The 60,948-nt window shown below is 39.5% G+C and overlaps 1 long non-coding RNA gene across 2 annotated transcripts; it reads left to right on the forward strand.

The window, feature by feature from the left end:
- The first annotated feature begins 17,050 nt into the window (after positions 1-17,050).
- Positions 17,051-54,309, forward strand: LOC311526031. Of its 2 annotated transcripts, none has more exons than XR_014712934.1 (5): positions 17,051-17,336; positions 42,940-43,005; positions 43,170-43,272; positions 51,219-51,273; positions 53,677-54,309. It is a non-coding gene; the product is annotated as an uncharacterized lncRNA (long non-coding RNA). The 2 variants fall into 2 exon arrangements; XR_014712935.1 differs by lacking the exon at positions 17,051-17,336 and adding an exon at positions 17,347-17,399.
- The last annotated feature ends 6,639 nt before the right edge of the window (positions 54,310-60,948 follow it).

Here is a 60,948-nt window from a genome sequence, read left to right on the forward strand (position 1 = left end):
TTAGCCGCTCAAGCACTCTCCCCTGAGCTATGCTAGCCCTTACTTCGCACTGCAGGTTAACAATAGGTGTACTCCAATCTCCAAAGCCTTTTGAAGTATTCCCCTGTGATATCCAGCCCCTGACAGTGTACACTCACAGAAAATACCAGGTCTGCCATCCGCGAAGGAACTGTATATACACCAGCTTGTAAGATTCAGCTCAGGACCAGTGCTTTACTTAACACCACAGCACTGAGATATATTTATAGTGAAAATAAGAATAAGTGTATTATCAAAGTCGAGATTCAGGAGATAGTGAGTAAGGATATTGGAAACAAATAGTTACATATAAAACAAAATAATACCACACTTTCTAGAGACTAAACTTAACTATCAGGTTAACCTCCTGTCTAAAGCAGTTCATCTCACCAAAAGTATTTTGTAGCTGTTTCAACTGAGGTTGGCTGAGACTGTTTTCATGAATGTAAATGCACTGCCCATTTATTTCCTCGGTGCAGCATGAGGAGGTGTTTTCTTTACCTTCTATATATACCTCAAGTTTGTTGTCTGTACCTGAAGATAGATTAACCAGCCATGGTTTGTTCTCTTCCCCCCCCTTCTGTTGCTTCCCTGTTGACTTCACATCTTTTCATTAACAATTGTCTTCATATGCATATGGACAGCCATTATGTTTCTTTACAAAGCTTAATTTACATCCCAACAGAGAGAGATACATTTCTTACCTCCAGGATGGAGGAAAACCTGTTTTTCACCTCTGTTGGCAACTAATGCTTTGATGCAGACTTTACCAACATATATTTCCAGCACACATACATAACTCCTTACATGGTATCTATACAAACATTTCACAATGATATTAATGACCAGTGTGACCCAGCTTTCTTTTAAGACCTCACATGACATTCTTTGGTGAACCAGAATGGAAATATCAGAAGATTCTTGGGTCACAGGAACCCATTATGGTTCCCTGATTTGGAAGATCAGCCCCAGCAGTGGTGAAATTTAGAGCTACTGCCATGCAACAGACAGAGGTGGAGAGGTGCAGCCCCAGATATGGCAGAATAATGTGTCGCAGACAGGAATTCTCTGCTTCCCATTTGCAGCTAGGTTACAGCTCCATTACAATACCTAGAGCGGTATAAAGAAACCATGCATATACTAGAGAATCTGCCCCCAAAATGTTTTCATGTAATAACCTCATGTAGCCAGTTAATGCTATTAGAATACTGATATGAAAATAGCAGGAGTTAGTTTGACAAAATATCAGAATTAATATTAGAGACATGAATATATTAAACAAATCAGAACACTATTTTGTGAATCAAATTTTCCAAATTCATCATGCAAAGACAGGAAAGTGGCAGCCCAAGCAGCAACCAGCACAGTAGTGGATGCATAATGACTAGTCCAATAGCAAGCACACTTCTTGGAGGAGTGAAAAAATACAAGTGTCATCACCAATCAACAGGAGTATTGTAAAACACATATCTTTTCCTAACCTCCCCCCCAAAAAAAGTTATTTAAAATATAGCATTAAAAATGTGATCATTTATTTGGCATTTGATTAAACATGGCATCTGGGAGATGTTGGTATAGCAATTGTCAAAGCATCAATATCAATAAAAGAATGGAAGCCGAAATAAGTGGCAGCAACATGCACAGATGTGTGTGCCCACTCCCACCTGCTTCAGACTACCACACAGTGCTTTTTTTAGACAGAATTGTTTGTGAGACTGCAAAAAATCTGTCAGCCAACATGACTTATTAGAAAACTTTAAATTCAACTGATGCTTCTGCAAAATAGCTCTTTCAAACTTGACATTTGGAAAAAACTTACCTGTGAGAATTGGTATGAGTGATATAGACACAGTAATGTATCACGTGCATGCATGTTTCCCCCAGCCGCTACACTTCTGCCATCCTCCATGCCATCTACTGCTCATTTGAACTGGGCTAGTATAATGATCCAATGAAGAAGAGTCAAATTTGGGCTGCAAATCAAGAAAAATATTTTCATGAGGAATTCTGTTAAACCTTGGAATAATCTTGCAAGGGAAATAGAGGAAACCACATTAGTTGAGACATTAACAAGTAAACTGGGTATAAAGCACTAGGAAATGTGCTAAAGAACTGCACTGAGAGAGGAGAGATGACCTCATCCCTCTCTAATTTTTTATGCTTGCTATCATACCTGGAACACACAGAAGGGGGAAAACTGCCATGGCTTTGAAGATGCAGAAACAAGTAGGAGAGGGATGGGGAGGTTAGAAGTTGTTTGGAGGGGACAGATGAAGAGTGTCTTCTAATCAAGCAGAACCTGAGGATACATGAGAATCTTGCTCACCTACCCTAATGATCTCAGGGCAACTGTACAGAATGCCTGTCATTCCATCCTGCTCTCTGGCACTTCATTCTTGGCAAAAAAGCCAGTGTGACCGTGCTGCTGGGAATCTCAAGCTATGAAAGTGCATACACAGTTTCAAACTCTGCTCCTCCAGTCTTCCAAACCCTCCCAACTCTGACATCTAACAATTCTTATTGCCTCAGCTGCTCTCCTTGAAGGGTGAATCTTCAAGAAACAAATATAGAGGAAGCCAGCTGGAAGGGCAAGGCAACAGTCAGCCCCCAGGGGCTGGACTACTCAGATCAGCGGTACCTAATTGATGGTAGGCTGGCATTTTATTTACACTAGCAATGAACAGCCCTCAGGATGTTACCCAGTGTTATTAACACCCAGGACAACTTTATAAAACTTGGAAAAATATATGGAAAAAAGAACTATTGGAAGGCACTAATCTACGAACCAGAGGCTTCAATTTGATAGTGAATTGTCTCTTTTCATTTTCATGGAAAGGCCAGAACAGTGTTCTCTCCCTTTCTTCATAGATGAGTACTCTTCCATCCCCTTCTTTTTTTTACCCTATCTGGTCTGGGAAGGAAGATTTACATGGATGCTCACTGCCACTGGATCTTTGAGAGCAAGAGGCACTAATTCTCTGTACCATAGCTGGCTGGCAGAGAATAGTGGAGCACCATTCATTGAGTTTCACCTGATTCAGAAAGGAGAACACTTTAGCATGTGCTTGTGTGCTGTTGAAGTCCATACATTTTCATTGGATTGAAAAGCCATTTTTGTCTCCTCCCCCCCCAAAAAAAATGGTCAACCAGCTATTTACTATATTATCCATGATTCCTATCAAGATTTTTCCTGAAAATGGCACTTCAGGTATGATAACAGAATATATAAAGAATCAATTAACTGGCAAAGCTGATAAGATAGGCAATAGAATTACAACATAATTGGGAGAAGTAAATATATCTGTCTATTGTTTTGGGAAAGTGAGATAGGAAACTGAGTCATGAGTTCATCCAATTCAGACTTAATCAATTTTTGCCTCTATAAATTTTCAGATAGAATTGTCACTTAGTGTCTGAACATATATTTATGCTAGGCAATAAATAAATAAGATGGAGCAGATAGGGAGCTAAGTTTCTCAGTTCTGGGATGTCTGGAAGCTCTTCTCCACTTCATGATGTTGTCTCAGCCTCTGATCTTTGGTCTGGTCCTTTAACTTCTGATCTGGTATTTCTCCACTTTAGGCTTTATTCATTGGCTTCTTATATATTTCCATGTTACATATTCATTACCATTTCTCCAATCAGATTTAACCATTGTCTTACACAACCTGTAAAATATGAATTCACAAGATTCAATTTACGCTTTTGCTGTTTGCACTATTTTCATGTTATATTTTCATGTCATCTGGCTCTTGTTTTTTCCCAGGAAAGGGACTTTTAGTGTTGCATTTGTGTATTTATTATACTAATTAACTTTCCTTTTTTGTAAATCTGTCAACATAATAACCCAACAGTTGGGATGAACACACATTTCTGGTTAAGGGCTTCCCAATTAGGAACTATCTGCCACTAAGATGATCCTGTTAATTGACTTCTATTGTTCTGACTTGCAGGGACTGTGGGCCAGATCCTTACCAAATGTAAATCATTGACTTCAGTGCAGTTATGCTGATTTTCATTTGAGTGAATGATTTATACCAGCTGAGGATCTGGCCTACCTGTTTTTGTGAGACTAATACAGAGCGGCAAAACTGCAGATTTTTAAGGTCAAAGAGAGTGAATATTTTAATACAAACACAACTGTAATAAGATTAGGTTATTTATGGTTACATAAGCAGTTTGCCTACATGCAGATGCTAATTGCAGTGTTTCTTTTAATGTTGTTTGTTTGCATATTTTTCAGTGTATTATACAGCTTGAAAATTCTTATCTAACGTTTGGAAACTATTATACACTATTACTTCCCTATAATCACAACAGTTAAATCAGGTCATCCAGCTGGCTAGCATCTGATAAGATTAAAAGCACTGATTCTGATTATATTCTTTCAATTAGGCTAAAAAACTGGAAGACTTGCAAGTTCCCTAACATGACATTTTTCTCCCTAAAAATATATATAAGAATTCCCAAACACATCCATAATTTGCAAGAGGTCTTTTAGGTTCTATGGTACATTATTCCTCTTAACACTAAACTTTTTTTCGCTTATTATAATTATTATAACTTTTGCACTGTAGATGGTTAATACTCTACTAAGTTTCTGTTATTTAGTATGTTGGAACTGTCTACTTTTTCATTAATTCCATCAATCAAACTTAACTCTCTTCCACCTCTAAGAAGGAATTATAATTATTTTTACGACCACATATATGGTAATGAAAGAACTATTTTATGACATTTTAATTAATTCTCAAAATGCTCATGGACTGCAACACTGACATTATCTTGGAATTACCAGTGCAATAGAGGGGGGGAAAGTCAGATTTTAAAAGTTATGCTGGCTAATTAGGATTTTGCAAAAAAAAAAAAAGAAAAGAAAAGTCATTCGCAAATGCAATCAAAGTCATCTTATTTTGATGCCTCCTTTAAATTCAAATGTTACTTTACATAATTTATGGCAATAAATATATCTTTGTTCTCTTTTGCACTAGTTTAAATCTTCAGAGCTGCAATTTTGGAAAGTTTTGTATTCTAACAACTGCGCTACTTTTTAAAAAACAAATAAATTGATAAATGGCTAGTGAAAATGATTTTTCCCCATTGTAAAGGAACATGAGTAGGGAAACAAAACACCTTACAAGACTTGAATGTTCAGTTTCAAAGAGCGAAAAATAATATTAAAGGGAGGGGCAATGCTTCTTTCAATATAAATTGTTTATTAATTTTTACCTGATTTTTCTAATCGGTCAGAAAACATTAAATCTGTGAATGCAAAGAATATTCATTCTGCAGTATAGCTGAGATTTTTTTGAAGGTGTCTAAAGGAAATTAGAGGTCCAAAGTAGGATTCTTAAAAAATCATAAGTGATTTGGAGCACAAATAACATTGGAACTCAATGGAATGTGCTCCTAAATCACTTGGGCACTTTTAAAAATCCTACCCTTAATTTCTATTATAATTAATAGGAACTGGGCATCCAAATCTCCTTGGCGGCTTTAAAAATCATAGAATCATAGAATATCAGGGTTGGAAGAGACCCCAGAAGGTCATCTAGTCCAACTCCCTGCTCGAAGCAGGACCAATTCCCAGTTAAATCATCCCAGCCAGGGCTTTGTCAAGCCTGACCTTAAAAACCTCTAAGGAAGGAGATTCTACCACCTCCCTAGGTAACGCATTCCAGTGTTTCACCACCCTCATAGTGAAAAAGTTTTTCCTAATATCCAATCTCCCCCACTGCAACTTGAGACCATTACTCCTCGTTCTGTCATCTGCTACCATTGAGAACAGTCTAGAGCCATCCTCTTTGGAACCCCCTTTCAGGTAGTTGAAAGCAGCTATCAAATCCCCCCTCATTCTTCTCTTCTGCAGGCTAAACAATCCCAGCTCCCTCAGCCTCTCCTCATAAGTCATGTGTTCTAGACCCCTAATCATTTTTGTTGCCCTTCGCTGGACTCTCTCCAATTTATCCACATCCTTCTTGTAGTGTGGGGCCCAAAACTGGACACAGTACTCCAAATGAGGCCTCACCAATGTCGAATAGAGGGGAACGATCACATCCCTTGATCTGCTGGCTATGCCCCTACTTATACATCCCAAAATGCCATTGGCCTTCTTGGCAACAAGGGCACACTGCTGACTCATACCCAGCTTCTCGTCCACTGTCACCCCTAGGTCCTTTTCCGCAGAACTGCTGCCTAGCCATTCGGTCCCTAGTCTGTAGCGGTGCATTGGATTCTTCCATCCTAAGTGCAGGACCCTGCACTTATCCTTATTGAACCTCATCAGATTTCTTTTGGCCCAATACTCCAATTTGTCTAGGTCCTTCTGTATCCTATCCCTCCCCTCCAGCGTATCTACCACTCCTCCCAGTTTAGTATCATCCGCAAATTTGCTGAGAGTGCAATCCACACCATCCTCCAGATCATTTATGAAGATATTGAACAAAACCGGCCCCAGGACCGACCTTTGGGGTACTCCACTTTATACCGGCTGCCAACTAGACATGGAGCCATTGATCACTACCCGTTGAGCCCGACAATCTAGCCAGCTTTCTACCCACCTTATAGTGCATTCATCCAGCCCATACTTCCTTAACTTGCTGAGAAGAATACTGTGGGAGACCATGTCAAAAGCTTTGCTAAAGTCAAGAAACAATACATCCACTGACTGCTTTCCCTTCATCCACAGAACCAGTAATCTCATCATAAAAGGCGATTAGATTAGTCAGGCATGACCTTCCCTTGGTGAATCCATGCTGGCTGTTCCTGATCACTTTCCTCTCATGCAAGTGCATCAGGATTGAATCTTTGAGGACCTGTTCCATGATTTTTCCAGGGACTGAGGTGAGGCTGACTGGCCTGTAGTTCCCAGGATCCTCCTTCTTCCCTTTTTTAAAGATTGGCACTACATTAGCCTTTTTCCAGTCATCCAGGACTTCCCCGGTTCGCCACGAGTTTTCAAAGATAATGGCCAATGGCTCTGCAATCACAGCCGCCAATTCCTTCAGCACTCTCGGATGCAACTCGTCCGGCCCCATGGACTTGTGCACGTCCAGCTTTTCTAAATAGTCCCTATCCACCTCTATCTCCACAGAGGGCTGGCCATCCCTTCCCCATTTTGTGATGCCCAGCACAGCAGTCTGGGAGCTGACCTTGTTAGTGAAAACAGAGGCAAAAAAAGCATTGAGTACATTAGCTTTTTCCACATCCTCTGTCACTAGGTTGCCTCCCTCATTCAGTAAGGGGCCCACACTTTCCTTGGCTTTCTTCTTGTTGCCAACATACCTGAAGAAACCCTTCTTGTTACTCTTGACATCTCTTGCTAGCTGCAGCTCCAGGTGCAATTTGGTCCTCCTGATATCATTCCTACATGCCCAAGCAATATTTTTATCCTCTTCCCTGGTCATATGTCCAACCTTCCACTTCTTGTAAGCTTCTTTTTTATGTTTAAGATCCGCTAGGATTTCACCATTAAGCCAAGCTGGTCGCCTGCCATATTTACTATTCTTTCGACTCATTGGGATGGTTTGTCCCTGTAACCTCAACAGGGATTCCTTGAGATACAGCCAGCTCTCCTGGACTCCTTTCCCCTTCAAGTTAGTCCCCCAGGGGATCCTGGCCATCCGTTCCCTGAGGGAATCGAAGTCTGCTTTCCTGAAGTCCAGGATCCGTATCCTGCTGCTTACCTTTCTTCCCTGTGTCAGGATCCTGAACTCAACCAACTCATGGTCGCTGCCTCCCAGATTCCCATCCACTTTTGCTTCCCCCACTAATTCTACCCGGTTTGTGAGCAGCAGGTCAAGAAAAGTGCCCCCCCCAGTTGGCTCCTCTAGCACTTGCGCCAGGAAATTGTCCCCTACGCTTTCCAAAAACTTCCTGGATTGTCTATGCACCGCTGTATTGCTCTCCCAGCAGATACCAGGAAAATTAAAGTCACCCATGAGAATCAGGGCATGCGATCTAGTAGCTTCCGTGAGCTGCCGGAAGAAAACCTCATCTACCTCATCCCCCTCGTCCGGTGGTCTATAGCAGACTCCCACCACTACATCACTCTTGTTGCACACACTTCTAAACTTAATCCAGAGACACTCAGGTTTTTCTACAGTTTCGTACTGGAGCTCTGAGCAGTCATACTGCTCCCTTACATAAAGTGCTACTCCCCCACCTTTTCTGCCCTGCCTGTCCTTCCTGAACAGTTTATAACCATCCATGACAGTACTCCAGTCATGTGAGTTATCCCACCAAGTCTCTGTTATTCCAATCACGTCATAGTTCCTTGACATCACCAGGACCTCCAGTTCTCCCTGCTTGTTTCCAAGGCTTTGTGCATTTGTATATAAGCACTTGAGATAACCTGTTGATCGCCCCTCATTCCCAGTATGAGGCAGGAGCCCTCCCCTCACAGACATTCCTGCCTGTGCTTCCTCCCGGTATCCCGCTTTCCCACTTACCTCAGTGCTTTGGTCTCCTTCCCCCGGTGAACCTAGTTTAAAGCCCTCCTCACTAGGTTAGCCAGCCTGCTGGCAAAGATGCTCTTCCCTCTCTTCGTAAGATGGAGCCCGTCTCTGCCCAGCACTCCTCCTTCATGGAACACCATCCCATGGTCAAAGAATCCAAAGCCTTCTCTCCGACACCACCTGCGTAGCCATTCGTTGACTTCCATGATTCGATGGTCCCTACCCAGGCCTTTTCCTTCCACGGGGAGGATGGACGAGAACACCACTTGCGCCTCCAACTCCTTTATCCTTCTTCCCAGAGCCACGTAGTCCGCAGTGATCCACTCAAGGTCATTCTTGGCAGTATCATTGGTGCCCACGTGGAGAAGCAGGAAGGGGTAGCGATCTGAGGGCTTGATGAGTCTCGGCAGTCTCTCCGTCACATTGCGAATCTTAGCCCCTGGCAAGCAGCAGACTTCTCGGTTTTCCCGGTCAGGGCGGCAGATAGATGACTCAGTCCCCCGGAGGAGAGAGTCCCCGACCACCACCACCCGTGTCAAGGTTCCTCCCCCACTCTGAACTCTAGGGTACAGATGTGGGGACCTGCATGAAAAACTTCCTAAGCTTATCTTTACCAGCTTAGGTCAAAACTTCCCCAAGGTACAAAATATTCCACCCGTTGTCCTTGGACTGGCCGCTACCACCACCAAACTAATACTGGTTACTGGGGAAGAGCTGTTTGGACGCGTCCTTCCCCCCAAAATACTTCCCAAAACCTTGCACCCCACTTCCTGGACAAGGTTTGGTAAAAAGCCTCACCAATTTGCCTAGGTGACTACAGACCCAGACCCTTGGATCTTAAGAACAATGAACAATCCTCCCAACACTTGCACCCCCCCTTTCCTGGGAAATGTTGGAATAAAAGCCTCACCAGTTTGCATAGGTGACCACAGACCCAAACCCTTGGATCTGAGAATTATGAAAAAGCATTCAGTTTTTTTACAAGAAGACTTTTAATAAAAATAGAAGTAAATAGAAATAAAGAAATCCCCCCTGTAAAATCAGGATGGTAGATATCTTACAGGGTAATTAGATTCAAAAACATAGAGAACCCCTCTAGGCAAAACCTTAAGTTACAAAAAAGATACACAGACAGAAATAGTTATTCTATTCAGCACAATTCTTTTCTCAGCCATTTAAAGAAATCATAATCTAACACATACCTAGCTAGATTACTTACTAAAAGTTCTAAGACTCCATTCCTGGTCTATCCCCGGTAAAGACCAGCATATAGACAGACACGGACCCTTTGTTTCTCTCCCTCCTCCCAGCTTTTGAAAGTATCTTGTCTCCTCATTGGTCATTTTGGTCAGGTGCCAGCGAGGTTACCTTTAGCTTCTTAACCCTTTACAGGTGAGAGGAGCTTTCCCCTGGCCAGGAGGGATTTCAAAGGGGTTTACCCTTCCCTTTATATTTATGACAACCTGCCTTCTCCTCTTGGGAGTGGTGGTCGTGGAACCCCCAACCTCAGGACAGCGCATCTCATGCCTTCCAACCAGCGGAGTCTCCTTCTGCTTTCTCGCCCCAGACATATCATCTGGTCCACTCTCCGCAATGGTACCTGTGGAGAGAACATGAAAGCGGTTAGTTACCTGTGTCTGTGTTACTGGAACCCGGACATTCCGCTTACCTCTTCTGGAGGTCACATGTTGCCAAGCTTCTTCACTGGCCTCTTGGCTCCTCTGTGCAACCTGCTCTATATCTTTAGAGCTTTGTGCCCCTAGAAGCCTATCATGAGTTTTGTCCAGAAAATCCTCAGTTTCTCGTATGCAACGCAGGGTCGTTATCTGTTACTCCAGACCTTCAATCTTCTCTTCCAATATGGAGACCAGCTTGCACTTTGTACAGACAAAGTCACTTCTGTCCTGTGGAAGAAAGACAAACATGGCACATCCAGAGCAGGTCACAATAGCTGAACCCCCCCTTCCATATCACCTTCCTACTATGAGCTTCCTCAGAATCCTTTGCTATATGTTCTGAAATTCTAAGACTCAGTCATCCATACTTAGATGGTTCTTCTTTCATTTGATCACTTAGACACATCTGGCTCCACTGTGGGTGGTGGATCTATTGTGATTCTGCTATGCAAAATAGAGATGGATGAGGAAAAGGAGGGGGCTGTCTGTGAGATTGTGGATCTCTGCTCACCATGACTTCCCAGTGTGACCATCAGGTGGGCTGGTAGCAGTACCAGAGCATCTTCTCTTGATTAGATCCTCTCATCCTATCCACCTACCATGTAGGCCATTGACCAGCTCTGAACCCTCAGGGGGAAAGTCTTCCATTGCTGCCTCTTCAAGCACAGTCCCTGACCTGTTTACTCACGCTGGGTGCTGGGATGTGGGTCTGGCTGATGCTCTTTAGATTTGTTTGTCTTTTGGTCCTTCCTTTCTTTATCCAGTGCCTTTCTTCCCTGTCTTTCCACGTCATCTGCCCTGACATCCCATGGGCGCTCCCTCACAGTTTGATATCCAAGAGACTAGAGGAATTTCTATCCAAAGCACAGTGGAAACCTGAAGTGTTCCTCAGATACCGCTGCACTGTAATTTGGCAAATGTTTACTTTCTAAAAGCAGCCACTCTAGTAGTAGTAAGTAGTAAGTGGTATAAAATCTATGTCAAGATCGGCACAAATATTTTTGAATTGAAGAATACCACAGAATATCCTTTCTACTTCTCCTGGTTTTGTCACAGTGTTGCTTTCTGAACTTAGCAAATTCTCACATGGAGAATTTTTCTCACTTGGCCTCTCATCTTGAGTAACCAGATGTATACTATTGGTGGGCAATTTTTTCAGGGTTTTTGGCCACCCACAGCTCCAACCAACTTCACTCACTTACAAAGTTGGGTGCTTAGCAACTCTAAAAATTAAGCCATAACAATCCAATTTTGGCCACTAAAAGTGTAGGCATCCATTTAATATTTAGCATCTCTCTGTGTTTTTCTCAGTGAGTAGTTTGTGATTTTTTTAAAATTCCAGCCAAATTGATCCATAGACTGTTTGTTTGTCCAGAAGTAGTTTGTTGGGAACAGGGGGGGAATTAAAGAAGGATCTATATATCCAAGGATTCAGAAGTTGGGCTGGATAGCAATCAGGTTTGGATTAAATATGTTAGTTTAAACAAAGTTTGGACAAAAGTATTTGTGGAAGGGATATTGGAGAATGGCAGGGTTCATCATGAGGAGACAATGAAAATATCTTTTATGGATTAGACCTATGTCCCAATTAGTATTAATTCATCACTGGTTATGGTAATGTAGTCTAGACTAGCTAGGATACAGTATCATTTTTGTTCCCTGAGTGGATGAGTATAACTTTTAGAATCAGGTTTATGGTCTGAATTCTTGTGTGTACTTAATTTAAAGCTCACTTTGTTTGAATATTCACTGTTTGTGCAAACATTTTTCCATTACTAGAATATTCATAGACAACTAAACAAACTATAATGATATAGCTGTAACTACAATAAAGAAGCAACTATCTCACTTACAGTACTACAGAGCAGATAATAATAAAGTAGAGCTAATCTGGTCTTTTGCAAAAAGAAAAGGAGTACTTGTGGCACCTTAGAGACTAACCAATTTATTTGAGCATGAGCTTTCGTGAGCTACAGCTCACTTCATCGGACGCATACCGTGGAAACTGCAGCAGACTTTATATATACACAGAGAATATGAAACAATACCTCCTCCCACCCCACTGTCCTGCTGGTTATAGCTTATCTAAAGTGATCATCAGGTTGGGCCATTTCCAGCACAAATCCAGGTTTTCTCACCCTCCACCCCCCACACAAATTCACTCTCCTGCTGGTGATAGCCCATCCAAAGTGACAACTCTTTACACAATGTGCATGATAATCAAGTTGGGCCATTTCCTGCACAAATCCAGGTTCTCTCACCCCCTCACCCCCCTCCCAAACACCACACACACAAACTCACTATCCTGCTGGTAATAGCTCATCCAAAGTGACCATTCTCCCTACAATGTGCATGATAATCAAGGTGGGCCATTTCCAGCACAAATCCAGGTTTTCTCACATCCCCCCCACCCCCATACACACACAAACTCACTCTCCTGCTGGTAATAGCTCATCCAAACTGACCACTCTCCAAGTTTAAATCCAAGTTAAACCAGAACATCTGGGGGGGGGTAGGAAAAAACAAGAGGAAATAGGCTACCTTGCATAATGACTTAGCCACTCCCAGTCTCTATTTAAGCCTAAATTAATAGTATCCAATTTGAAAATGAATTCCAATTCAGCAGTTTCTTGCTGGAGTCTGGATTTGAAGTTTTTTTGTTTTAAGATAGCGACCTTCGTGTCTGTGATTGCGTGACCAGAGAGATTGAAGTGTTCTCCGACTGGTTTATGAATGTTATAATTCTTGACATCTGATTTGTGTCCATTTATTCTTTTACGTAGAGACTGTCCAGTTTGACCAATGTACATGGCAGAGGGGCATTGCTGGCACATGATGGCATATATCACATTGGTGGATGTGCAGGTGAACGAGCCTCTGATAGTGTGGCTGATGTGATTAGGCCCTATGATGGTGTCCCCTGAATAGATATGTGGGCACAATTGGCAACGGGCTTTGCGAATTGCGAATACAGACTAACACGGCTCTTACTCTGAAATCTGGTCTTTTGCTGTCCGTCTTTTTATTATCTTAAGTATCAGTGTCCATGGGAAAGAGATAATCCAAGCCCGTTATATGCGTTTGTGAATATTGGTAAGATAAAAATGTGGCGCTAGACTGGTACTTGAGTAAATGGTACTACCTCGTCCAAAAGGACTTCTTTGCTCTGTGGGGGAAGTAAGATGCATGAGCCTTTCTCATGGTGCAACTTCCCATTCCACTCTGACTCAGCTGTGCTGGATGGCACCCTCATGGGGAGAAGGGCAGACTCTGCTCCCTTACAATGCTACTCCCTGCCTTCTTTGATGGCAGTGAGGAGCCACCAGGAAGGTTGCTTTCCCAACATGTTGTGACTTGTGTGACTTGTGTGGATAGACTGTACAAGGGTTCAGGTACATTTTACACCGCTTTATGTCCCTGTGCAGGAACAAAGACAGGCTTATGATTGATTCCATGGGTAAAATTTAGCGGGAGAATGAGTGACAAGGAGAGCTGAATTTCACTTCCCCTCCCACTGTAAAACTGACCCTGAAGCCCCAATGCAGGCAAACATCATACAGAACTTTAAATAGAGCATATATATTTTCATTTATGACCAGAATTCAACAGGCAATAATCATTCCTCTCCTCTCCTCTTCATAAACCCTTGACCAATAAGTGCCAAACATTTTAGATGTCTCCTTCTCTGCCACTTTCATATCCTTTAATATAGAGAAGGGTTTGATGAAAATCCTTGCAAGAGGTGTTACCCGGGGTTCTTTCAACCCAAAGCTCTTGGCAACTTAAAGAACCCCGGGTAACACAGGGAAAAAAATCTTATTCAGAAGACACTCAAGCTTTTTCAAAAATAACTTCCTGCTCAGCTGCTTTAAAGCTCGTTATCACCACAAAAACTCCTACACAATCAAATAAGAACTGTTAAAAACATTTCAAGAAAAAAAATCTCGCTCTCCAGCAACCGCAGTAGCTTAATGATCTGGTAAAAGACCAAAACAAACTGATATAATTACCATAGAAAAGCTATTACATAGCTCCTCACATTCCGCTTGTTTATAGGATAAACATTAAAATAGTTACATTGTTTTAACATTTCTTCCAAGTTTTTCAATTTCTACTCCCATTTTCATTCACTGAGCTCATTTCAAAGTCTTTTTACTCAGAATGCATCAGATAATGAAATCCATGCTTTGCTGTCAGTAAAACACAGAGCTGTGTGCTAAAGTGACTGACAACATTACTACGTGTATGTATATGAGATGCAAGTATATATACTCATATACCAGAATCTGTCTGTCTTAGAGTTATATTACTACCAGTCATCACTTTAGTATCTGATTGCCTTCCATGTAAAATCAATAGCAACAGACAAGTTCCTAGTGGACTGTATTAAGAGTCTAGCACTCCTCTCTATTCAGAGTGAAAACTCGGCTTGGGATAGGGAGGTTGTGTTTACAATTATTTAGATTTTATTAAAGAACATTTGGTTGGGTTCAGGTTGATTTTGTGTCAGGGTTTGGGTATTTTACTTTATTGGGTTTGATTGGTTGGGGATTTGGTGTGGGAGGGGTGTCAGTCATCATTCTTATGATGGAAAAGGGCTTTTTCAAAGAGGAAAGGTTTGCAGAGGAAGGTATTAATGTGCGAGAACACTGTGGCATTTGTCAGTTAAGGATGGGTCACAGAATATACATGACACACAACCTGAAATCAAGGAAATGAAAATTTACGATAACCAACAGTACATTTCCTCCTCCCATTTGCCTAGAGTTGCTCGCCTCCCTACTATTAAAACAATCATACGCTATATAAAATTCACTCCAACCTTAGCTCTGCTGTAGTTGAGATGCCAGCCTTATGGCACTCCCTTCTCCAATTCCACTCCACAAACAAGACGATGTATGTGCCATAATTTGTGTGTGTGTTAGAGGACAATTTTGTTGTTGTTGTGGTTTTTATTGTTATTTAAATTCTTTGGGTGAGGTTTAGTGAGAAGAAGATTAGCTACATGGAAAGATAAAAACAGGGAGAGGGAACACTGAAGGAATGGGGCAAGGAGAATAGGGAAGATCAGAAGATGGAAAGGAGGGAAAGGGAGGAGTCTACTTACTCAGCAAGTAGCTGCATTGCTTTCAGAGGGACGACCTGAGGAGTAAGGTACTATTCAGCGTGCAGAACTAGGATCCTTTGAAAGAACAGTTGGCTCCAGCTCTTGATACCTACTGTTGTCCCAGTAACATAAGGATTAGTCAGTAGCGCTAATAAGTTCTAACAATAGAGGAATTATGTTTGTTTAAACTTCATGAAAAGTGAGAGCGTAATCAAACCATAGCATGCAGAGTAGAACATTAATCTCATTAATGATCTTTATAAGTCTATCAACCCCCCCCCGACATATTTTACAATTATATTCCCGTACATTACTTTGAAAAGCAAAATTGGGGCGTTTTTTAAACAACAAAATGTGATGCAAAAATCAAAAAGCCTCTTCTAGCTCAAACCTTATGTGATGACCACTACTATGTGACTGACACAATAGGGATCGAATGGGGGAATGGGGGACCTCCAGAGCAAAAAAACCAAGAGCTATAGATTGAGCCAAAAGTCAGGAGATGCTAAATTCTAGCATCTCCACTGTGACTTTCTGACCTTGGATGAAGCACCATGTCAACATTTTCAAAACTAACACATTATCCTCCTCCAAAACCCTCATCAGAACCCTCCTTTTTTATCATGTCTAATAACACTTGACAATGACAAGGATGCTGGTGTGTTGAGATCACTGCCTGTCATGATGAGCAATATTGGCTCATTGTTTTCATGTATTCCCACATCTGTCTGTCTGCATCCATCTGTTGTCACTTGTTTTATATTTTAAGTTTCTTGGGGCAGGGACTGTCTTTTTGTTCTGGCTTTGTACAGCACCTACCACAATGGGATTCTAGTTCACGACTGGGCTCATAGGTGCTACAGCAATATAAATAATAACAACAATAATAGGTGCAATGTTGTTTACCTGGCATCTTAACATTTCAACACCCCAAAGGCCTCGTATTTTACATAAGAGAATTTCCCTCCCAGAAGTTTAACCCTTTAAAATGTGTCCCTGTTTCACGATTTCTTTTCAATTAAAAAAAACAAAACAAAAAACAGTAAGATAGAACTGATTTTGTTCCTTCACAACACGGAAGAATTCCCCCCTTTCCCCTCAGTTATTTTACGGATGAAAATTACCCAAAGGTCAAATAAAAGGTTTGTGTCCTATGATATTACTATTGCGGATCTTGTGTTTATTTCTCGAGTTACAATATTTAAATGTCAAGCATCCCTAGGAGAAATAAATTATTCATTATAATTAGAACTGTAATTTTAAAAAATTCATTTATTGGTGAGCAAGCAGTGTATTCAGTGAGGTGGGTTTTTTCTTCTTCCGTACAATAGCTATGTACCTTGAGATAATGTTCTAATTAACCTAATTGCAACCACTGTATTGAACTGTAGGTTGAGATCCAAAGTGTCATGGCAACCAGCAGAAAAGCTTTGCTAGCCTTTGTTTTTTTTAGTATAATCTCAGAAATAGTTCTTTATTACAGGAAATAAAGAGGTAAATCCTCTTAACAAGATCAAGCTTGAACCAAGAAAGAATTTTTTCCCCTTTACGTAAATTAAGCATTCTGCTACAATTTAATTAGCATAAGCCATCATAATAATGTACCCCATAAGTGTTTGCTTTTCCTGTCTAGAGCAAATCTCCTGTGCTCAGGAGATTTACAGTAAATCATTGAATATTAATTTATTTGATTTTACTGAAGTACATTTTACATAGTCAGCTTATGTGAGAGAACAATCATTTTCTCTCCCTTGCAGGAAAAATCATATTCAATGCCACAATATGAGCTAAAAGGAACTCTATGAAATGCTGCTCCAGTTTTATGATCTCAGTGAACTCTAGAGACCACTGGAAGTTGATATTTCAGAATGTGGGAAGTCTGTTGGAGAACGCTCTTAATTATGATTTTTATGTGACTGCAAATTAAAAAATACATGTTGCATTTCAATGAACAGTGAAATGTAATATTACTTTATGTTGTAGATAGGTTCTCCCCTGGCTGAGAAAAGACTTTAAAACTCCCATAAAATGCAATGGGGGTACTGCCTGGATAAAGATTGCAGGATGGATCAAACAATGGTAAGGTTTTAATGAATTGGATGGTGCTTTGTTTGATGGTGCTCCTGCCTAATGCATCACTGTGTAAGTAATGTGTTTTATTTTATACGTTGTCCCTCATAAATTAGTAATCACATCTAATATATGCAGTTTTTGCTTCCTATCTGTTTTTCCTGTAGATAAAAATTCATTTATATCAAGATTTTTTAAATTGACTTTTATCATGATGAAGCATATGTACCGTCTGAAGATGCCAAAACAACAACACATTAAATTTGTAATTTCATGAGATCTTTTTCCTTATTAGATGATACCAGAAACAAATCTTGGAACCTTTCATTTATTTTTGTACAGATTATTAGTATCTTTGGCTTTTTTTCAGATAATGTGCTATGCAATACCTGTCCCTTTATCAATATGTGTGTTTTCTTTCAATCAATGAATAGAAGAGACAGACATATTAAGATGTGTACTATAAATATATGAGAAAGTGTTTTTTAAATGGTTTTGCTGAATTTCACCTACTTCCAGATCATTTGTCCATTAGATATGCTCTATGTCTGGTGCTTTCTTCTTTTCATGCTCTAAACATCATTTATTATAAATATGTTTAACTGAAGGTGAACTCCTGCTGGTGTGCTGAGACCACAGTTTATCATGCTGACCATAGGCGCAAACTCCGTGGGTGTTCTGGGGCTGGAGCACCCACAGAGAAAAAATGGCAGTGACAGCCCCCTTAGCAGCACCTCCCCCTTCCTCCCCACGCCTCCTGCCTGCCACAATCAGCTGTTTTGCTGGGAGGGGGGAAAGTAGTGGGGATGTGGCATGCTTGGGGGAGGGGGTGGAACTGGGCGGGAAGAGGTGTGGTGGGGATGGAGCAGGGGCAGGAAGAGGAAGGGGTGGAGCGGGGGTGGGGCAGGGTGGGGCCTTGGGGGAAGGAATTGGGCGGGGGTCAAGCACCCCCGGGCACTTTGGAAAGTTGGCTCCAATATTGTGTAATAGTTTCCTTGTACTCTGTCTCTCTCTTTGTTGTATCTATCTTATCTTATACTTATATTGTAAGCTGTTTGGGGCAGGAACTGTTTGTTTTGCTCTGTGGTTGCACAGCATCTAGTACAGTGGGGTGCTAGTCCATGACTAGAGTTCCTAGGTGCTACAATAATACAAATAATAAATTACAAATACCTCCCCCAATAGTTATCACTGCTTCTGGCTTCTCAGGAAGGACAAAGTTGAATTGCATAGAAAATATTTTCTTCTTGATTCATGAAATGGACTGTAGTAATATCACTAGGAGTGCTGTGTGTAGCAAGATAAGGATAATGTCCATCACTATGGTAGCCCTTGGGCTAATTAAGAACCAAATATTTATCCATAGACTCCAATATTATTCACACAAAAAATGTTCATACAAGACTTGTCAGTAGAACTGCCTGTGTAATCATTTGCATAATACTATCAAGTGTTTGCTCAAGAAAGTCTGATGAATTCTCAGCTACCAAAACTGCGCGCATAAATGTAGATTGCATATACAATTTTGTGGGTGCAAACACTTACAAATGCAAATCAGAGTTCAATTTGGGGTCTTCTGAAAACTTGGGTAGAATACTAACATAACTTTGAAAGCACATGCTAAATATTAATTGGACCTTTGCACTTTAGTTATTGCATGAAATTTCACTGATGATTTAATACAGTTAAAAGAATCCCAGACAGAAAGCTCACTATTGTTATTCAATTGTTAGAGGGGATGTAATAGCCAAGTCAGCTGTCATGATACTCAATATAAATCTCATTGAAATCCCTCATTTGAACAGGACTGCAATATCTGTAACATTCTAATTATATCCATTAATATTCCTACAAGGATATCTTGTTCTGGTGGATTAAATTATGAGACTAGCATCTGCTTATACACTCTTTTTCATACGTATTTAGGTATTACCTTTCTCCCATCACAATAATATCTGAGTGCTCAATGTAAATACAGATCTATTCTCACAAACCGTCCTATGAGGTAGGTAACTATTATTACCTCCATTCACAAATGTGGAACTGAGGCAGAGAGAGACTAAGGGCCTGTTCCAAAGTGCAGCTGAAGTCCATGGAAACCCCACTGTTTCCTTGTACTCTGCCTTACAGACTTCCCCACTGACTTAAATTGGATTTAGATCAGGTCCCAAGGTTACACATGAAGTCTGTGACAGTGCTGAAAATTGAACTCAGATCTGTGGAGTCCAAGCTCACTCTGTCTAGGCCACAAGACCAGCCATCATCTCTTCTATGCATTTGATGATTCTGCTTAGGAAGCTTTCATGCTTTTACTGCACAGTGTGTTCTGGAAGTTCCTCTGCCTGATTAAGCTCCAATTTGCACAGAATTTGAAATCAGAGGTTCAAAAGTCAGAGGACAGTCTGCCCTGAAAAATTACCATGAAGACAAGAGTTCATTACAGTAGAGGGGTTCCTATGAACTCAGGAACTTCTAGCCTACTGAAGGCAGTAGAATTTTGGAGATCTAGGTCTTCTTACATTATCTCTTTTTCCTAGTGGAGAGGTGTAATGGAGCTTATATTTTCATGGATGGGTTGAGATATGTGAATGAAACCTTTCACTACTCATGCTTTTCATTGAACTTCTAATATGAAATCATTGTAACTGTATATGATAAAAACTTTCCTCAATTTACATTGGGTTTAAATGCTTCTCACCCAATAGCTACCACAATAGGTATCAATGTCCTTTTGTTGTCTTCATGTGTCGTGTAAAAGTACAGTAGACAACTGTACAACAAATGATGAAGTTTGGCTACTTGCTTGGTTGACTGTTGAACTTTATCTTAAAATAAAATTGTAATACCTTTTGTTAACAAAAAACCCTCTATCCATTACCAGCCAAGGTTGATGAATCTTTAACTTCTGAAGAAGTGGGTTTTTTACCCAAGAAAGCTTATGCCCAAATAAATCTGTTAGTCTTTAAGGTGCCACCGGACTCCTCGGGTTTCTTTTTTCGCTTCTTTTACTTAATTGTGTTGAAGAATTATACCATTATTGCAGTTTGCTGACACCCTATTCTTCCTAATAAATGTCACAAATTGTTTTGTTAATTGTTATCCTACACGTCGTCATCCATCATTTATTCTCACAATGGCAGGTTTCAGAGTAACAGCCGTGTTAGTCTGTATTCGCAAAAAGAAAACGAGTACTTGTGGCACCTTAGAGACTAACCAATTTATTTGAGCATAAGCTTTCGTGAGCTACAGCTCACTTCATCGGATGCATGTTGTGGAAAGTGTAGAAGATCTTTTTATACACACAAAGCATGAAAAAATACCTCCCCCCACCCCACTCTCCTGCTGGTAATAGCTTATCTAAAGTGATCACTCTCCTTACAATGTGTATGCTGATCAAGTTGGGCCATTTCCAGCACAAATCCAGGTTTTCTCTTCCCTCCCTCCCCCCCCTCCCCCCCCCACGCAAACCCACTCTCCTGTTGGTAATAGCTTATCTAAAGTGACCACATGCCAACATTTTTATGGCTGACTTAGAACAACGCTTCCTCAGCTCTCGTCCCTTAACGCCCCTACTCTACTTGCGCTATATTGATAACATCTTCATCATCTGGACCCATGGAAAAGAAGCCCTTGAGGAATTCCATCATGATTTCAACAATTTCCATCCCACCATCAACCTCAGCCTGGTCCAGTCCACACAAGAGATTCACTTCCTGGACACTACAGTGCTAATAAGCGATGGTCACATAAACACCACCCTATACCGGAAACCTACTGACCGCTATTCCTACCTACATGCCTCCAGCTTTCACTCTGCCCACACCACACGATCCATTGTCTACAGCCAAGCTCTGCGATACAACCGCATTTGCTCCAACCCTTCAGACAGAGACAAACACCTACAAGATCTCTATCAAGCATTCTTACAACTACAATACCCACCTGCAGAAGTAAAGAAACAGATTGATAGAGCCAGAAGAGTTCCCAGAAGTCACCTACTACAGGACAGGCCTAACAAAGAAAATAACAGAACGCCACTACCCGTCACCTTCAGCCCTCAACTAAAACCCCTCCAACGCATTATTAAGGATCTACAACCTATCCTGAAGGAAGACCCAGCACTCTCACAAATCTTGGGAGACAGGCCAGTCCTTGCCTACAGACAGCCCCCAACCTGAAACAAATACTCACCAGCAACCACATACCACACAACAGAACCACTAACCCAGGAACCTATCCTTGCAACAAAGCCCATTGCCAACTGTGCCCACATATCTATTCAGGGGACACCATCACAGGGCCTAATCACATCAGCCACACTATCAGAGGCTCGTTCACCTGCACATCCACCAATGTGATATATGCCATCATGTGCCAGCAATGCCCCTCTGCCATGTACATTGGTCAAACTGGACAGTCTCTACGTAAAAGAATAAATGGACACAAATCAGATGTCAAGAATTATAACATTCATAAACCAGTCGGAGAACACTTCAATCTCTCTGGTCACGCGATTACAGACATGAAAGTTGCGATATTACAACAGAAAAACTTCAAATCCAGACTCCAGCGAGAGACTGCTGAATTGCAATTAATTTGCAAATTGGATACGATTAACTTAGGCTTGAATAGAGACTGGGAGTGGCTAAGCCATTATGCAAGGTAACCTATTTCCCCTTGTTTTTTCCTACCCCCCCCCCCGACGTTCTTGTTAAACCCTGGATTTGTGTTGGAAATGGCCCACCTTGATTATCATACACACTGAAAGGAGAGTGGTCACTTTAGATAAAGTATTACCAACAGGAGAGTGGGTTTGTGTGTTGGCGGGGGGGGGGGGGGGGGGGGAGAGAAAACCTGGATTTGTGCTGGAAATGGCCCAACTTGATTATCATACACATTGTAAGGAGAGTGATCACTTTAGATAAGCTATTACCAGCAGGAGAGTGGGGTGGGGGAAGGTATTTTTTCATGCTTTGTGTGTATAAAAAGATCTTCTACACTTTCCACAGTATGCATCCGATGAAGTGAGCTGTAGCTCACGAAAGCTTATGCTCAAATAAATTGGTTAGTCTCTAAGGTGCCACAAGTACTCTTTTTCTTTTTGCGTATTCTCACAATGACAATTCTATCTTCTCCAGAATCTCTTTGCCCCCAGTTGTCACCTCATTCATTTCTTGCTCTGCCTCTCCTCTTAGCCCATGGTAAATATCTGGAAAGCGTTGATGAACTGTCATATTCATGTAGATTCTTTTTTCTGAATACTGGGCCTGTCAGTATTTAATACTATGTGACATGTTATTTTATCATCACTTGCTATTTACTCATTTTAGTAAAGATTCTGTCTCCCTCACAAAACCCCATATGTGCATACCTCACCTTAATATATTTCCTGATCTGGTTAGGGATACTTTTCCTCATAGAATCACAGAATTTAATAAATTATGATATACTGCTTGATTTGGTTTGTTGTGTTTTGTTCTCCACCATCCTACAGAATTCTAAAGTATGGATATATTTTATTAAATGAATAGAATGATCTTAAGGCTAGCAAAACAATTGTGATGATCTAATCTGACCTTCTGCATTACACAAGCTAGAGAGTTTCATTCGATGGTTCCTACACCAAGCCCTTCAGTTCTGGTTGGTTTACAGCATTGCTGTTAGAAAGGCATCCAATATTGATTTAAAGACTTCAAATGATAGGTAATCCATGACATACTCAGGTAATTGTTCAAGTAGAGAATTACCCTCACTGTTAGTGATGTATTCCTCGTTTCTAGCCTAAATTTCATTGGATTGTTTTAAAAACTGACAAAGTTTATCATTTTCTATTCAATTCTGTCTTCTGATCATGTGTATGCATATTCTTTTTCTATATTTCTTAGTGAAATATTCTCTGCCACTTTGTCAGTGGCTATGACTGTTGTCTGTAATCCTCCTTATATATATTGTTCTGTCTTGCAAAGGATGGCATTTATTATTTGATCTGTGACTCTATTCAGCTATTTTAAGTAAACATTTGCAATTTTTCTCTCATTGATATCTGAAGTACTGTAATAATAGTAGCAATATTAATATAGAACGTTTTCCATTGGTACATAAAATAAAGCAAAGAATAAAGCACATTCAAATTAAGACAAGATCACTCTTTAAAAGCAGATCAAGAACCCTTTTGAAAGATGAGATTTATGTGCCTCCTTTGAAAATCCCAATTTGAAAACATTATCAATTCGATTATAGTAGAACAAGCCACACTCTTTCCAACCACACAGGAAGACATTGTTGCTGCTCTAGAGACCATGCACCATAGTAAGAACAGAAAAAAATAAGGGGTATGAGAAAGGGATGCAGAATGCAAGCAAAAACAAATAAAAACAAAAACACAAAAACTCCATAAAGGACCAAATGGGCACAGGTTCATTGAAGTTTCTGGACCATCAGTGATTTACAACGGATGAGAATCTGCCCCAAAATTTAAAAAGAGTTAAGCAAAGAGTACTCAGACTTCATAATACACAATTCTATTATACCCTTGACATATAAATTCATATTCCAAAGACAGAAGGGTTTATGATGATTCTGTACTTTGATATTCTGTATAATACAAAACATAGAACTTTCCCACAATAATTCCTAGGCCTAGAGCAGATCTTTTAGAAAAAAACATCCAATCTTGATTTTAAGATTATCAGTCATGAAGAATCCACCACAGCCTTTGGTAAGTTGTTCCAATAGTTAATTACTCTCACTGTTTAAAAAGTTACACTTCAGTTTCCAGCACTTGTATCATGTTAACATTTCTCCACTAGACTGAGAATCCCATTATCCAATATTTTCCTCATGTAGGTATTTATAGATTGTAACCAAGTTACCCCCTTAAACTTCTATTTGTTAAACTAAATAGATTAAACTTCTTGAGTCTATCGCCATAAGGTAGGTTTTCTCCTCCTGTAATAGTTTTTATGTCTCTTCTCCAAACTTTCTCCAATGTTTCAACATCCTTCAAGGACTGTAAACACCAGAATTGGACACAGTATTCCAACAGTGGGTGCACCAGTACCAAATACAGAGATAGAGTAACCTCTTTTCTCCTACTCAGGATTCCTCTGTTTATGCATTATCCCTGTTTTGCCACAGTATTGCACTGAGAGCTCATGTTCAGCTGATTATCCAGCATGACTCGTCCCCCACCCCTTTTCAGGGTCACTGCTTCCCAGGATAGGGTCCCCAATCCTCAAAGTATGGCCTACATTCTTTTTTCATAGAAGTATACGTTTACATTTAACCATATTAAAACACACAAGTTTGCCTGAGCCCAGCTTACCAAGTACTCCAGGTCACTCTGTATCAGTAATCTGTCCTCTTCATTATTTACCATCCCCCCAGTTTTTGTATCCTCTCCAAATTCATCAGTAATTATGTCAAGTATTTTTCCAAGTCATTGATAAAAATGTTAACTAGCACAGGGCCAAGAACCGATATGTAAAATTAAATAATTCTTCACAAAGAAAAAGTGGTCTGAGCATAATTAAGAAAGAAAGAAATTTAGGAAAAGAATTAGAGATAGAAAGAGGAAAAGAAAAGAAAAGAGAGAATGTATCTCTTGAACGTATCTCCTACTCAGTCATGAACACAGTTTTAATTTATGTCCTCATCTATCCTGTTGTTATTGGTAAGAAATACTTCCAAATCTCCAGAAATTTAGCAAAACCATCCTTTGTTTGTTATATAAGCTTCTCAAAAGCTACTGTTTTGCCCATACATTTCAGCTAGACATGTAGTTTCTACCCTCTTTTAAAAAAAAAAATAAAAAAAAATCACACATAATATCACTTATTTCTAGTGAACTGGAAAGTTTCTTAATTTGTTTAATGATTTTGGGGCACCAGGGGGATGTTTTGGGGCCATACTCTAAACCATTAGTTACTAAAAATGAAACCAAACGGAACAAAGAGCTGAGCTACGCTAACATGTATGCTCAAATAAATTTGTTAGTCTTTAAGGTGCCACAATTACTTCTTTTCTTTTTACTAACATGTAAGTATCCCTAGTGGCAAAGAATAGACAGGACTCGGATGTTGGACTGCTGGATTGTGATAGGACCCTTGAGGTCACCCTGGACTCTGAGCTCACTGCCTAAGTAAACAGTCTTTACAGCCTCTTATCTACACACATTCCTAAAACCTGGCTTGAATTTACTGTGATAGAAGAGACTGCTGATTTCATTACCTCAAACCAATGTATATCCTTAACTCAAATCAAAGACAAATGGGACAGCTGGTACGTTTGCTGTTGCTGATGAGTCAACTGTAGACCACTAGCAAATCAAAATACTTTATATGATTTGTTTTATTTTGTTTTGAATGTAAATCTCTGGTGTAACTAAAAGGCTGTAAACACATGTTAATTTCAGATTAGGTTAGGAAATTTTCATATGTTAGACTCGGGGAAAAAAAGCAAACAGTAAAAGCTAGATGGCATTTTTCTTCTAATGTCCACCATTGACACCAGTTAGTAACACACTAATCATTCAAAAATTCAGTACTGTGGAGGCTGTTAATAGCAATACTAGGGGAACTCATGAGACTTCAAGAGACTTCCCTCCTCCACAGGTACAGCTAATACTAATGAAAAAGAAAGACTTTCCCCCCTTTGTATTCCTTCTAGATTCAATTGGGTTTAATATTCTGCCTTCACACTGTCTTAAACTACTATGTAGTGTTGTTTTATGCTGTGAAACATATGCTGCATTCAACTCCAGAGATAGCACTATGACGGTGCCCCCCATAAGGCTTTATAGAAATACGCTTATTAATGTATATATGACATAACTGGAATATATTTATGCTACATATGTCATGTAACATATCTCTGTAAAAGTTATGATCAACTGAATACATTCCTCCTATTTGTATGTATGTATCATTTTTGTACTTGAAGTTATGAATATTGGCTGTGTACTTACTTGATTTCGAAGTAAGCTTTGTAAGGCATTTGGTCAGCTTCTTTAGAAAGGAATTTGCAAAGTTAAGTGCCCAATCAAGAAGCACTTAAGGAACAATGGATCTTGGAATGCTCCAATCCACATAAGAAGTCTACCTGAGGTCGTTCAAGGTAGCATGTGAACCATGGCTGCTACCTGTAGTTCTGAGTCATGCAGGGACATGTGACTGGCCCATGTGACTCAAAAACTCCATCTTGGAGCTGGACTTTGCATAGGAGAGAGGAGGGGGGTCTCCACCCAGGAGAGAGTCTATTTAAGCCCATGGGAGATTCCTCCATTTTGTCTTCAGCTGGCTAAGGAGATAGCCTCTCCATCCCCAAGAATACCTGAAAGAAACTGGAACAAAGGACAGTAACTATAAGGGGGGTGAGTGATTGTTGGACCCAGATTAGAAGGAGTCTGTAAAAGGAAGCTTACTGAATGAGGTTTTTATCTGTGTTCAGTTTCTTACTGTATTAGACATAGATTTGCGTCTTCTATTTTATTTTACTTGGTAATTCACTTTGTTCTGTCGGTTACTACTTGGAGCCACTTGAATCCTACTTTCTGTATTTAATAAAATCACTTTTTACCTATGAACCTAGAGTATATATTAATACCTGGGGGGGGGGGGGGGCAAACAGCTGTGCATACCTCTCTATCAGTGTTATAGAGCGCAACCAATTTATGAGTTCACTTTATACAGGGTAAAATGGATTTATTTGGGGTTTGGACCCCATTGGGAGTTGGGCATCTGAGTGTTAAAGACAGGAACACTTCTTAAGTTGCTTTCAGCTAAATCCTCAGCTTTGGGGCACATGGTTCAGACCCTGGGTCTGTGTTGGAGCAGACTGGTGTGTCTGGCTCAGCAAGACAGGGTGCTGGAGTCTCAAGCTGGCAGGGGCAGAAGTAGTCTTGGTACACCAATTGGCAGTCCCAAGGAGGTTTCTGTGATCCAACCCTTCACAAGCACCCTTTTCACTGGCTGGCAAAATGATTCCAGTAGGAACCCTTTTTTTTTTTTTTTCTTTTCTTACCTCCTTCTTTATTTATTTGAGAATTTATTAGTAATAATGCCTCTTGCTTGAGGGTAGTCTTAACCCTCCAGTGAACATTAATAATGGTAATATTCAGTCAAGGTTCTTACAATGCAGCAAATAAATAAACCTTTTGTGCATACTCTAGGAGAGGATTCATTTTCAGCATGCTGGCCAACAAATACGCTATAGCAGCATCATTAGCAGTCTTAAAGTATTTTTGCATAAGGCTCTTTGTTTGTTTGTCTTCATAAGGTAAGTGAAAGGGATGATCCATTTGAGACCAGCTTCATTATTACCATTTATTTTTGTGGCTGCCTCAAAAGGTCTTATGATGGTGCTCAGGGTTTTGATAGGGCTCTGCTAAGATGGTATCAGATGCACATTAGCTTGACTCACTCCTTTGCAGCCTGAGCTCAAATTGCTCAAGGCGATGTTCAACATTTTCATTCCATAAAACATATCATGTATTATATAGAGGATAGGTTTATTAAAGGAATTTTCACACTGTATAGAAAAATAACTAATATTGTAAGGAGAGCATTCAGTTGCTCCAAGGACTGGTAAGAGACCAGGTCTAATTCCCATCTTACTTGCATAAATGAGAGTAAAATCAGATCTTTAGCCCAAGTTGCTAATGATTAAGAGCCAGAATCTCCTGGGATGGTGTGGGTGATGAGTAACCAGCTCCCTGATGCCCACAGCATGGTCTTCTGTGGCAAGTGGAGCTCTGGTGCTGAAGAAAATCAAACAGTTCTCCAAGTCCAAAAGGTTATGTGATGGCCTACAGAAAACGTATATTTATCAATATGGTTTTAGATTTCTAAAATGCACCCAGTTACATGTATATTATTTAATAAAACACAAAACACTTTTTTCATCAACAGCCCCTTCCCCCACCAATACATTTTCCAAAAGAAACATCCAGGGCTGAATGCTCAAAAGGTGTTAGGCTCCTTACTATTTTTAAATTACTAGAAGTCAGGAGCCTAAAAAGAAGAAAGTAGCCTATCTCCTTTTGAACACTGAGCCTTACGTCACCTAATCTAACATTTTGATTTCTTTTAGTGGAAATTTGAATACCAAAATATTTTAGCCAGAAAAGTAACCAAGATACTCTAGAGAGAGATTTTCATTTTAGGGGATTTTTTTTTAATGAAAATTCATTTTTTTCATTGGAAATCAGATTTTTTTTTCTGAAAAAAACCCAAAAAAGTTATGTAGTCAAAACACCATTTTTCTTTCTTTCAAAAATGTTTTTCAATTGTTTTCAAGCAGCCCTTCACAGGCCCTAGATAATTCAGAGCAGAGTTAGAGGTCTGAATCCATTTACTAGTGTATTAATGTTGTGACATCCCCAAAACAACTCTCAAAATTGGTGCCCTGGCTAGCAGATTCAGTAGAGGTCAAGAAGTGCAGTGGAATAATGTTTGAAGTACCCACTGATCCATAAAGGGATTACTCCAAAACAGGGTTGCAGTACATTAGTGGGAAAATATGAAAATACTTATGCAATTTTACTACAACCCATATTGTACCCTGTCCTTGAGATTAATAATAAAGGTTTTCACCTGCACATTTTATGAGTACTGTACAGTATGAAGGCCACCTTTAGAAAGTAAATTCTAAAAGAACATCTGAAAAACTAGTCAATAATGTGGCTTCTCCATATTTCTGTACAAAGAACCCAGACTTATTTTACTGAGCTCTAGATTTCCACAACAATTAAGAAAAAAAGAATGAAATGAAGGACCCTGAAGTGCTGAAATATTTACAATTAGGAGAGATGTCTAAAACTTTAATTGACCTATGACATGCTGTCACTGCAAGTTTAAATGCAATCCAGTAATGACATGCCATAAACCATGTCAAAATGAAAAATATGTGTAAGCTGCCCTTTGGAATGTTTGAGATTTCTGTTCTGATGACAGATATCACCTACATCAGCAAAGCAACTGAAAGAAAACCAAGCTTCAGAAATGTTTACCCAGTAATTAATTGAAGAAATAATGGGTCCAGAAATGCTTACCCATGAACTATGGGGTTGCACATATTTTGCTGCAATAGTTTTGCTGAGAGAAAAATCTACCTTCTCCTCCAAGGTTTATGTACAACAGTAATAGCCAACTGGTGTCTCTGCTGTCAGATTTTTGTGCATTGTCATTATTCTGGGATCACTTCTAAGTTTTCCATTACCCTGTATTTCTCTGCTTTCTACATTACATATGTGCTTATACTTCAGTGGCAGCTGTGGTGTACCCCAGTGCAGCATCTTCTGAGTTATTCCATATTTTAGCGAACTCCAATCAAGGTCTTGCATGCTCCAGAATTTATAGCTTTTCCTGATTTCATTGTAAGAAGAAACACACACCAGTTTAACAAGAATCTGTAACACTGGGGCTCAGCACAGATGAAGCTAGGCCTCAGGTTTATATTCAATGTAGGCGAAAGATACTAGAAGAAAAGGATGAGTCATTATCCAAGAAGCGTGAGGAGAAGAAAATCATGTCTGAAGATAAAAGTAAGTTCCAAATTTCTCTGAAGCCCACCATCTTCCACTTCAAGTCATAGGAATCTAAACCAGTGGTTCTCAAGTTTTTTTTTTTTTTTTTATTTGCAGATCCCTAATAAATTTCAAATGGAGGGGTGGACCCCTTTGGAACTTTCAGATGGAGGGGTGGACCCTTTGTAAATATATTGTCTATATATATATAATTGAATTCTGTTCAGTCAGTTTTCAGTCTGTCTTTCACAGACCCCTTAAATGTAGACTGCAGACTCTCAGGAGTCCATGGACCACTAGTTGACACCACTTGTCTAAACAGTAGAGAAGGCCCATCTTTTCTCTAACATTCATTGTCCTGCATTAAAAGTAGACATGTTATGAATTCAAGTTTTAATAGTGATGTAGGAAACTTTGAGTTTCGCCATTAAAGTACACTCGAGGTGTACTAAAAAGGTTCATCAAGACTAACACATAAAGCCTAAACCTACTATTTAGCTAATAAGTATTTGTCATTGTTACATTTGTTGACAGGTAATAATTAGAAGTGGCCATTTCAAATAACATTAATTGAGAATTTTTGCATTAATATAATCAAATATATTTTTCTATTATTCAGCCATCTCTAGTAACAATTCTAAGAAGCCCAGAACACGTAATACCAACAGTAAATAGTTCACCCTACATTTTCTAATGAATGCAGTAGATCCTCATTAATATGCACTTTGTTAATCCTTACAATTTATAATTCACACACATAACTGTCTCTCTCTGCCCGACTTCTTGGCAAAAATTTAATATCAGGCTGTTGCTGTAAATTCTCAGATTAGTGTGATCTAATTTTACAAAAATACTATGGCACATTGTGAAGTATTAGTATACATAATTAAGATAGACCACTGTTGTCTAAATTAAATGAGTTAAATATATTTTGTGATCCATCTATCTTGTTTTTAAATTTGGCCAATTGCTGACCCTATCTTACACATAAGTAAGGGGCTCATTAGCTTCTTACTCCCGTGTCTGGGAGCTCCACAGTGAGCTGTGCAAAGCCAGGCCATGTGCAAAGAAGCATTGGCAGCTCCATAGCTGTTCCATGACTAAGTTCTGGAAGAAGTCATGCAACCCAAGACCACTTCTTGACTGGCACTCTGAAGAGCCCGGTTCTCTCTTCTCCAAGCAGAGTCTCAACAGGAGGTACTGCAATGATGAACTTCCATAACTCCTCACAGAAATTCCATGGAGAAAGATGGGAAAGGCAGAGAGGCTTGGGGGAGCTGAAGCAGGCTGTATTCTGTCTTTCTCATTCCCCAGGAAAAGAAGGGAGAAAGTCTTTGGCCTTCATGAATCAGTTCTCTCCAATGTCAACTCAGTTTTGGAACTATCAGCTGGTTCTGCAGCCCACTCAGTCACTCGCTATTTCCCCAGTTTTCTCACAGCTGGGAAACTCCTAGCCTGCACACTGGGATGTCACAGGAGGTACTGTTTTTTCCTCAACAACACTTCGCCATGCTCTGGTCACCACTATGACAAAGAGGAGAGGCATAGTCATTGAATTAGCCTCCAGGGGAGTAGGTGGGAGTGGTTCAGTAGGCAAGTAGCAGCTATATGAATGCTGCTGAGTGTGAAACGGATCCTTTCCAAGGCCTCAGTACCATGGAGGGGGTCTGGATACAATATAACTCCCTTTGTGTTTGCTTGCTTGCTAATTTGGAAAAAAATTGCTAATTCTCAGTATCAGTGAAATCATTTCCATGTATACAATTTTACTCAAATACAGAATAAGAGTGTACCTTTCATGAGAGTTAGTGAGATCCTACAGTATCTCCAGAAGGGCAGTGGAGCCCTTCAAGTATGGAGGTTGTTTTGTTATGCATGGGAAGCAGATAATTCAGATGCCTGGCTTGTTCTGAGTTACCTGAATAAATCTGTGCTTAATCCCTGGGTGATAACAATCAAAATTTCTTGAATCTAAGCTTTCTACCTTAACACTTACTATTTGAAAATCCTGATTAGCAACTCCAAGTAGGGGAACAACACACATGACAATTTGTGGAAGGTTAAGACCATATTTATTTGTTTAGACAAATACATAAATAAATCAGGATTACCAATGGCCACAACCCAATTAGTTCAGTGACTTGGGGCTTGAACATACAAGCTGCTGAGAAACTCTTGTAAAATTCTGAAAAGATTCAACTGTTCTGAAGTTCAACAGCTTATAACAGATGTTCAGCAGCTCACAGGACTGGACATTAACCAAGCATATTACACGTGTGAGTCTGCTTTACTTGCACAGAAAAAACTCCCACTGAATTCAGTTTGAGTTACATTCATGTAATTTCAACAGGATTGGACCCCTTTACGTATGTGTTAGCTGAAAACAAATGAGATTTATCTGATGTTTCACATTCTCACCGTGGATGAAAGCTCTGTGATAAATAACAATCTCATTACATTGCTCTCACATTGAAACACATGAATGTAGAATAAAGTCTTGATCCCTCTCCTAGTTACAGGTAAACACATTTCTTTATCACGTTAGCTGAAATCTGAAGAAAGTTTTTAAATCTTGGCTTTAAATAAAAATATGTAAAGAAAAGAATGTTCTCCTCTCAAGAATAAATTACTAGCTTGCACCATAATCAGCAATGCATTTTCTCTCTACTGGATTGGTCCTGTTTTGAGCAGGGGTTTGGACTAGATGACCTCCTGAGGTCCCTTCCAACCCTGATAGTCTATGATTCTGTGATCCTATCAAGAAAATAATTGAAGTCTATCAAACAAACAAACACAAGCCTAGACACAACACAACAAAGAGTGAAGGTTAGAAGAAAAAACCCTCACTGTTCTCTTCTGCAGATGGCAAAATTGACTTAACCATATAAACACTGACACATTTTGAATTCTACATAAGTGAAAACACACACTGAAAGCTTTCCCTTTTGGTGGCATTCCAAATCTCCAGAATCCAGAGGCCCTGGAGGTTTTTCACCTTCCTCTGTAGCATGGGGCACGGGTCACTTGCTGGAGGATTCTCTGCTCCTTGAAGTCTTTAAACTACGATTTGAGGACTTCAATAGCACAGATATAGGTGTGAGGTTTTTTTTGTAGAACTGGTGGGTGAAATTCTGTGGCCTGCGTTGTGCAGGAGGTCAGACTAGATGATCATAATGGTCCCTTCTGACCTAAATATCTATGAATCTATGAATAACAGTACACTCCTTAGAATGCAAAGTTAATATACCCTAAAATCAGTTAATAAAGTCTGCATCAACTTTTTTATCATTGGAAAAGCACTGACAGAAAGAAACCAGCTAGAAGGGAACCCATTTTATTTTATTTTGCACTGATTTCTATAGGAGCAAGATAAAGCCATGTGCTGCAGTAAGCAATTGCAATTACTGAATACTGAGTGTGGGGGCAATATATAATAAAGAACATAAAAATAAGGATGGATAAAAGCATTTGCTGTGCACTTAAAACAGAGAAGTAGTAACACCCTAGTTAGATGGAGAATAAATACTTGTTGTCTTCTCTAATTTAGCTCAATGATTGTATGAAAATGTCAAAAGGCATCCAAGTCAGTATGACCTAATTAAATTAGTGTTCACTTTGGGAGATCAGTGGTGATTTCCTCCATAACATAGTTAATTGTTTTAGCCACCAAAGATAACTGGAGAATCTACTTTTTTTCTGAGCAGAAGGGAAAATCAGATACAAGAATAAGAAAATCAAGAGTTCAAAGAAATTCAATTCTAGAGTATACATCCATCATCAAGTTTTCCGTATTGAAAGAACCCCTGGAATTTGGGTGTGAAATCAATGGAACTTTTGCTACAGATTTCAAAGGGGCCAGGATTTCACTCTATACCCAGCACTGATAAGGAAAGCAAGAATTGTCCAGGTTGTGGTTCAGAACATGTGATGAAGCAACAATAATTTTCTGTAGGCTGAAAAAGATGTAAGTGAAAACAGAGCATTTTAGTATTAGCACAATTATAATTTCAGTATAAATTAAGAACATAAGAATGGCATATTCGGTCACTACAATGGTCTATCTAGCCTAGTATCCTGTCTTCCAATAGTGGTTGGTGCCAGATGCTTCAGAAGGTCAATTAAGCCCTGATCATTCAAACTATTATTTGCATGGGTAGTATCTCTGAGTAAAGACTTTCCACATGAGTAAGAGTTTGCAGGATCATAGAATCATAGAAGATTAGGCTTGGAAGAGACTCAGGAGGTCATCTAGTCCAACCCCCTACTCAAAGCAGCACCAACCCCAATTAAATCATCCCAACCAGGGCTTTCTCAAGAGTCCATCAAGAGGCTTTGTCAATGTCACGGTTCCTCCCCCACTCTGAACTCTAGGGTACAGATGTGGGGACCTGCATGAAAAACCTCCTAAGCTTATCTTTACCAGCTTAGGTCAAAACTTCCCCAAGGTACAAAATATTACACCTTGGACTGGCCGCTACCACCACCAAACTAATACTGGTTACTGGGGAAGAGCTGTTTGGACGCGTCCTTCCCCCCAAAATACTTCCCAAAACCTTGCACCCCACTTCCTGGACAAGGTTTGGTAAAAAGCCTCACCAATTTGCCTAGGTGACTACAGACCCAGACCCTTGGATCTTAAGAATAATGAACAATCCTCCCAACACTTGCACCCCCCCTTTCCTGGGAAATGTTGGATAAAAAGCCTCACCAATTTGCATAGGTGACCACAGACCCAAACCCTTGGATCTGAGAACAATGAAAAAGCATTCAGTGTTTTACAAGAAGACTTTTAATAAAAAATAGAAGTAAATAGAAATAAAGAAATCCCCCCTGTAAAATCAGGATGGTAGATATCTTACAGGGTAATTAGATTCAAAAACATAGAGAACCCCTCTAGGCAAAACCTTAAGTTACAAAAAAGATACACAGACAGAAGTAGTTATTCTATTCAGCACAATTCTTTTCTCAGCCATTTAAAGAAATCATAATCTAACACATACCTAGCTAGATTACTTACTAAAAGTTCTAAGACTCCATTCCTGGTCTGTCCCCGGCCAAGACGACTACAGACAGACACAGACCCTTTGTTTCTCTCCCTCCTCCCAGCTTTTGAAAGTATCTTGTCTCCTCATTGGTCATTTTGGTCAGGTGCCAGCGAGGTTACCTTTAGCTTCTTAACCCTTTACAGGTGAGAGGAGCTTTCCCCTGGCCAGGAGGGATTTCAAAGGGGTTTACCCTTCCCTTTATATTTATGACAGTCAAGGATTGAGTTGTAAAGTGAAAAATAGTTGTAAATTCTTATTAAAATGAATAGGGAGCCCAGTTCTCCCAGAGTTGCATCTTCACCTGTCCCTCTGTCATTTTCCTTCTGTGCAACTTTATAGTTTGTTTAAAAGATGCATTTATTTTCTCTTCCTGACATAGCTCTAAATCTACTAATGAGCAAGAATATGGAAGGGAAAGAAAGAAAGAAAGAAAGAAAGAAAGAGCATTATAAGGCTCTAGTTTCAATCTTTTCAAATATGCATGGTGATATATCATGTCCACATTGCTATCAAAGTTTCATATCTGCACCTGCTGGTCCTCTTGTGAGAAGCATATCTGAAGTATGCAGAGCTACAGCCAAAGCAAATTAGTTCATGTGAGATAGCTATTACAAACCCTTTGCAACCTATTGCTTGAACATGATTTTGGTCCAACCAATGCAATAGAGAATGGAATAGTGAAGTAGCACATGCTTGTATAAAATACATGCTCATCTGTGGCAGCTATGCTATGCTAACCCAGTCTTGCCTGAACACTGGGAAGCACGGGGTGGCACAATTTACTGCCACGGGAAATAGCTTTCATGTTTGCTATGCTGTAGATGGGATAAGATGGTTCTTTACTCTTAACAAGGGTGCACATTGATTTATGTATTATCTTTAATATGCCCATGGTACATTTACTTGTGGCAGAACACACCTCTTTGTTTTTTTCTCAGTTACTCTATAGTCTGTTTTTATCCAAAATTTTGTTACAAATGCTCTGTTCTTCCCTCACACTTAATGGGTCAGTTCCTCAGCTGGTGTAAATCTATGTAGCTCTGTTACACTGAATTGTAGCATGCTATGCCATTTCCCACTGGCTGAGGATCTGCCTACATATACTTAAATGTACAACAGGTGCATGACTTTGCCTAGGGATGAATGGATGAGAGACAGAAGCATCCTCTCTACTGATTACCATTTTAAAGCATTCTAGGAGGAAAAAAGGATTAGGTCATTCTCTTTGGAATAAGGTGTTCCAGCTGTTGCAATAGTAATTTTTACTGGGATTTTCTTTTTAGCAGTTATTTACTGAGTGACATGGGGTTAGAAATCCAGCTGTTCTTGCCTTGGGGTGCCGTGCCAGCTTCTGTTTGTTCCCTCCTGATATTTTTATTTTAGGGGAAAAAAAACAAATCTGTAATTTAAAAAAAAAGTCAAAATGGTTGATTAATTACAAATCAGGAATATTTTGAAGGAATGAAAGAAAATAAACAGCTCGGGTAAAGTGAACAGATGGGATTATAAACTAAACTGCTATCATTAGCATTATGAGTCCTATAATTAGTTATTAGAATAACAATACATATCTAATATTAACATGAGATAACAACTGTTATTGTGGTAAGGATGCAGGCAGGGAGAAGAGGAAGCTGATTTCAATGTTGATAAATGCAAAGTAATGAACATTGGAAAATATAATCCCAACTATACATATAAAATGATGGGGTCTAAATTAGCTATTACCACTCAAGAAAGAGATCTTGGAGTCATTGTGGATAGTTCTCTGAAAACAGCCAGTCAATGTGCAGCGGCAATCAAAAAAGTGAACAGAATGTTGGGAATTATTAAGAAAGGGATAGAAAATAAGACAGAAAATATCACATTGCCTCTATATAAATCCATGATATGCCCACATCTTGAATACTGCATGCAGAGGTGGTGGCCCCATCTCAAAAAAGATATAGTGGAATTGGAAAAGGCTCAGAAAAGTGTAATATGAAGACTTTCTGGATAGAAGGCAGTATTTGGTACTGAAGGCACAGCATGCTGAAGTATCAGAGAGGGCAGTGCAAAAGGAGAAGAAAATTGGCAGCATGTGACCTCCATAAGAAGAAAGAGGAGAACCCATGTACCCTCAATGCAGATAAAGGTAAGAAACTATTTTCAGGCTCTCTCCACAGGTGCTATGACAGAGAATGGTTTGGAAGAGTTATCTGAGAGAAGGGCTCAGAAGGAGACCCCCGTCAACCAAAAGACAGGGAATGCATTATCCTAGGGATGGGGGTTCCATGACCACCACTCCCAAGAGGAGGAGATGGGTAGTGGTTGTCATGGACTCCCTTCCAAAAGGGATGGAGTCATCCATCTGCTGTCCAGATTGGGAAACTCGAGAAGTGTGCTGCTTGCCTGGAGCTAGAATTCAGGACATGATGGAGTGTCTACCAAGACTGATCAAGCCCTTGGACCACTACTCCTTCCTACTTCTCCACATGAATACCAATGACACTGCCAAGAATGACTTTGAGCCAGTCACTACAGACTATGTGGCTCTGGGAAGAAAGATAAAGGAGTTCGAGGTGCAAGTCGTGTTCTCATCCATCCTCCCTGTTGAAGGAAAAGGCCCAGGTAGGAACCATCAAATTGTGGAACGAAAAGTGTGATTATGCAGGTGGTGTCAGAGAGAGGGCTTTGGATTCTTCGACCATGGGATGTTGTTCCAGGAAAAAGGATTGCTAGGAAGAGATGGGATCCACCTAATGAAGAGAGGGAAGAGCATCTTCGCAGGCAGGCTTGATAACCTAGTGAGGAGGGCTTTAAACTAGGTTGGCCGGGGGATGGAGACCTAAGCCCTGACGTAAGTGGGGAAATGGGATACCAGGAGGAAACACAAAGAGGGTGCAACAGCGGAGGCCTCCTGATTCATACTGAGAAAGTAGGGCAATTGGCTAGTTACCTTAGGTGAATGTACATGAACACAAGAAGCCTGGGAAACAAGCAGGAAGAATTGGAAGTCCTGGCACAGTCAAGGAACTATTATGTAATTGGAATACAGAGGTTGGTGGGGTACCTCACATGACTGGAGCACTGTCAGGGATGGGTATAAACTGTTCAAGAAGGACAGGTGGTGGAGAAAGGGTGGAGGAGTTGCAAGTGAGCAGAATCATGGCTCAGAGCTCCAGTATGAAACTGGAGAAAAGCCTGTTGAGAGTCTTTGGGTTAAGTTTAGAGGTGAAAGCAACAAGGGTGATGTCATGGTGGGTGTCTCTTATAGACCACCAGACCAGGAGAATGAGGTAGATGAGGCTTTCTTCGGACAACTAACAGAAGTTTCCAGATCACAGGCCCTGATTCTCCTGCTGGACTTCAATCACCCTGACATCTGCTGAGATACCAATATAGCAGTGCACAGACAATCCAGAAAGTTTTTGGAGAGTGTTGGGGACAACTTCCTGGTGCAAGTGCTGGAGGAACCAACTGGGGGCTCCTCTTGACCTGCTGCTCACAAACAGGGAAGAATTGGTAGGGGAAGTAGAAAAGGGTAGAGTTCAGGTTGAATTGAGTTGAGCAGCAGAATACGGACCCTGGACTTCAAAAAAGCAGACTTTGACTCCATTAGGGAACTGATGGGCAGGATCCACTGGGGGCTAATATGAGGAGGAAGGGAGTCCAGGAGATCTGGCTGTATTTTAAAGAAGCCTTATTGACGGCGCAGGAACAAACCATCCTGATGTGCAGAAAGAATAGCAAATATGGGAGGCGACAAGCTTAGCTTAACAGAGAAATCTTTGGTGATCTTAAACATAAAAAGTAAGCTTACAAGAAGTGGAAACTTGGACAGATGACAAGGGAGGAGTATAAAAATATTGCTTGAGCATGCAGGGGTGTAATCAGGAAGGCCAAAGCACAATTGGAGTTACAAGGGATGTGAAAGGTAACAAGAAGGGTTTCTACAGGTATGCTAGCAACAAGAAGGTGGTCAGGGAAAGTGTGGGACCCTTACTGAATGGGGGAGAGAACCTAATGACAGATGATGTGGAAAAAGCTGAAGTACTCAATGCTTTTTTTACCTTGGTCTTCACAGATAAGGTCAGCTCCCAGACTGCTGCACTGGGTAGCACAGTATGGGGAAGAGGTGAGGAGCCCTCAGTGGTGAAAGAACAGGTTAAGGACTATTTACAAAAGCTGGACATGCACAAGTCTCTGGAGCCAGATGCAATGCATCCAAGGGTGCTGATGGAGTTGGCTGATGTGATTGCAGAGCCATTGGCCATTATCTTTGAAAACTCGCGGCGATCGGGGGAGGTCCCAGATAATTGGAAAAAGACAAATATAGTGCCCATCTTTAAAATAGGGAAGAAGGAGAATCCAGGGAACTCCAGACCTGTCAGCCTCTCCTCAGTCTCCAGAAAAATCATGGAACAGGTCCACAAGGAATCCATTTTGAAGCACTTGAAAGAGGAAGGTGATCAGGAACAATCAACATGGATTCACCAAGGGCAAGTCATGCCTGACCAACCTTATTTCTTTCTATGATGAGATAACTGACTCTGTGGATATGGGGAAAGCGGTGGACATGATATACCTTGACTTTAGCAAAGCTTTTGATATGGTCTCCCACAGTATTCTAGCCAGCAAATTAAAGTAGTATGGATTGGATGAATGGACTATAAGGTGGTTAGAAAGCTGGCTAGATTGTCGGGCTCAATGAGTAGTGATCAACGGCTCGATGTCTAGTTGGCAGCTGGTATCAAGCAGAGTGCCCCAGGGGTCGATCCTGAGGCTGGTTTTGTTCAACATATTTGTTAATGATCTGGAAGATGGGATGGATTGCACCCTCAGCACATTCATGGATGAAAGCAGAGGTAGATACACTGGAGGGTAGGACCTAGACAACTTGGAGGATTGAGCCAAAAGAAATCTGATGAGGCTCAACAAGGTCAAGTACAGAGTCCTGCACTTAAGATGAAAGAATCCCATGCACTGCTGCAGTTTGGGGACCAACTGGCTAAGCAGCCATTCTGCAGAAAAGGACCTTGGGATTACAGTGGACAAGAAGGTGGATATGAGTCAACAGTGTGCCCTTGTTGCCAAGAAGGCTAACAGCATATTGGGTTGCGTTAATAGTAGGAGCATTGCCAGCAGATTGAGGGAAGTGATTATTCCCCTTTATTTGGCACTGGTGTGGCCACATTGGAGTACTGCATCCAGTTTTGGGCCCCTCACTACAGAAAGGATGCGGACAAATTGGAGAGAGTCCAGTGGAGGGCAATGAAAATTATTAGCGGGCTGGGGCACATGACTTATGAGGAGAGGCTGAGGGAATTTGGCTTATTTAATCTACAAAAGAGAAGAGTGAGGGGGGATTTGATAGCAGCCTTCAACTATCCGAAGGGGGGTTCGAAAGAGGATGAATCTAGGCTGTTCTCAGCGGTGACAGCAATGTCTCAAGTTGCAGTGGGGGAGGTCTAGGTTGAATATTCAGAAAAACTATTTCACTAGGAGGGTGGTGAAGCACTGTAATGTGTTACCTAGGGAGGTGATGGAATCTTCATCCTTAGAGGTTTTTAAGGCCCAGCTTGACAAAGCCCTGGCTGGGATGATTTAGTTGGGGTTGGTCCTGCTTTGAGCAGGGGCTTGGAGTAGATGACCTCCTGCGGTCTCTTCCAATCCTAATCTTCTATGATTCTAACAAAAATGATTAGGGGTATGAAACGGCTTCCATATGAGGAGAGATTTAATAAGACTGGGACTTTTCATACAAAGAGATTACTAAGGGGGGATATGATAGAGGTCAACAAAATCATGACTGGTGTTGAAAAAGTAAATAAGGAAGTGTTATTTACTCCTTTTCATAACACAAGAACTAATTAAATGAAATTAATTGGCAGCAAGTTTAAAGCAAACAAAAGAAAGTATTTTTTCATACCATGCACAGTCAACCTGTGGAACTCCTTGCCAGAGGATGTTGTGAAGGCCAAGACTATAACAGCATTCAAAAAAGTACTAGATAAGTTCATGGAGGATAGATTCATCAATGGCTATTAGCCAGGATGCGCAGGGATGGTGCCCCTAGCCTCTGTTTGCAAGAAACTGGGAATGGGCAACAGAGGATAGATCAATTGATACTGGGCTAGATGGATCTTTGGTCTGACCCAGTATGGCTGTTCTTATATTCTTATGATTTAGAAATGTTGTAGTCAAGGACACATGGTGCCTGATTCCTTTTTCAGACACTGCTGTAACTCCATTCACTGTAGTGGAGCTACCCTCTAAAGTACGTTGGCGTAAGAAGAGAATCGGGCCTCCATAATTGCTGCCTGTTATTGCTTCCATAGTTACCTTATAGCTTAGCCACATGTTTTAACTCTTTTCCTAATTATAAAGTATTTAAGACTTTGTTCACTTTCCATAAAATTCAAAGGAAATTCTTTCAGTAACTTCAAGGAGGGTTGGTTCATCACCTCCACTCTGAGGGTATTTCCATTTTCCCATGAAATCAAAGTTTAGCCAGAGCCCTGTGCTGGCTGTGCTATGGGGTACAGCACCTTAGGAGGAGCTCTGAGAGGAATTCTGCCTTAAAATTTCTTTTTGAACTTCCCAGCACATCCACTGCTACCTACTTCAGGATGTGCACTGCATTTCTCCCACTACATCCAGCCACCTCCATCTGCCTGTGTGTTGAGGAGAGATCCATGGGCCCTTCTTCTTATGGCTCCTCCTTTCCAATTTGGGGCATATTATACTTGATGGGACTCCTGGAAGAAAAAGTCTCTATGCCCCAGGAGCACATGAACTGCTAGTATATCTCAGTTGTTCAGTGGGACTAATCAGTGCTTAAGGGCCTTGTTGAATTGGAGCCTCTAAGGATATGTCTACATAGCACACTAAGCCTGGGCTCTGAATCAGGTTTAAGCCCAAGTCCCTTTTCCATCCACACAGAAATTAGCCTGAGCCAGGCCAGCCACCCCTCTGGACTCAAGCCCACAGACCCTGCTTGGGGATAGGGTGGTGTCAGAATCCATGTCTTAGGGTTACATGGGTTAGGGCCCTGACATTTTGCAGCTCAAGAATTCTTGCTGTATATATATGAAAATAGCTGACAAGAGTGGCATATGAATTAGGCATGGACTACATGGATCAGGCTCTAAAAGAAAGGGACTCATTCTTGCATCTCTAGAGAGATGCTGGTATCCTTATCTCCCACTGAAAGCAGTGGAGTTGAAAGTACTCAGAATAATGCCCCAGTACCTTGTATGCTAAAGACGCTGATACTTTTCCCTGGATCAGATCTTCAATTAAGCTAGGCTGGTTAACACCAGCTGAGGCTCTGGCCTCATATGTTTAAAAGAATTTGCCAAATAACAGTATGTAGTGGAGTGTAAATTAGATAGCTAAATTATAGTGAACTCTCATGTTCTACAAAGGAAAACTGAGGCTGAATGTTAAATATCAACATAATTAAAAGAGTACTTAAGTCAGTACCGAAATGTATTTTTTCTTTTCACTCTTAGGTATTTTTCTTGAATTAAAGAATTAGAAAGTCTAATTGAAACATTAGAACGTTTCATTTTATTTATTGACATTTATAAAGTTAAATGTGTAAGTTAAAAGGAAAATGTTTCTTGCTGATTTTTTTTACTGTATTGTTGCTATTTATTTGAGAAGAGCCATCATTTTGAATGTCTGCTTTTCTCTCCCTCTTCCTCAAACGTATTCAATAAATACTATAGATGATTTAAACAAATCTTAAGTTTAAAGATCAGCATTAAGAACATGCTTAACTTTAAGCACATGCTTAAATCTGTTGACTCCAATGAGACTAAAGCACGTGCCGAGTGCTTTATTGAAAACAGTTGCTTTTCTGAATGGGGCCTAAATTCTGCTACCCTTACTAATACTGAGTAGTGACTTACTTAGCACCAAGTCCCATTAAGTTCAGTGATGCTATTTACAGAATAAAGAAGCTATTCAGTAAGAGAATGGGTGTGAGAATCTGGCCTTGATTTTGAATATGTGAATTATTTTTCTGGTTAATATCTCTGACATTTTTATATTGCAGCTGACTGTGGACACCAAAATAGGACCTAGCTATCTAGTCACAATGCCTGATGGGTGGTGCAGTCAGGTAGGAAATTAAATATAATTTGTGCCTGCAATTAATTGTGAACAAAAATTGGATATTGCCTTTGAAAACCAGGTCCCCAGACCTTTTGGGAATCCCAGAATGTAACGGCAGATGCAAAGTTAATGTAATACAGTGGGTGTTCCGTTTTATTTTGTTTCCTCAAGAAAGAAAATGTTGGGAACATCCAGGCTGAAAAGATGGACGTCAGTGCTTAAACCTGCGCTAGAAAAAATGCCACTCGGCTGGAGGCTGGGAGACACCTAAAAGGTTATGATTTACTTCTGAACAATTAGTATGCATGCGCATAAGGGAGGCCATGTGTACTAAATTTCTTGGATATTTCTTTCCATAAACAAAATGTTTAACTACCTCAGTAGGTCAGACCTAGTCCAGAAGCAGTTTATCAGGAAGAAAGCTGGCTAGCAACACACCAAAAGGTCCTAGATGAAGGAACATGTAATAAGGTGGTGAAATCTGTTGATGTAAAAAAAAAAAGAATCCCGATACAATCAATAAACTTTTGAATGACTTAGGTTAACGAAGTGTATGAACAGATAAGTAGTGTATGCATTTCATTGTAGGAAAATAAAAGATAATGAGGCTGATTCAAGAAACATGAAGAAGATAACATTCTGAATGGCCATGTGCCATAAAACACTGAGCAGAAAAAGGGCTATAGTGGATAAAATTATAAAGCCTTTGGCACAGTACTTACCAGCAGTAAAAATACCAATACAAGGCTTGGATTCATAAAAGGTTTTAATAATTACATTACAGAGAAGTACTCTTCTTTCCGAGTGTAAGCATCAAGTGAAGCCAAGTTCTGTCCAATGTTCTGGCCATTATAGGGAAAGATGATGGTAGGGCCACGCACTGATACATGGAGTGAAGGACCAAATTTATACAATGGGCTCATCGGCTGGGCAGCCATGGGTAGATTTAACACTAAGGTTGCAGTTTTTGTATACAAATTCAAGACAATAATATGTACAGAGGGGTGCAAAATTTTAAAGGGATCACAGAGGATAATTTGTCATGTGATTATCCAATATAAACGAAGGGATGTAAGTGCTTGGAAAATCACTGCTACCATGTTGCAAAATCCACTATTTTTGCCATATGTAGTTTATAGATCAGTGCAGCCAACCTTCTTTTTCTGACAGTCTGTAAGGAAGTTGTCCAGACTGCTCAAGACAGCTCTATGGGGAATCATTCAATGCTTCACTGATATCTGAACCAGTACAGATCCATCCACGTCTAAATGACTTTTGCAATTCATTCATAGCACAAGAGCTGCTGCTATCAGACTACTTGCTGCCTCTCTTCCAACCCCCGATTCCCTTGCTCTCTCTTCTACTATTGCTCTCCAAGTTAAGACTTGTATTGGTAACACTACCAGAAAGAATCCATGAACCTTGGATTATGTGGCCGTCTTCACTAAAGACTCAATATCCATTAACATATTCGGAAATCTGTAGAAAATCCTGAATAAATGGCAAGAAGATGGCAGCTTAAAGTCTATGTCTTTGGAAATTTCAGTCAACATGTTCAAGGAAATTATGGATGATGAGCAATAGGGTAGTATTTCTTGTTTTGTTCATACCTTGACCCTCTCAGTCACTGGTGTAGCCATAAAAGTCATGTATGTTATGAAACTGGTCACTCTTTTGGTGATCTCAGAGCTCTTCTCTGGTTCTGGGTTCACACTCCCTCTATTTTTTTTATTTTCAGCATCAGTTACTTTTTTGAATCCTTCGAATATTCTGCATGGCCCAGCACCAACACAAGCCTTCCTACGTTTCTCTGTTACTGCTAATATATATATAATATATATTACTGTACTATATAATATATATATATATTACTGTATTACAAATAATTATATATATATATATATATATATATATATATATATATATATATATATAATTATTTGTAATACAGTAGTGCCTAGAGAATAATTTAGGAATAATTATCCTAAGTACTCTACAGACACAAGAAGAAACAAAGCTTTTCCACCAGAACCAGAATGACATTGATAACAACCATCAGCCTCTTGCACAAGAAAGAAAGAACCCCCCCACAAACCTGCTCCAGGTAATTTTTCCTATAGCATGAACAGAGAAGAATGAAATTCCACTATATCAACTTGAAGACTTGGCTCTTCCAATCTAACTGATAAACTGGGAGGTTTTCAAATCCTGTGCTGATGGGTGACAGTACAAAGCCCCAAAATAGGTAGATGAATAATGTAATTATGTGATTAGGCCAGCTGCAAACAGGAGTGACCTCAAAATTGCAGGTGTAATTGATTTGCACTGGTCATCACTTATTAAATGAGACATCACTTATTAAAATCTCTTAATACAATATACCATCCAAGCATAATTTCTGCAGGTGAATGCAAGTTCTACCTACTCAGTGCACTTAATAGAAATGTTTGTTCAATATTATGGAAGGCTTATTTCCTCCCAAGACTCATAGAGGGTGTCAAGCAATATTCTGATAAAGATTCTCAAGTGTTATATCTCTTACTTTGGTATTCTGTTCACTATAAAAGGTTTAATAAATGCTATGTCATGCCTAGGCATTGGTAGAGAAAACATTCCTGTACAACATAAGTAATTCACTCCTTCCTAGTCCTAACACTCCTTCTTGTGTTACATTTGAGCTCAGTATACATACCTTAATATTGTGAGATTTGGAAGATAAATTTAACATTAGAAACAAGAAGAAAGATGCAACCACATATCTTCTAACTTTTTATATGTATTTTAATTCTTAGTTTATGTATGTGTGTATATATTGGGAGGGAAGAACTAACAGCAGTGGCCAGAACCCAGGCGGTCACTGTGCAAGATTCCCATTCCATATGCCTCTGTCCTCAGTTGTAACTTGTTATTCCAGTTCTGGACTCTTGAATAGAGAATTCCAATTGTGATCAATTGTGGCAGACTCTGTGGTCATTTTCAAGTTGTGCATAAATGTAGAATGGGATAAGTACATCAAACTCATTCCCACTAAGTAGAATACATTCCTGGTTGACAAAGGTCAGAGCAGTAGTCTCCTGCATTACTTAGAATCCCCTCTAATGAATACTGAGGCTTGTGTATATCACTGAGGAAAAAATGATGTTAACAGTGAAAAGACAAAAAGAAAAGGAGTATTTGTGGCACCTTAGAGACAAACCAATTTATTTGAGCATAAGCTTTCGTGAGCTACAGCTCACTTCATCGGATGCATAAAGTGGAAAGTACAGTGAGGAGATTATATATATACACAGACCATGAAAAAATATATATTGTAAGGAGAGCGATCACTTAAGATGAGCTATTACCAGCAGGAGAGTGGGGTGGGGGGGAGAGAAAACTTTTCAAAGTGATAATCAAGGTGGGCCATTTCCAGCACATTTCCAGGAGTTAACAAGAACGTCTGAGGAACAGTGGCAGGGGGGAGGAATAAATAAGGGGAAATAGTTTCACTTAGTATAATGACTCAACCACTCCCAGTCTCTATTCAAGCCTAAGTTAATTGTATCCAATTTGCAAATTAATTCCAATTCGGCAGTCTCTCGTTGGAGTCTGTTTTCAAAATTTTTTTGTTGAAGGATAGTCACTTTGAGATCAGAAATTGCGTGACCAGAGAGATTGAAGTGTTCTCCGACTGGTTTATGAATATTATAATTCTTGACATCTGATTTGTGTCCATTTATTCTTTTATGTAGAGACTGTCCAGTTTGACCAATGTACATGGCAGAGGGGCATTGCTGGCACATGATGGCATATATCACATTGGTGGATGTGCAGGTGAGCGAGCCTCTGATAGTGTGGCTGATGTGATTAGGCCCTATGATGGTGTCCCCTGAATAGATATGCGTGCACAGTTGGCAACAGGCTTTGTTACAAGGATAGGTTCCTGGGTTAGTGGTTCTGTTGTGTGGTGTGTGGTTGCTGGTGAGTATTTGCTTCAGGTTGGGGGGCTGTCTGTAAGCAAGGACTGGCCTGACTCCCAAGATCTGTGAGAGTGATGGGTCGTCCTTCAGGATAGGTTGTAGATCCTTGATGATGCCTTGGAGAGGTATTAGTTGGGGGCTGAAGGTGACGGCTAGTGGCGTTCTGTTACTTTCTTTGTTGGGTCTGTCCTGTAGTAGGTGACTTCTGAGTACTCTTCTTGCTCTATCAATCTGTTTCTTCACTTCCTCAGGTGGGTATTGTAGTTGTAAGAATGCTTGATAGAGATCTTGTAGGTGTTTGTCTCTGTCTGAGGGGTTGGAGCAAATGCGTTGTATCGTAGAGCTTGGCTGTAGACAATGGTTCGTGTGGTGTGGTCAGGGTGAAAGCTGGAGGCATGTAGGTAGGAATAGCAGTCAGTAGGTTTCCGGTATGGGGTGGTGTTTATGTGACCATCGCTTATTAGCACTGTAGTGTCCAGGAAGTGGTTCTCTTGTGTGGAGTGGTCCAGGCTGAGGTTGATGGTGGGATGGAAATTGTTGAAATCATGGTGGAATTCCTCAAGGGCTTCTTTTCCATGGGTCCAAATGATGAAGGTGTCATCAATATAGTACAAGTAGAGTAGGGGCATTAGGGGACGAGAGCTGAGGAAGCGTTGTTCTAAGCTCACGAAAGCTTATGCTCAAATAAATTGATTAGTCTCTAAGGTGCCACAAGTACTCCTTTTCTTTTTGCGAATACAGACTAACACGGCTGCTACTCTGAAACCAGTGAAAAGACAAATTTACTGACAAAGCCAGAACAGAAGCATCAAAAATGTCATGAGGTTTAAACCTTGGGAGTGAGACAAGTGGTTTGGTTTCCTATTTATATCTAAGAAAGTTAGAATGTTCAGAAAATAATGTATCTATTTCTCAACCTGCTAGTACTACAAAAGCTACTATTGATATTAGAGACAGAAATCTAACTACTAGTTTGAAATAGCCCTGAAGGAATTTCACATGAAGTAAAGAATCAGCTACCTTTACTAACATACCTTATGAAGTGAAGAGCACTATTAATCTGAGTTAGTGAGTATTCTATGTAAGGGATACAAAATCAAACTATATAAGTATATGTTTCCTTTTGCATCAGATACCACTTCCCTACACCAAAAGCCTGATTATAATCCTTCCATTGATTTCACTGTGCTTTGGATCAAGTCCAGACACAGTTCAGTTTGTCTGTATCAGACAAACTACATCATGACAGGAGAACTGAATAGAAAATCAACCAAAACCATAACCAATTTTATGACATTTAATACAAAAGGTTGTATATTTAATCATATATATTTGTTATTTCTAACACATTCGGAAGGGCTTTAGAGTTTTCACTAAGGAAGGCAAAATGGCTGCCAGAGTTACCAGTTGTCTAGGTGACAGGATGCCTTTGTACACTTTCCTAATGCCAGGTTCCCCATCCATTGTGCAACTCTGGACCACTCCAAACATAAGGGCATGCCTTGATGGCATGACTGATTCCTTTATGATCATCTCAATATATGCATCTGCATAGCTGTTTTAAGAAGAAAAGAATGATCAAAGAAAAGGAAAAAAATGAATATAAAATATATATAGATAGAAGATAGATTTGAGATGTTATGGCTTTGTAGATAGCACCTAGAAAATAGATCAAAATAGATCAACATAGTAGTGATTGCCCAGTAATATCTGTATCCTTCTTTCTCAGTATGAGCAGAGAGTTTTGTTTGCCAGCTGACAATCTGTCTGTTCCTCTTTTTTTTTTTTTTCATGGAACAAAGTGTTTAAAAAAGCTAAGAGAAGTTGCGATACACATGACAAGTGCTAAGACTCATAGCAAGTGTAACACGACGCAACAGCTGCCTTGCTTAGTCTGAATCTACAGCATATATCTTCAGCCAGAACAATCTGCATAACACAAAGATACTAGGCGAGAAGATAAAATACATACTGCTGAGCCCTCCAAAGGAGGAAACATTCTGAATTCTGAGAGTAAAATGAATAGGGAATGTGTGCTTCACCTCCTGGTCCACCTAATACTCTGCTACACATAATGGCAAAGGTCCCAAAAGTTGTCAGCATCTGATGTGTGGGACGGTTCTCGTTTAGGACTGCACAAATACCACTGGCTGCTTACAATACCATAATAATTAACATTATAAAGCTGATTTCCACAATCCAAATCCTGTTTGGGAACCATCTACCAGCAGTTGATCCAGTTCATTATTCAGCATATGCAATATAAGGATCCAATCCAAAGTGCAATGAAGTAAACACAAATATTCTAATTAACTTCAATGAACTTTGGATCAAGCCAGTGATGTACAGTGTCAAGGGCCAACTGACCATTCCTCCTCCTCCAGTGAATGAACTGTTAAGAGAGGAAATCTGTGCAAGGTAGAGTCAATAAAATTTAGGAGCAAAGGGTATCACTTGTGACTGCAACGGTGGTAGAGAAAGTTTGAGTGGGTGCAAGTGACTCAATAGTGTGGGGTAAGGGAGAATGGGGAGATTAGTGGCTACTTAGGAATTCATAGTCATTTGGAATTTCAAACAGAGAGAAAACTGTTCCAAATAGAGATGGATGAACAGGTTTTACTAAAATAAGGACAACCTTCCAACTGGGAATCTTCAATAATTTTTAGAAGCCAGCTAGAAACAAACATTTGGAGGCCATACATAGATAACTATTTCCTGCTTTGTATTTCTAAGTCCTTAAGGTATTTCCTGCCTGGATCAAAATGAGACATGATATAATTCCTGTGAGGGAGCCTGTTATTGCTAAATGTCCAGCCTCATTTACAAAGAGGCTAGAATTATTTGGTTTGCTGCTTAGGCTGAATAAACCTTAACCCATGCTAAAATGGTTTTCTGGGAAGAATTTCTCAGGATCTAAGCAGGGTCTTGACTCTACCTGGTTTACGTGATAACACAGAAAGTATGGGAAATTGGTTTGGTTTTGGAAACCAGTTTTTGTATGTTTATCCAGTTGACTAAAAATTACACTTTTGGTTGAATGGTAGGACCCTGTAAGGTGCTGTGTGCCTCATGCAAAGTATTGAATGCTGCTTTTTCCTACTGAGATCATTATCCTGAACATTCCCAACAAATTAAAGCATCAGGCTCTAACTGGAATCTATTGATATATTTTTATTTTTCTTTAAAAACAGACAATTGTTTTTAATTAGAAGAATAATCTCTGATCATGGGGCCAATTCTGCCATCCCGACTCAGGCAAAACTCCCATTAAGTACAGTGGAACTACTCACTTGAGGAAGAATTATTCACATGAGTAAAGTCTGCAGGACCAGGTCCATAACCCTGGATAATAGTTTAACTATTTAACAAATTACTGCATAGCTGTTGTGCTGGGTTTACTTCTTCAAATTGATTTTCAGAGAGAGAGTAACTTTTATGTGCATTTTTTCAGGAACTGATTTTTGTTTTATTGGAAGTTTTACTTATTTAATAAATGAGGTTTGCATTTTTGGAAGACGGCACATCCATCTGACGCATCTCTCAGCTCCTTGCTGGTTGGAGATGGATAATAGAGCTGAGATTTTTTTAATATCTTGCCCAAAGGGCCAGATCCTCAATGGGTGCAAATCAGAGTAGTTCCACTGACTTCAGTGCAGATATGCTGTTGTTCATTCACCAGCTGAGGATCTGACCCAAAAGTTTTTATAAGCTTTTGGAGACATCCCTTGTCCAACTGTCTTCTTTTTAAGTTTTCTCCACTTGAACAACAGAATAATAACTATAACACCTGACAGTATACCAGGGGAAGTTTGTAATTGCAACAGTGTGCTTGGGGGAAAAAAAGTCCAGATGATGTTTGTTTGAGTAAAGCACATGAAATGAAATCAGTGTGTAAATGGACCACAACATAAGTACTTTTAGAGCTGGGCCTTAGGGTTGTTAAAGTATTTTTCTGCAGTGAAGTTCACTTTTAAGCACCACTTTTGGGTAATGGGCTGTTTTTGCTTGCTTGCTTTGAATGCTCAAATTTTATGTAATCCAGGTGTTCCAATCATAATTTAAATCTTATTGCATATGTGATTAAAATATATTGTGGTTTTATACCTAACAAAATAATATTAACCCATAAATAAAATGTTCCAGATAGCTGAGGGAAATAAAACTTTGCCATTCAAATTGATGGATACATTCAATGAGATAGATGCTGCAAATTATCATTAAATAGTTTGACTTTATTAAATATATTCTCTACTCCTTGCAGGTGGCACTGAATGTTCTAATTCCTCGCTGGGGAATGAATCAAATTGGCATCCAAGGTGTGTATGAAAGAAGGGCAAATATTTTTTGTTACCTGTATAGTTCAATACTGGCTCCACAGCAATTAGATTGACATTGGTAGTAGTGAAATGCTGTGGTATCAGCATGAGTGCAGGATGATATACAATTATTGATGGACACTTATTAGCATAATATGCCATCACCTAGGCCAATCAGAGTGCAAGATGATATATAATTATTGATACACAGCTGTAAAGTTATGTATTTCTCCCCCTCAGTTACACATTTTCCTGTGCCCATGAAATCATTAGGACTATTCCTATGAGCATTTTCATATTTGTTAACAGGACCAGGGAATTACATGTTGTTTTGTAAAAAATAAATTAGTTGTTATTGTAATAGGAGTCTGTAAAGTGTTACCTTCTGTAGATAGTGTTGAATTTGGTAGAGGGCTGAGGCTTTTTTGCAAATGTTAGGGGGCTCACTCTCACGAGTCAGAAAATATTTTTCACAGAAATGATTGTGGGGGAAAAAAAGACCTATTTTTCACTGATATGTTCAAAAATTTCCAGCCAGCTCTAGTTCATGCCCATAGGTGCTGGAACTACAGGTGCTGGGGGTGCAGCTGCATCCCCTGGCTTGAAGTGGTTTCCATCATATACAGGGTTTGCAGTTTGGTTCAATGGTTCTCAGCACCCCCACTATAAAAATTGTTGCAGCGGCCCTGTTTGTACCTCTTTATTTCTAACCACTTGAAAAGACTGTCACAGTGCAGGACAACTGCACCTGTATTCCTGTCCATGGTCCAGCAAGGGCACCCACTCAAGACTCCTCAACTGTCACCTTTCTTGGGGCGTGACCCACCTCTCTCTCCCTTCTCATTGGATTTTTCCAGGCTGCACATTTCCCTGCCTACACTGTTGTATCCACAGGCCAGTGCCTGCACCTTGCTTTTTCTTCTAATGCTATGAACAGATGCAATTGCCCACAGTTATAAGTTTATATTTAAGGTTAAAGCATTACTGTTAAAATGTATTAAAGACTAAAAGAACCCATGTGCATGCTAACAAAGCTTTCCAGAGATCACCACAATCCCAACAAGGGCTCTGGAGTTAGTCCGTCAAACCCCACTAAGGCCATGTCTACACTACAAAATTATGTCAACCTACGGTAAGTTATGTCGGTATATAGCCATCTCAGTTATTAAATCGCTTTTGTGTGTGCACACTTGGCTCCTTCTGTTGGACGTTTTTCTGTGGTTATGAGTTCATAACAGTCTTAGAACTAGCATCCCCCATGAATAGCTCAGTCTTTCCTTTATACAGCTTGGGCCTTTGATCTTGAGACTCCTGGAACAGGTAATCAGAAGACAATGATCCCCTTCTCAAGGGGTTGCTTGAAAAGGCCAGGCTTTGCAAAACCAGAAGTGGGAAATTGTCATTCATCTCCCCTTAGAAATTCCCAAGGCAAACCACTTGACACTTTGTACCAAAAGTCCATTCTTTACTGGCACATTGCTCAATACAGTCCTTTCAAGTTCATAACACTTCACAGGGTTCACATCAGACATCACCTCCAGAAAGGCTATGTACAATTACAGCCCGTAGTAATACATAACCTTTGCATTAATACAATAGTCTCCAAAGCTACTTAAATTTAATTCAGTAAGGTTTTCCAGGGATACTGCAGGAAATTGCCACATCTGTCACAATGACATACTTGAATATCAATATTTGAATTTGAAATTCCAGTCTTTGGGGCATCTAATTGAATCTACTATAATCACTGATCACTGCTTTTTCCAATAAATTAAAAAGGAAAATATAGGGTTCAATAAGTATATCCTTTTGAGTTGTGTAGAATGTCCATGGATGAAATGAAAGATGTTTAAACTGGAAAATCAAATCATGGCTTTATATTTTCTCGGTATCATATGAGTTAATTTTCACGGTTTATGAGTTAATTTTCAGTATAGTGCAGTGGAATTTAGCTGCATAAGTTCCATTAACATGAAAGAGAGCTAAATGGCAAATCCCCTTTCACTATGCTTAAAATATATACCTTTTTATTGAGTTCTGCATTTTCATTCTCTTAAGTAGGCTCTAGGGTATAGTGAGTCCTTTTAGTTAATTATAAGTATATATTTGCCAAAAATGTCTCTACTGAGATGAGGTTAATTCTATCTCCAGTTCTATCAACCTATTTCTTTATTGTGGTTCATGGTTTCCAAATACAATGTTTATCTGAGAGGAATTTTTGAATTCCATCAGTTGTATTAGTTTATGGCCCATTTTTAAAGTGAATAAATACATCTGCATTGAAGCATAGTAGATAAGAGCCCTTAGCCCTGTGTTATTTGTGTCCTGTTGTTGCTTAGTTTGCCCCTGTGTCATGGAATATTTTTGCCTTTTCTGCCTCCTGATTTTTCTCTTTCTAAATAGGATCTTACTGATATATAAATAGTGGATGACAACAAATGCTCGTGAAGATGATTCCGAATACAGAAAACAATCGTCATCACAGCTGGCACTTCTCTCGCACTTTTTTCAGTGGAAAGTATATTCATTTGCAATGTGATCAATGAGGCAGCAGAATGCAGTGAGATAACCCCAGACGCCATAGAAGCTGAAAGATGAGGCTGAATGTGTGGCTCTTACTATCTCACTTAACAAACTTCCACACTTGTGAGATCCATATGTGTAAAACATACTTATCCCATTGCAGAAGGAAAAAGAAACACGTTATGCACAAGGAACAAAAAACAATTGGGAAGATGCTGTCTAAGGTCAAAGTTAGGTTAACTTCCAAACCTGGTGGTTGGTTATTTATTTATTTTGCTCACTGTTTGGTTCTGTATTCATGTTTGTCGGTAGCATATAAGGAACTGAGTGATCTAGCTTTGACTTTAGACCAGTATTTGAAGTGATGTTTAACAAGGAAATCAAGTGTTGGGAGAGCACAAGTGAGGAACTTTTAGTCACTCACAGTCAAGTTATTTTTAAGCCCTTTGATTTCCTTAAATACTTATAAAAAAACATGCACTTAAGAAAATAATTAAGCTTTTTTTCTTGTTCAAGTCCTGCAGGAAAAAGTATAACATGATAATGACTAGATTGTGCTCTCATTAAATGATTGTTGTTGGGGCAGGTTCTTTAAGAGTTAATCCAGAAGACATCTGCACATGCAGAGTATTGCTTACTATTCTTTGTCTCTTCAAGTTCATTATTAATAAATCACTGTGTTGCCACAAATGTCTCTCAGTTCTCCTTGTGTCTGCCTGCATCACAACATTACAATCATTAGGATAAACTGACATGTTTGTGATTGGACACTCATGTTAATTTATGATCATCCGGATTAAGATAATGAATACTGTGGGCCAAATTTGACCCTTGGTTATACCTATACTATCCCAAGGAGTGCAGTGGGGAGGCTCAGGGATAAATGAGGGTAAAATGTGGTCCTTCTGCAATGAAATATTTTATAAACCTGCAGATGCACAGAAGAATATGATGGCCTGAACATGAATTTACAGTAAGGGAGATGAGATGTCTCTTGAATGTTGAAATGTGTACCTGTGCATACTAAATAAATGTGAATGCTAAACTATTTAGGTACACAATCTGAATGCATAAATAAGTATTAATATTTGATATGCAAGAAGGGTGTTTGTCAACAGAGGAAGGTTTATTTAGAGATGCAATATAAATATGCAGGAGGTAAACTTTAGACCTATACTAAACTCTATAGTTCAGCATTTTTTTTTGCAGTTGTTGAAAAAAAGGGATTACTTGCAATGTGAGCAGTGAGACACCAGAACCCAGTGAGATAGCCCCAGACTTTGTAGAAGTTGAAAGACGAGGCTAAATATGTGGTTCTTATTAGCCCACTTAACATCCTCCAGCAAAAGATCATCTCCTGAAGTAACTCACTTAGGAGGGATTCTGGTGAAGGAAATTGCTGCTTGGATGCATCCACATCATCCTGTTTGGTGGAGAGAAGAAAGGGAGATGTTTTTCCAACTCCAGAAAAGTCCACGGAGCCTGATTTGAAAGCCAGTAGATTCTGCAAGATCTATAGAGATTCACAATAGGCCAGATCATCCACACATATGCCCATTACACCACTAACTCTGTTCCCCCACAGCATTTCTCCTTGCTCTCAAGCAGTACATGAACCCCAGGAGCCATATGACAAAGAACTCCCCCTGACATTTGCTTCCTACAGAATCACCAAGAGAAAGCTCAGGAAAAAAAAGATCCCAGGGCTGCTCACCCCTGGCAAATCTGATTTCCACCCCCTTCCCCAACATGTGGTCTAGATCAAGGAAGATTGTCCCCCTTGAGAGTCACGCCTGGAGGGGCCCTCCATGTGCACCACTCTCTTCTCCCATGAATAAGGGGGGCTCAGTGGCCCCTGTGGCACCCTCTGGGCCTAAATCAGAGCCAAACACAATTCCCAATCTCTCATGGTAGTGATCAGTGGGAAATGTGGATGCAGCTGGAAGGTGACAGAATTGAAACTATTTACTAAACTGACACAGAAAGGTTTAACATGTCCTACCCTTTTTGTACTTCTTTCAGCTTGTATGCTTGGATGCTGTGTAATTTATTTAGAGATGGACCCTGGATCCAAAATTGGGAACATATGTAATGTTCTCATTAACATACATAATTACTGCATTTCCATGTTGTGGCACACTTGAGCCCATGTGCCCCCTACATTGATCACTGGATAAGGCTGAAATTGTCAATGAGAAAGAAATCCCACAGTCACAACTCAGGAGAAATCCATCCTGGTGTCTTGATAGCCAGCGCTATGAATTTCCCATGGAGGGCATGGAGGTTAGGACCAAGAAGGAAATGGCTTTTAGTTTCAGCCCACTGGAATCAGTGCGATTTTTGCCAGTGATCATAATGGGAGCAAGATCAACACTTTTATTTTGTAAATAAATCTGGAGTAATGTCATTGACTTCCATGTTGTCACCCTAGACTAGCAGAATCTTTCTTTCTTTCTCTCTTTATCTCTTTCTTTCTTTCACTGTAGTGAATAAGCATGGCAAAAGGATCTCACAGACAGAGCAGATGTAGGGGAAAAGACATGAATTATAGGACCCAGTTCTTTAAACCCTTACTCCTTTGCCCCAGTGGAACCTCACTATGGGTGTGAGTATGAGTTACATAGCCTATGGCTCACACCCCTTTTTTGCTAAGGGTTGGGGGAAGGGAGAACTACAGCGCAAGTCACATCTTGTATGATATCACAACTCACTTCCTTCCAAGATCTTCACGATGTCTTCCAGGAAAGAGAGGAAAGTGAAGATCTGATCTTTCTCATTTTTTTAAAGGAATAATAAAGCCTGTTTAAAATAAAATAAAATACATTTCCACCTGAAGATACCGTTTATACATTAGTCAGAAGCATTAAAAGAGAAACAAAATTATTTTGGTTTGCTCTGTGGATCACTTTTAACTTGCAAACTGTACTCCAGGACTTCTGCTGCTGTCATTAGTGACACTGGTGAACAAACAAGGATAAAAAGAAAATTGGTAATTTCGTATTCTGCTATAAATACAAGTACAGAACTATTTGCTAACTAGCAAGGAGAAACATGGTATTAGTTAAGACACTGCACTAATAGACTTCTTCAAGTTTCAGACAATGGAAAGTACAAAGTTCAAAGCATAAAATATTATTGCTCTGAACTGTGCATCATCATTTACTTTTAGTTTGTGCTTATTTATATTTGTAAGTCTGACATTGCTAAAGATGTTGCAGAACACTTCTTTTCTCTATTCAAATATGTGTCCATTTGGTCCTAAAGCTTTATTATACTCTTGGAAAAGAAAGATCAGTTTGTAAAACCTCCATAGCAAGCTGTGCATATCTTTATAGCAATTGTGCTAGATCTCTCAGTCATTCTTGACACCTACTTCTTTCCTTCGGTCATCATAAAAATGCAGCATCCAACAAGAGGTAATTCTCTATTACACATTGTCTTGACAGATAAAGAGGAACTGATCATAGAACTAACAATTAATAGTAGTTTAGGTACAAATGATCATCTCCTGATCACATTTGCAATGTGCAAACAGAATAAAGTCCAGACCATACATACATACACACACACACACATGCATACTTGGTGCTTTAAAAGGGCCAGTTTCACAAAGCTGAAAACAATTTTCAACCAAATCTGCTGAAAGAAAGAATTATAGTTAGAAAAATGTGAATGATAAGTGGAAATTGTTTAAGAACACTTTACATGATGCCCAGAAATCCATGATCCCACAGTCAAGGGAGAAGGTCATATTGGCTAAAAAACCCCCAATCTGGTTTAGTGAAGGCATCTATTGTGTAGGTGGGTGGGTGGGCATGTAATAAAGCAACAGCAAGAAATGGTAATGAATATAAATGAGAAACTAAGAATTTTAGAAAATTGATAGGGAAAGCCAAGGGACACAAAGAGAAATCTATGGAAAACACTGCTAAGGACAATAAGGAGTTTTTAAAAGTATATTAGAAACAAAATAAAACTTAACAATGATTTTGGTCCATTACTAGATGGAAATCAGAGCATTATCAATAATAATACAGAAAAGGCAGAAGTGTTCAATATATAGTTCTGTTCTGTATTTGTGGGGGAAAAACAGATGATGTAGTCATTCTTATATGACAGTGATAAAGTCTTTCCATTCCATTAGTACCTCAGCAGGATGTAAAAGAGCAGCTGCTAAAGTTAGACATTTTTAATTGATCTAATCCAGATAATTTGCATACAAGAGTTTCAAAAGAGCAGGCTAGGAAAATACTGGAGCATTAATGTTATTTTCAATAAGTCTTGAAACATAGAGGAAGTTCCAAAACATTTGCGGGGAGGGCAGAGGAAGCTAATATTGTGATATCTATTTTTTATGAGATTAGAAGTTTGGCTGCTAAAAGTAATGGTATTGAAGCAATATACTTAGACTTCTGTAAGTTGTTTGACTTGGTACTACATGATCTTTTGATTAAAAAACTAGAATGATATAAAAATAATATAGCACTCAATGAATGGATTAAAAACTGGATAACTGATAAGTCTGAAAATATAATTTTAAATGGAGACTCTTCATCAAGTAGATGTAGTTCTAGTGTCGTCCTCAGGGATAGGTAATCAACTACTGAACATTTTTATCAAAGACATACAGGAAAAGATAAAATCATCACTGTTAAATTTTGCAGATGACACAAAAATTGGGGGAGTGATAAATAATGAAAAGCATAGGTCACTGACTCAGAGTGTTCTGGAGTACTCAATAAGCTGGGCAGAAGTAAACAATATGCATTTTAATGTGGCTAAATGTACATGTGAACAGCTAGGAACAAGAAGTGTAGGCCAAACTTACAGGACTGGGGACTCCATCCTGGGAAGCAGTGAATCTGAAAAAGATCTGGAGGTCATGGTGAGTAATCTGCTGAATATGAGCTCCCAGTGAGATACTGAGACGATATGGTTTAATGCTATCCATGGATGCATAAACAGAGCAATCTAGAACAAAAATAGAGAGGTTATTCTACCACTGTATTTGACACTGGTATGCCCACTGCTGGAATACTCTGTCCAGTTCTCAATTCAATGAGAACGTTGTTAAATTGGAGAGGGTTCTGAGAAGATCCATGAGAATGATTAAAGGATAGAAACCCTGCCTCATAATGATAGACTCAAAAAGTTCAATCTATTTAGCTTAATAAAGATAAGGTTAAGGAGTGACTTGATTACAATTGAGAAGCACCTACATGGTGAAAAAATATTTGATAATGAATTCTTCAGTCTAGGAGAGAAAGGTATAACATGATCCACTGGTTGAAAGTTGCACCTAGACACATTCAGATTGAAAATAAGTAAATTTTTAACAGTGAGAGTAATTAGCCACTGGAACAATGTCTCAAGGATCATGGTGGACTCCCCATCACTGGCAATTTTTAAATCAAGATTGGATTTTTTTTTTTAATGATATATTCTTGGAATTATTTTGTGGATATTCTGTGGCCTGAATTAGACTAGATGATCACAACCATCCTTTCTGGCCTTGGAATCTATGAGTCTATGAATAACAGGAGGATGATCTTCAAAGGGCATATCCACTTGTGTCTTCTATGACTCTATAATGTTATTAATTATGGACCTTTGTAGGAGGAATGGAGCATTAATCCGAAGAGGAAATTTTGCGGAGGAGAGTAATCCCATGAAGGGGGATAGTGTCCTCAAACATATCTGGAAAGAATATAAAACTAAAACAGAAAAGAAAAAGCTACCAGCAGAGGGTAAATGTCAACCAGGAAATTGGTCAACTGACAGAAAGCTCCATGGGGGACAGTGGGACATGTGTTTTTAAGATTCAAACCTTGTTTCCTTAAGAGGCATTCCTTTGATTCTCCTTCACTGTCCTACACTGATTTTAAAGCCTACAATATAGTTCCTAGTAATTTCCCAGCAAAATAAGTGCTTGATATATATTTGTATTCATTCATCATGTTGGTTGTTTGATCAAAATAGTGACAGGGTATTTGAAGCATCAGTTCTATCAGAAGATTTTTAAAATATTAATCTTTTATTTTCCTTGATCATTCAGCACAAATTAATTTCAATTCTTAAATGTCTAAGTATTATATTTCGATTAACAGCCAATACATTCTAGTAACACTAACGATCCATTTTAAAAATCAGTCAAATTGATAACTAATTTAATCTCTCTGGATAGACTTGGAAGACAAAATCATGCAATATTTATTAACTGACCTTTAGGGGCAAACTGAACAAACAAAGATTTTTGTCACATTTAAGAGGAAACATAATGTATAAACAGCCATAGCAAAGTTCAAAATATCATGTAATTTATCCTCCATCAGATGTCAGAAATTTATAATTTTAAAATGCATGAAGAAAATATTAATCAGGAGTAGGATACAGCTGGCCATGCTCTGTATCTGGACTGCAACTTGAAATGGATTGATATTAGTAGTCATCTAGGTGCCCAAAACATGCACCATTTTGGCAATTGACCATAATGTGATAGATGTGACAATTTAAAGAACTATATATTTTGGAAGATGAAAAACATGATATGGAAGTTGCTGTCAGCCATTCAATATGTCCTGGGCCAAATTTCAAAAATTCACATGCAAACTTAAGGGGAAAATCTGGCTACACCTTAATAGTGTTTCACACTTTAAAAGACATGATCAAAAGGCTTTCATTTTGTCAGAAAGAAAACTCATTGAAACACCAGGAGCACACTTCTGAGGGTGACCATAGAGGCGATGTTGTTCGATATCCTTCCAAATGGAGAAGAAATGTGTTTACGGTTACCTATATATCATGCTGATTTCTCTACATAATTTAGTAAGCAAATGTGTTCCTGCTGCTTCTATTTGGTTAGCTTTTCTAATACACCAATTTGCATGACATTCATCACAAGGACTTTTCACTAAAGTTTTGTTCCTAAATTGTCTACAAGATTTTTCAAGATCTCTTCTGTTTTTAACGTTGTTTCTTTTCTTTAATATCTGTTTTACTCTGTACTACTATTCACTCTACAGTCTAGAAATTTAACTTGCTGAAACATTTAAAAATGAATCATTTTCTGCATTAGAAATCTCTTCTGGCATGTCAAAAAAGAAAAACTGAGGGTCTTGATTCTCACTTATCTCATTCCTGGACTTGGGGCAG

This window comes from Lepidochelys olivacea (genome assembly GCF_965140295.1).
Source record: "Lepidochelys olivacea isolate rLepOli2 genome assembly, chromosome: 9".
Lineage (NCBI taxonomy): Eukaryota > Metazoa > Chordata > Testudines > Cheloniidae > Lepidochelys > Lepidochelys olivacea.